At 46.0% G+C, this 72,089-nt stretch overlaps 1 protein-coding gene across 1 annotated transcript; it reads left to right on the top strand.

The window, feature by feature from the left end:
- The first annotated feature begins 19,887 nt into the window (after positions 1-19,887).
- Positions 19,888-71,835, top strand: ADRA1D (adrenoceptor alpha 1D). Its single transcript, XM_064448878.1, has 2 exons — positions 19,888-21,471; positions 67,306-71,835. Exons 1-2 carry the CDS (start codon positions 20,505-20,507, stop codon positions 67,872-67,874), a joined length of 1,536 nt encoding a protein of 511 aa, XP_064304948.1. The 5' UTR covers positions 19,888-20,504; the 3' UTR covers positions 67,875-71,835.
- Positions 71,836-72,089: the final 254 nt, after the last annotated feature.

The following is a 72,089-nucleotide window of genomic DNA, read 5'->3' as shown; positions in this document are numbered from 1 at the left end:
TGAAAGGAACTTGTGAACATAATCTAGCGTGTTGGCGGTTCATCAAAACTTCTCCTGTGTGCAGTCTTGTAGTTTCTCATGCTCACCTTCATAAACCACAGCTGCGGTACCCCAGACCATCCGCATCCTAATCATCACAGGTCCCATTCCTGCAGCTGTAAGTCATGATTCAAATGATGTGTCTTCCTCAAAGCTGATAATTTTATTTATCACTTATAAGGGATCCAACAACGTAAGGCAGACTATACTAACAGAAGCAGCTCACTCTCATGTTTTATTCTCCATCCTTTTGTTTGGTGCAGGCTCAAACATGTTTTTGCAGCTCTTCTGAATTTTCCGCACTGTTAACTGCCCACAATTGTATTTTCCAAGTGTGTCTTGTAACTATTTTATAAAAAACTCCACTGTAACTGCTTTTACATGTCCAAAGACTTTTTTTTTCCCTCACAGATAACATCCTAAACTGTGCAAAAATGGGAGGCCAAGTATAAGAGAGACACTCTGTGTCTGCCCTCACCTTTTTCTTCACCAGCAAAGCAAGAAGTTGGTCTCAACTCCTCCCTCCTCCCATATTTTTAGCTATACCAATGCAACCACAGAATTAAGTTCTCCTCAGTTTGTTTTTCATGGCCTCTGCCTTTCCCTGACACACTCTATCCAGACTATGGGCTAAGAGGTGCTAAGATTTCTTGATGTTTTCAGAGTGCTTTTTTTAACTCCTCGTGTTCTTAAAAGCTGTACTGCCAGCATAGAAACCTAAACTGTCACCTTTCATGTTTTCCTTGGCTTGACCTTCTCCACCACCACCACCCCACTTTGTTTCCAGCAAGCTACAAAGACCAGCACTAAAAATGCCTCCCATGGCCACCTGTGGGGTAAAATTTAAAGCCCTCAAGGGAAGCTGTGCTTCACTTTCTTGTTTGTTCTGACTTTAATGCTGTAAAGCATTTCAGCATGACCCATGTCTGGGAGGCATTTTACCGAACAGAAGTGTTTTGCTGCAGTAACTCAATCAGCTGGTTATTCCTGGCGCTATTGCAAGTTCTGTCAATGTCAGCACAGTGTGGCTGGGGTTGGGTGATTATGCAAATAAAATCCAGAATCACCAAACTGTGATCACAGTGCAAAAACTATTAGCACCTGATTCATCAATCACTATCTTATTAACCACTCCGATTAGTGTGAGCTGTGAGAAAACCCGCTGGGTACCGGTGCACTGATCTACGTCTAAATACAGTCATAATTTTGGTGGTCCAATATTGAAACCACCCAGTTCAAATAATCATTTCGTAAGTATAAGAAAAAGACAGCATGTCGTCTCCCGCCACATCAGCCAGGTTAGAGATATATCACAAAACAAATGGTCCCAGATACCTGTTTTTTTTTCACTGCCATTGTTTGGAAGATTTCCTCTACTATGAGATATATCTGCTGCAACTGTAAGCTGGGTGACATGTCCCCGAAACAAGCTGCTTTTTCTCTTAGGAATCTTTTGTGTTCCCAAAATGCCAGAGCTCTTGCCCTCAGTGAATTCCAGTTGCTCTTCTGCCCTTTTTTTCCCAGTTTCGCACACACACAAAAAATTCTTTTGCTTGATGCAATCTATTGTAAATCAATCCAAAGCCAAAAAAATAATAATTAATGCATGCATATGTAAATATATATAGGTATGTACCTAAATCCTCCTTATATGCTTTTCTGGGATTTTCAGTATGGTGGTGGAGAGCAGGAAGGATTCTTACTGAATTCAGGTTCTGCAGAGTTGTTATGATATTTTCTGGATTCCTGGATTAGAAGTGGATGCACGTACGTTGTTCTTGACAAAATCTCTTTGAATACATATTCCAGACAAAGTTTTTGATAACCTTGGAAAAACATGTACAAAAACAAGAAAAAAAAATGCATTTCAAACATTTTTAAATTGTTTGTGGATCAAAAAAGGTTTCAGACAAGCAGGTTACTTCCTGTCTTTAAAAATCCAGAGATTTTTTTATTCATTTACACATAACATTCCTTTTTCCCTGCTAGACAGCTGATGTATATGATTTGTGTATCTGGGGTAAGTCAGTTTATCTGAGAATTTTAGAGGGAATCAAAGGGCAAAGTGTGTTCTGACGCTTAATTTTACAAGTACATTTGTTCTGCCAAATAATTAATTCTTTAAATTCTTCCAAATGGGAAATCATGCCTTCTGGCCCATAAGCAGACTTGTTATTTCTAACCATAGAGTATGAAAAATAACAGCCTTTTTTGCAGATATCAGTCCACGTGACACCTATAATTTACAGCATTTGTAACTGTAAATGGCATTAATGCCAGGTAAGGTTTCCAAAGGGCCTGGGAATCGGATATGCTTTTGAAAGACTGTTGACCAAGGATCACAGACTAATCTGTTTAAGGGACATGCCTGGCACACTGTCTTGAAAACTTTTCTTCACCGAAGTAGCGGTGTTGAACTCAGCGGTTTAACATGTCTGGATAAGAGCTGCCAGGATTCACCCCTCCTTAAATTTCTACATTTTTACAGAGCTGTCTGGACATGTAGGAACAAGCTGTAACTATAGCTGACTTATTTACATTGTACATGCCAATCAAAATATTAAAGAACTTGGGACATTAGCACCCCGTTATCTCTTTGTCTGTACATATTACAATCCATAAAAAAGAGGAATTAACTCTTTCCCCCTTCCCTCCCATCCTTTTTCTTTCTTTGCTTAAATTATTTTACACTTGCAATTCATTCTCTTCACCATCTTTATCTCATATCATTTGAATTTTGGCTTTCAGGGTTATCATAGGATGGAAATTACCTTCATTTTCACCCCTTCAGTCCCTCTAAGAAACACTGAAAAAACAGAGGTACAGGTGATAAAAGCAATAGTCTGTCCTTGGAGGTGTGCCAGAGTCAGCTGGGCATGGCCCTGAGCAACCTGATTGAGTGAAACCTGTTTTGAGCAGGGTGTTGGACTGGATTATCTCTGGAGACTGTTTCCAACCTAAAATTTGGTGTTATGGTTCTATGAAATTCCACATTTCCCATGATGGCCAACATCAATAAACTGGCCAGACATCTTCATTCCCAGTTAGAGTGACTGGGATGTAAGGAATGTAGTTGTATGAGTGTGGCACAGTGCCTAACTTTTAAATCCTTGATCAACTTGAGCTCTTTGTGGCCCCCTTCACAGAAGCGTGGCACTATCCAGAATTTTGGAGACCAGCTGACCAGCCACCATTACTGAGCTAAAGATAGCCCTTGTGTCACCCATGAACATCAACTGTCCTATGTCATCTCCTTTCTGAATGAATAGTAGAGCTCATCACAAACTACAAACCTTCCGTAGACCAAAGTTACCAGGATTTCTGTGCCAAAATCAGTCTTAGCCATGACCATATCATTAGGTGACCTTCCCATTGTCTCTCTTGGGTCCTTTTTCAGTTAGTATCCAAATTAAAAGTGTAATAAGAGTATCCCGAATCCTGAAAAATCATGGAATGGGGGAAAATTATAGTAATTTCCAATAGATGTACAGCAATATGATTCCACACGCTCCAAGGGTGTTACATTGTGTTAGAACAGTTTAAATGAGAAAAAGAATTGCTATGAACCTGCTAAATCTTTACTTACAGCCTGATACATTCCCACCTCTGCAGGGCAGTTTCCTTTTCCACAGCAGTATGAATTCCTGACTAATGTTCCTTGTGTGCCTGCCGTGGCCCCAATTCTCCTCTGCTGGCTGCTGCCACTCATCCACCCTCCTGTATCACACAGCTGATTGCTCCTTCTGAGGGCTAGAATTTTACATTTAGCTTTATTGAATTGGGCTTTATTTTTTCCAGGCAAATTTTCCAATCTGTCAAGACAACTTTGGATTTCAGTCTTGTCCTCCTGTTTGGTCACGTGGATTGCAAATGCCGTCAGTCTGCAGAATCCCACAGTCATTAATAAAAAATGTTGACTGGTACCTGTCCTACGGCAGACGTATGCTTTTGTTTCTTTCTGGTCTGGTACTTCTCAGAGAATAGATATTAATGCTTTGCTATTTTCCAGTCAAATGCCAGTGCAATAAATGGTAGCATTATCTAATCCTTGTTTCCCAAAATTGCTTAGGAGACTATCTAGTGAAATAATGTCCAGACCTTAAGTCACAGTATTTGACATCTATGGTTTCTTTCCTATCCTCCAGGCCTATTGCTTTGTTTAAAAAAATAAAAGCAATCAAATTTCCTCAACACAGGTTGTTGTTTTTAAAAAAATGTTTTGTCTGTTATTCACCCCTCTGTAGTCTTCTTCACACTCACAGACCGAGTATTTATTTCAACATTATTCTGAAAACTGAAATGATGTTAAGTCACTGTAACACTCCTTCCTTCTTTCCAAAGATCGGCTGTGTTTGTCTTTTCCCACCTCACCCCCACCTCGTTTTCTCAAAGGTCATTACCGTAGGTCTGGGTTTTTCCAGCTGCCTCCCAGAATGCACGCAGGTGAATGTTGTCAAGTCCAGATCATTCGCAACACCTACCTACTATATCTTTTTTTTCTCCCATTATAGCCCAGCTTCCCATTTCTTTTCAGTAATATCAATTGTGCCAAACACCTAATCACTTCTGAGATAGAGTTAGTTTTTTGTCTATCTGATTTTTGTCCCTATATATTCGTGCTTGACTAATAAGTTTGTCCATAGTGCTTTGATTAAGTTTCTGGATCCTGTATGTTTTCTACCTGTCTCTGAGATCCCTAAAGGTCTGTTTGGCCAAGTAAGTTTCTTACAACTTTCTTAAGCCATTTTTTCATGTTGGGGTAGTCTGTACATCTTCCTTTAATAGAATTGACAGTTCTCCACAATTTTTCCCCTTAAAATAGTTCCCTCCTAAGTCTCAACTACTTCCATTTTAGGAAATGCATTTTTCTGAAGGCTGTTGTCAATATCTTGTCTTCTTTTCCTAAGACCTAGCTGTATTGTTTCAGTCTCATCCAATCTGTCCTCTATCGTCATGTTCTCAGGCTGTTCATACCTATTCTATTAAAAGTCATAGCATTTCCTTTTCTGTTTGGTCAGGATTTTTTTAGCTGCCTATCAAAAATTAATGCTTATTAATATCCGGAGTTTTCTGGATTCTTTATATACCCTGCTGCGCTCTTCTTTCCAGACACGTCTGGGCCAAGGACCCCACTCATATCCCCCAGTTGTTACCAATGGGTGACTAATTCTGTTAATTTTCCAGAAATGGATTCAAAGTTGTGAAGTGAATCTTTCTCACTGAGAGCTGGAAGATGGTTGTGGCACATGACCAAGATATAACCCGTGTTTGGCAAAGGAGTGGATTGTTTCTACACAAGAGACCTTTCTGTAAGCATATCAGTTCTGGCATCTCTCTTAAACACTAAAACCAAATCTAACATCAAATAAAGGCAGCTGGTGCACACAGCAGGAAAGGCTGCTTCCTGCAGCACTGGGCCATTGCGGGAGTGTTTGTTGGGGTCGTTCTCATCCTAGCTGTACAGAAACCCCAGAGACTGTTCCAACTCCAGGCATCAACTCTGACCGCAGTTCTTGGATACATACTTTTACATAGACTGTGGCCAACCTCCATGGAGAAAAGCTTTTTCCCAGTTTATTGGCTGGATTGCTTATATTCCTTATGGTTTATTTGTCTGCTTAATTAGTACTTGAATCTCTTTGCATTGTGTTTTCTCCAGAAGCTGATTCTAGGGTATTCTAATATCCTCTAGGAAATTTCCTGTAATGCTTCAATTAGAAGCTTTCTCACACTTAGCTTTTTTTTAATTTAGGGCTCTGCGTTCAACTGACAGAGGAACAATAAAAGGAAAATTGGTTGGATCCTGCTATTTTAATAGGTTTAAAAGGTGAACATTACTGATTGCATGGATTATCTCTTTGCTTTCTTTTTCTATTCTGTATGCTCATCTATATCATGCCCATGGCCATTGTCTCTGAGCACTTCTTGCTAATGCATTAAGCTATGTGACTTACACACAGTATTTACATGGCCATTACTGTTCCTGTTTTTCCCCTTCCACTGTGTGCATGCAGTCTTTTCCCATTTTTTTAACTTATTTACTAAATATACCATTTGCATTAGACATATTGCCATGCACAGATGTTTAGAAAGTGAGGATCAAGGAAAAGAAAGACGGAGGTCCTTAGCTCAACAGTCTCACTGGCAGATTTTTGCTATGAAAGAGAGAAGCTTTATCCAGTTCAAGGAGAGTCTATTGCATCAGAAGAGTGAAAGCATTAGCCAGAATTTTCATTTTATAGATATTGTTCATCTTCTACATATTTTAGCCCAAACCTGTCTTATCTCAGAAGAATCTACTAATAACCCTTTTGTATAATATAATTAACCATAAACGAAACCTCCTTTTGAAGCTTCCAGTTTACTTTCCGTTAGGCAAAATGTTGCTGCCCGTGAACTTTGTCAAAATCTTGCAACTTTATGAGTTTGCTAAGTGAGCCACACTCATCTCTTCTCCTTGATTGGAATGCATCTAGCTGAAAAAAGTAGTTTGAGCAGGGTATCTATGATGATTCATGGTTGTGATTGCCAAGAGTTAGAGCCAAGCCTACAGCACAAACGTACAAAAGAAATCCGCAAGCATGGGGCTGGTCAGCTTGTTCAACATCATTTGGATGGATGTCCCAGAAACCTGAATATGTATCACGCCCTGCACAGACCTTGCCTGGCATGCCCTGCTTTGGCTACGCATCTCAATTAAATGGCCATCACTGTGAATTGCCACTCAGGAGCTGACCTAGTTTCTGGAGAAAAACTCCAATTAAACAAATATCTCAGCTGTGTAGTTTTTCTTAATAGGAACATGTTGCTTTGAGTACATTGTTTTGAAGGATATAACATTGCTTTGGGAAAGTCAGCACTGCAAAGAATCCACTGAAGCTGTCCAGCAGATACTTAGGAATTAAGTATATCATATGAGAAGGAAACAACACATTTTCTAATCTTTGCCAGCCACATGGAGATTCATCTCTCTTACGTTTCATGTCCTGAGATGATGACCACGATAAGAATTGACTTAAATCCCACAGACCTTGTTTTTGCTTGCAAATTGGCTTAAGCTCATCTCCTAATCAGGTAGTTGAACCATTTATGTTTCTTGGCTGAATTCCAGTTCTGGTTCACCTCTTACGAAATTGTTCCTGTTCATTAACCGGCCTGGTGATCCTGAACCAGTCATTATGGGAAAATACAACACTTAAGCCAGAAAAGGGAAGATGACCGAGGCAGATTTCAGATAGGAATTTTAGACCCTTTGTCTTAGTCTTGTGATGGATCTTGAAGGCTGCTTCTCAGCAGAGTGTCCCAGATCCTCCCCACCTCCTTCAGCTTGGCATATAGAGCTGAGAACCCACTGAGTCTGTCACAGGGTTATGAGTGGTACCAGTATGATGGCAGGTCCACCTCCTTTCCTGCTGGTACTGGCACCCACAGCATCAGAGCCCATCACCCTTGCCTTAGATTATGCTTTGGGGTAGATCAGGGGATGGATGGGACAGCACAAATTAGTGAGGCACATCAGCCATAACAGGGCACCACTGAAGGTAACAACATGGTTCTCCAATGTGACAGAGAGTCATCCATGGTGTGCCTTTGGTTGAGAAGGACTCCGTGTTGGTGATGTTCCTGGAGCTGGCTTTAAAATTGTCAGCCTTGTACAGAGCCAGGGAGAGTCAGAACATGGCACAAAACCATGACACTTTCCTCGTGCATCCCACTGTCCACCATTACTTTCAGCTCAGAAGATTTCCTGAATCTGATGCAATTTTCTCATTAAGTAATCTATTTCTTCAAATACTTGTGCAAACTCTTCCAGGAGCCATATAAACTTCCAGTACCACGGCACCCTCTGGGAAGGAAGTCTGTTGTAGTTTTTTTAATCTGACATGTACTAGTTTCATTCAATGGCCTGTAGTTCTTAATTTGGAGGACACCAGGAATAGTTGGTTCTTCTCCACCACATCCATTCCCCTTGATTTTTTATCCTCATCTTTAAGCATCTCTTTCCTAGACTGAGTTGTCCTAACCTACTTAATCAGACTTCATAGAAAAACTGTTGCTAACAGCTGCATGGATTTGTTGCCCTCCTCTGTAGTTCTCCTATATCTCCTTATGTCAAAGGAGATATAGGAGAATACACATGGTATTCAAGATGTGGGAAAATCCAAACGTTAAGGATTTATGCAGTGCCACAATGTTCTGTGTTTTCTTTTCCACTGCTAACATTTGTGGTGCTTTTTGTTTTACTCTATTGAGCTTTGGGCTGTTTTATAGAAACCCTGGGTATTTATAGAAGTATCTGTCATAACCCCAAGAGCTGAATGCATTCTTAGGTATCTAGTGTGAAAGGAGATAATTCCTGCAGTCCCTATAGCTGACACCTGAAGGCACTGCTTCAGCTGGATGTGCCACATTGTTCTCTCACCACATTCAGCTCTTCCAGGATCCTGTAAAAATCCCCCAAATTAGTTTTGCCTCCATGAACCCAAGGAGGTTTTCTTAATATGAATCCAGCTAACTACTTTTAAAGAATTAGACGATGCCCATGGAAGTATTAAAAAAACAATTACATGGACTATGAACACAAAAGGGCTTTACACTAAATTGTGCCATCAGCTCCTTTCTTTATCAGTTTCATATGTTTTAAGTTTAACTGCATCAATACAATGAAAATAAGTTTAAGCCTGTTGGAAACTCAGGAGACCAGAAGTCTATTCTAAGTGTTACCCGAGTCCTGCTGCCTAGCCTGTGGCAAGCTGTTGTATCTCTGGTTTCTCTCCAATTATTTCTTGATTCTATTTTCATGGGAAATCCTGGGGGGAAGAGGTTAGTATATCTTCTCATGCAGCAGCCTCACTCCTTCTCTTTCCACAGTACGAACATGAAGAATGGCCTTGCTGGTACAAGAAAAAGGTCTAGAGTCTTTTCTCTGACAGTAGCAAGCTGCCTACGAAAGCGCATAACAGCAGAGCAGGTAGGTATTTATACAGCTATTTACGCTTGCTTTAACAGCTAATGTGCAGCCAAGAATATATCCATCCTCAGATACACGTAATCTGACAGTTGCGCCACAGATATCTCTGTCAACACTCGGATGTTGGTCTCTTCTCCTGAGTAACTAGTTATAGAGCAAGAGGAAATGGCCTCAAGCTGCGTCAGGGGAGGTTTAGGTTGGAGATGAGGGAAAATGCCTTCCCTGCCAGAGCGGTCAGGCCCTGGCACAGGCTGCCCAGAGAGGTGGGGGAGTCACCGTCCCTGGGGGGGTGCAAACACCGTGCAGACGTGGCACCTGGGGACGTGGTTTAGGAGGCCTGGGGGTGTTGGGTTGGAGGTTGGACTTGATAATCCAAAAGGTCTTTTCCAACCTTAGTGATCCTGTGATTCTATAAGCTGTAGCCATTGTGCAGGAAAAATCCAGAATTTCTTACTAGTATGGTACTGCACCCAGCTATTTCATAAAATAAGAAGTTATGAGAGGTGGATCACTGTTATACAAAGGGTTTTTCATACATTGTCATACTGAAAATAAGGAATGGGTGCTAAGAGCTCTCCTAAACAAATTATTTTCCTAGCACTCAACAAGCTATTAACACTCATGTTAGTTTTGCTCACATTGACCCTCTCTCCTGACCCCTCACTGCTGTGCTAAGGTACTCCCATTGCATGGAATTATTTGGCTATAAGAGGCACCCCTGGATAGTGAGGACCTGAGTTCTGGTCTTCATTGGCTCTAGCAATTAGCTGTAATATTCTTCATAAACAAATATAACCTAAGGAAAACATTTGCTTCTCACACTTTCTCCAGCAAATATGGCTTTAAACGTGAGGGGAAAAAAAAAAAACAACTGTAAGACCGCCTTGCAGCTTTCAATAACTTCTACGTTCATTTTTCATGTTTTATTTTCCCTCATCCTGGAAGGAAAACGGAGCAGTAGAAAACATTAATCTCTAACCACAGTAATTTCCTGAATGCCAGAGAACTGCTGTCAAAACCAAGGATTCACTCACTGCTGAAACATCTGTATTAGATTACTGCACTTTCCTTTTTGCTCCTGCATCGTGGCCTGCAATCAGCCACTGCTACAAACCAGAAGCTGAAAGCAGCTGCAGACTTCAAAACAGTTCCAGGCTTCCCCAATCTAACAATGTTGCAAAGTATCTTTTACAGCAAAGACATCTTTTGGGATTTTATGGATGCTTCTTTATCCAAACACTGCACAGCAAACAGTAAATCCTGTTTCCATCCTGGAAACAAATCTGGGGGAAAAAAAGAGCTGGAAAAATATCTGTGTTGGGTTCCTACCTTCATTTAATGTGGCCTTACTAATTTCTCTCTGCCTCGCTTTCCAGTTTGCTGCCTCTAATCTGTACGGTTTTCTCCCACTGACTGTCACGATGCTCAGAACACACCCTTTTCTGGAGGTGTATTTTTCTTCTTTTCTCCTCTTTATATTTATATTCTAGTCCCTACTAAAAATAATGATGATAGTTTCAATAATGACTGATCTTCCCTGACCTGATTTAGCTCTTTAGCTGGCTGACGCAAGAAGATTATTCATTGTCTTCTCCAAAGTAATTTCCATGAGTCTTTGGAAGTCATGTCTTCTGTCTGATTGACTCATTAGATTTCAAGATCCTTAACAGCCAAGATCAGAAAGACTGACTTGGATAGTACCTTCTGGGAGTTTTCTCCTGACTTGCATGTCAGACCTGGATTTCTCTAGAGAGGTAGCAAGGCATACAGACCCCATGGATTTATCACCAGAAGCAAGCATGACCCTGCCAAGTGCCCCGAGATATTTATTTTGACACCTGGCATGTTGCTGGCATGTTGCGTGACAGCCACCCTCTGCCAGTGTCCCCATAACAAGGACTCTCTGACTTCTCAGGAAGGGTTCAAAAATGAATAAGTGGGGTGGTGTGTGGGATAGCCCCAAGCAAAACCAGTCTCTGTAAAACGGTGGCTGTTTGCACGTTGAACATTGCCAAGATATCCTCAGACTGACGGTCAACTCTCCCAGCATTTGCAACCCACCGCCTTGTGGAGCAACTGAGCCCGGCTCAGCAGGGACCGTGGTGATACAGGAAATCTAACAGTGGAGACAGAAAATTTGGCTCCTTTCCCTGAAGAACCCTGGTTAATACCTTTGTTTCTTTGTCTTTAACTGAGGGATAATATGTAAAATATTTTTGAAATTTATCCCCAACCCCTTCCTTCCAACTGGGATGTGTATTTTGAAAGACACTCTCAGTAAATGAGGCTAGCTCTTCACCAGTGGGAACAGAGATCTGATCTCATATTTGGGGCTTGAATGTCCCACCCTCTCCCTGGGAGATCAGAAAATAGGGTATATGCTACACTTGCCAGGTGGTTTCTTGAAAAGATTCAGCATCAGAAACACGCTGGTAAATAGTTCACCTGACAGTGCTGCCCAAAGCACCTTGGAGCAGCGCAGAGGGAGAGGAGATAAGAGGACTACCTCCCCTTCCCTACACCAGCCAGGTGTCACGGCCACCAGTACGGCTGCTGAACTTTGGGATTTGGGAACCACATGGAAGATTTCCAACCCTATGGAAGTTAATTTGCAGAAACAGGGTTCATGCCGACATAAAGCTGCCAGTGAAGAAATTTGGGAACTGCAGCTCTGTACCATTTTCCATCTGAAGAGACATCCTTACAGCGAACACCAGGGGTCTGATTCAAGGCATCTCATTTAGGTCATTTAAGCCTTGCAAGGGCATCGTGTGTGTTGCATACGTGGATGGGCATTCACCTGGTAAATGCACCTGCATATGGTCACTGGCTCCCGAAGCAGTTGCTATTTCAGGGTCTGGAGTCACAGGTGTATGTTTATTCATCACTGCCCATTCTCCTCCCTGGCTCTGCTTGCTGAAAGAAGCCCTGCCCTGGAAGGCCAAGTTCACTGACTGCAATGACAAAGAAGCACAGAATCACTTGGGAACAACTAATAAGAAACCAGTGCTGCCATCCAAATAGCCTAGCCATTGTGGTAAGGTCATTTCTTTAGCAAAACCTACCTTAATACGGCTACTCTGACCTAGTTTGCCTCCAAACTAGAGAGCTACCAGCAATGTTTTTTCACTTCTACTAGCCAAGATGAAGCTGATGTTCCCTTCTGGCCTCTAAATCAGAATGAGTCATGCAGTCACTTTAAAGCCGGGGGGGAGAGAACAAGCCTATCCTACAGGTGTCATGCTGAAGACAAACATCTGGCTAATGCTTTTACACACCCATTGCTACGCCTGTTGCTAAATTCATTACCGCTTTTAACTCTGTAGGTTGCCTTAGGTTGCAATACTTGGACCAGCAACTAGAGATATTATTCTACTCTTCTTTTAGTAACTTTGGGGGTTTGTAGATATGTGACCTCTTTATTGGAAATAATAATCCCAGACTAGGAACCTGTTGGGGTAGCATCACTCACGGGGACACTTTGTTGGTTTACGGGGGGACTGGCAGGAGCTGAGCTGAACCACGCGAGGGTTCAAGCAAAAAGACCCAAGGGTGCATTTCTGGCCTTTCATGGGGAGGTCAGGGAAGGCTGAGCTGATCAACAAGGTGTTGAAAAAGGGATAAGGAGATATCCTCCTCCTGTTCTCAGTGCTGCCATAGGCTTCCACTTTGTGATGGATTACATTTTAGCAGAAGAGTCAGGCATACAAAAGAGCTGTAACTCTTTCAGACCCCAATTACCCATGCTACAGACCCAAAAATGTCTTTAAGATTTTGAAGCACAGAGGTGTCCAAGCTCAGTCCATCCTTTGCACACTCCCAGGTAGCACATGAGTTCCCAAAACGGCCACGTTTGGAGCACAAGGACTGGGTAAGCAAGCAAAGCCTGGCCTGGCTGGTGCTGCACGTCACCAGAACTGGCAAGACAAACCTCTGCCAGGAAGGATTTTGCTTGAGCTGGATGAGGAAGGAAGCCAGCTGGACGGCATCTTGATATATTGGGCCAAATTTCTCAGAAGATGTAAAACAGGATGGTGCGTTATTTCTGTGGGGGAAAAGGTGTCAGAATTTGTGCCCAGAGGGCTGGTAAATGCCCTTATTTGTACTGAGAGAGACTAAAGGAACAAGCCTCCATTAAACTTTGCCACTCGCTGTTGACATTAAAAGCAAGAAAAAGAACGATGCATTGCGGTTTTCTTCCCCCACACCCTCTTTGCTTCACAAACATTTCATGGAGACAAGACACTCGTGTGCTTTTATCTAAGCTCAAGTTCCTCTACTTAAAATTTGGTCTCTGTAATATGCAAGGCATTAAACTGAAAAGCAAACAGAAAAACCACCAGCCAATCGGAGACAAACAAAGCTGGCGACCAAAGATATTGATGGAGGAGAAATTTTCTTCCAGGTGAGGTTTTCACAGCGAGGGACCCTCAGGTCATAGGTGTGCCTATGCCTTGTGTCCTTGCCCACAGGGAGCTGGCTTCAAGCACACATTTTTATTGACTCCTACCTCAAGGTGGACATGAGGGGACGAAGCCACTCAGGGGGTGAACTTGCTTAATGCCACAGAAATGAATGAGCCCAACAGTTATTCCTCATCCTGTAATATTTTAGGTGGCTTATAAAAAAAAAAACACCAAAACCTCACACATTGAACCCATATCTTTTTAAACTGTCTTGAGGTAGTGGCTAAAGTAATTCCAGTTGTTTCTAAGTGAAGGTAAAGTTGACGAACAGTACCCAGTTTACAGAGTTTAATTTTAGTCTGAGCCTACGCCACTCATTTTCATGCCATGTATTTACATTTGTTTGTATTTACTTGTGCTAAATTAGAGGGTGGAAGACTGGGAGGTCCCTGTGTTAAGTTAACAAAGCAAAAAAGCTACCAGGAGAAATGGCAATGTAACGTGAATTTATACAAAAAGTATGTTTATATTTCTATTATTTCTATTTCTATTTCTATTTATATTTATATTTATATGCATCATGCAAGCTGAATTACCAGAAGGTTTTAGGTTGTTGGGCTTTATTGGACTTAAGATCATTAATCTGATTCCAAAGCACACTGCTTGCCTGGACTAACACACATAGGTCAAATCACCCTTTTGCCCCAGCTCTGCCAAAAGAGCAACCCCATGGCCACCCAGGGTCACCTTCTGCCCTGTGTCCTTCTGCCCATGTTGTCACACCACTTTCCCCCTCCTCCTTTCCTGCTGTCCCCTTTGCCCACACCCATGCCCTCCTGTTCCGGATGACATGTGGACAGGTCTATAGCACAACAAAGCACGGAGGTGCCTTCACCATGCAGAACACCATGTGGTCTCCAAGCCCAAAGACCCTCATGCCCTGCAAGTGCCCCCTGCTCCTGATCACCAAAGTCCTCAAGCCAAACATCCATGATCCTCTTTCCTAACCCTCTCCTCCTCCTAATCCTCCTGCCAGCTCCATTTCTCTACCCAACTCCTATATCCTCTGTTTATTTAAACAGCAGCCTTTGGGACAAAGACTTTCTCAAGTTTTACGGTTATCTTAAGGTTGCTGGGATGAAACGACGTGATAACGACTTCTTTTTGTGGGCCAGGTCCTAGTCTGGTATCCTTTTCCAAAAGCTGCTTCTCAGGACTTGTATTTATGAACAAAAGAGCCAACCCTGAGAGGCAGACTTTCGCAAATCAGAAGGACTTTGGTTCAGGGCTGTAACCGTACCTGCCATTTTAGGCAGATGATGGTCTGAATTTCTAACTGGTAGGAAAAAAAACAGTAATGGCAAATAAATGCTGACATTTGGGGAAGTGAAATTTCTCAAAGAAACAAACTCAAAACTGCCAACAAAAATATTTTTCTCTGATAATGGAGAAACCCTTCATTGCAATTTTGACCTTTTGTAGCATTTTTATTTATGTATTTAGTTCTGCTGTGATTTTTCTTTTATGCTATGATTTATTTTATTCTATACATTGATGACTGCTCTTTTTACATCATCATTAGCAATTGTTATGCTAATTGCCAATTGTGTTTATAATTTCAGAAATAATTGGCTTTATGTTTTGCTCATCCCCCCCCTCAGAAAAAAAGTGTTTTGAAATGCGAATCTAAAATGTTCTGCTTTGTATTAAAGCATATTATATGACTCTTAGAGATCAAAAGACAAAAAAGAACATCCCTGAGGAATGCTTCATTTTGAACACATCAACATTCCCACTGAAATAACAAACATGTCCAACCAGCCCTATAAACCACACTTATCTGCTTGTTTTATCTACCCATCCCACCTGCCTTGGCTGCCCAGATATCAGCACGGCTCTCAGAGCTGTTGTCCTTGCACACAAAAAATCTGGCCTCTTTCCTTGGCTCCCGCCCACTGCATTAGGCTCCATCTCAGATCTGGGGTCGAGGCTTGCTCCTCCTGAAATGCCTGTAGCCCATGAATGTCGATAGGCACTGACTGCCGATGGCCTGAAAGATGCTTTGCCACCTCGTTTCATTCCACCTCTAGTTTTGAGCTCAGAGTGGCTCCTGTTAGCTTCTGCCTCGCTCCCCCACTTGTTGTGTCAGCTTTTGCACCCAGAAAGCCAAAATAATTTCTGTCTCTGAGAGTCTTCATTGTTAATCACAGCCAGGCTCTGTAAAAGCATCTTCACTGCAGTAAGAGAGTCAGAAAGAAGGAGTTCCTGTGCTTGATAACCCTTTTTCATTCTTTTCTTTTTCCCTTTATTTTGCCTTTTTTTTTTTCCAATTCAGTTGCCCCAAAATTCAATTAAAACCCATAAGAGGAAGGTAATAAATTACTCTCCACATCAGCTGGCAACAAGCCATGAAATAACAGCAAAGAGAATTTAGGCTAGACCAGAGAAGACTTTCTAACCAAGAGGATAGGGAGCCATTGCAGCCCACTGCAGGAGGAGAAGGTCACCATGAAGGGGGGGTTTGGAAGAGGCAACTCCATCTTCAGTGAAGGGGCTTGGGCCAGATAACCACTGTCCTTCTCATGTGGCCTGGGGAGCGCTGATGGCCACCAGAACTGCAGTAGGGTAGCAAACAGTTAAAAACCAAACCAAACCCAAAGCAGACACATCCACATGCAAAGGAAAAAACCGGCAAACGTAGTAAATGCAATGATGGTGTTGATGTGATGGTGGCTGGGATGGTTCGGGGGACCAGCAGGGCAAGGGCAAAGGGAAGGTATAACACATGTCTGGGCAATTTTAGGTAGGTGTCACAAGAGGATTGTCTGATTTTCTTCTCCCCCAACTTTATCAGTCAGCTAATATAAGCTATTTCCTCTCCTTATCCTTCTCAATTCATTAATTCTGACATAAGCATTTAAAGTGTAGCCTGATTTTTCCTAGACTTCAAATACAATTGCAACAATACAAGGGTATCATTAAAACATACATTCATCACACAGGTTTCAAAAACTTCACGTACATCAACGAAAAAAGAATTCATCACACCAAAGTCAAAATAACATCATCACAATGCCGACAAAAGTGGATAATTTACACACACACTCCACCCTTCATCCCTTAAACCCAACTAAAAGAAAAATTCCCCACAATTGTAATGTTCTCTGGTGATGTCCAGTCCATGTTCTCCCATCACCTCTCCCAGTTACTGTCCTTATCTGGAATTCCTCAAGAGCCCGTGTTGGGCGCTGCAAAGGACAGGTTTGAATCATCTCTTGCAATCCCTTCTAGCCTGTTTTTAATATGCTTGAAGACCAGGGGTCAGCTGGACATAGAAGACAGCAGAGCTAACTGACCTCCAGCTGGGTACGGCCGCAGAGGGACCTGCAGCAGGGACCAAGCCCGTCTTCTCAGAGAACTGTTGAATCACCTGCCCACAGCAAGGCAAGCCCATCTTTACAAACATGTAAATACTATCATTTCAACACTATTCCATGTTGAATGTGAGCAGGTTCCATCTCTTTTGGCTCTGGACCCAGGAGATGCTGCAGGCAGCTTCACCGCAGCTTTGCAGAGCAAGGGTGCACCCAGGGCATGACTCTCCTTGGTGAGCCTTGCATAAACCTGGAGTACATGCAAATGTTGATCAAAATCCTTTAATTTGTGGTCTTTTGCATGGAAAAAAATTGCCTTCCCTTTTCAAGACTCAGGCGTAACATGTAATTACAGTGTGACAAACACTGTTCATCAGGTGTATGTGTCTTTTTTATTTAAAAAGCCCCGTTCACATCACTACCCAAGTTCTAGGATAAAATCTGCCCCAAAAGGGCAAAAAAGGGTAAAAAAGAGTGAGGAAAGGGATGTAAATGTCAAAAGGGAAGGAGCTGTACCTCCTTCCAGCACAAGCCCAACAGATTGGCAAGGAACCAGGTGCTCACAGATCTCCGTGTGTGTTTACTTCAAGCTCTTCAGTCCCTCCATGCAGACCTACCCGAACACTTTTATTTGGGTTTAAGTGTGTTAGTATAAATCTGTTCCTCATTAGTTCAAATTAACCGTAATAGCCCTGGTTTAGACTGAAACAAGGAGACAGATGGAAAGCAATGATGTAACTGGGTCTTAATGAGTTGATGTTCGTTAGCTGAGCTGCGGTGACGGCATGGCACGTGCTCTCTCCCTGCCCTGCTTGGGAGGGGAAAGGCATCAGTGCAGCCCCAAAGGTTTCGTACATCTTTGGAGCAGGTCCATGAGTCCTGAGCATCACCTGAGGTGGCAGCCCCAGCCTTACCGCCACCAAAAGGTGCAGCTTCAGCTCAGCTATCCCATCCCTGCCTCCCGTTCAAACCCTGCGGTCCAAGCCAGCTCCCGCTTCTCAGCAACTTGAGCAAGTTGTCTTTGGAGAGGTCAGGAGAGGAGGAGAGCTCACCCAGCGAGGGCAAGACGCAGGGCAGATCCAGTCTTCACCCTAACGACATCAGCTATCATGTCATTTGGGGGAAACCTTTCTTTTCTGACAAAAAAGGTGGTTAAAATCCCCTGTACGTGAGAAGCTCAGTCCAGCCTTAACTTTGGAGAAAGGCACATGCTTTCTTTATCTCTGTATGTCGCCGGGTAGATTAGATGAGATATATTTATCTAGACAGCAATCTGTGTAGCTGCAAAGATACAGCTACAAAATTCCATGAGCTGAGATCATCCCATGCTGAGTTTAGCATCCCAGTAAGAAATGATACTTCATCTTGGTGGTTGACATGTTTTCATCAAAACTTAAGGAAAATGAGTAATTTGACCTCAAGGGTTGGGTGTTTGTGCTCTTTTTTTTTTTTTTTTTTAATTCACATTTTAAAAAATCAAAGTTTTTTGGGGGTGCTTTTTTGGTAAGCAAAACCATCCTTTTGAACGATTTCCTTGTACAGTATTTGTTCCTGTTTGCTTGTGTTTTTCTGTTGTTCTACTTTGCTTGTTCCCAGCAGGGTCAAAAACCCTAGGAAGGAGAGTGAAATCTTAAGGGAAAGAGAAATGCATGAAAGAAATAAGGAAGATCAAAAATGTGTAATTTCCTGCAATGACTGTCAAGGAAAATAAGGGGAGAAATACACTATTTTTTTTTTAATGTCTACTTGCATATCCAGTGAATCAACAGATCTCCATGTTCTGACAGAGCAGCAGTTAAATCACCTCACTGTTCACTTGAGCTGCCCTTTAAAGTAATTTTTTTTTAAGAAAAATAGTTGAAAAATCATAGATAAACACACTCCAAGGAAACATTTCCTGTGTACAGTAGAAAGGACCTAAGGGAGAGCCCCTGTTCAACACTGGGGTCAGTCCCCATTGCAATGTATGGAGGCAGGAGAGTAGGGTCACTGGGAGGAAACCAGTGTAAACAGGATCTGCTTTTATCAGTGAGGAAAAAAACTCAGCCCTGTTTAAATTAGCCAGAAATATGTGCCTATATGTTTTAATCACAAGCTGCTCTTTCCGAGTCTTGCAGCAGGGTTAAGTCACGGACAAGGAGCTGCCAATCACATGCTGTCCCTGAACAGAAGATGCTGATTGTCCCTTCTGCTTTTGGAAGGAACTAGAGAGGGGCAGCCCATGCTTGCAGCCCTAGCAGGATGTCTGGGCTGGAGTGGCAGGATGGGAGGACAAAAAGGAGACCTGCCAGTCTTGCAGGGCAACCTCCTGGTAGGATGCAGGGCTGGAGGAGACCTGCCAGCCTTGCAGAGCATCCTCCATGGTGGGATACTGGGACTGGGAGGACATGCCAGCCTTGCAGACTGTCCCTCATAGTGGGATACAGGACCTGGGGGGGACCTGGCAGCTTTATACAGTGTCCCTCGTAGTGAGATATAGGGACTGGGGGGACCTGCCAGTCTTGCAAAGCACCACTCCTGGTGGGATGTTGCAGCTGGAAGGACCTGCCAGCCTTGCAGAGCATCCTTCATGGTGGGATGCAAGGGCTGAGGGGTGACCTGCCAGCCTTGAAGCTCATCACTCCTGGTGGGATACAGGAGCTGGGGGTCCTGCCAGCCTTGCAGAACATCCCTCATGGTGGGATGTTGGGGCTGGGACGACCTGCCAGCCTTGCAAAGCACTGCTCCTGGTGGGATGCAGGGGCTGGGGGCACGTTCCAGCCTTGCAGAACATCCCTCATGGTAGTATAAAGTGGCCGCCAGCCTTGCAGAGCACCGCTCCTGGTGGGATGCAGGGTCCGGGGCCCACGGCACAGCGCGGCTGCAGTGCGAGGGTGCAGCCCCCCCCCCCCCCCCCGCCCCGCAGCGCAGCCCCAGGACCCCCCGGGGGTGGGGGGGGGGGACCCGCAAGGCAAACCCTGCGCTCTGCTGCCCCCTGGCGGCGGCGGGACGGCGGCACCCCCGGGGTACCTCCCCCCGCCCCGGCGTGTCTGCACCCCCGCGCTGCGTCCCTCCCCCTCCACGAGTGGGTGCCTGAACCACCCCCACCCCCTCCAATCGCCTCGCCTCCCCCGCCCGGTCTGCAAGCGCCCGGCGCTGCTGCCGGCTTCACCCTGCCCCGGGCTCGCCTCGTCCCACAAAGCCTCCTCCTCCTCCTCCTCCTCCTCCTCCTCCTCATCCGGCGGCACCTGACGCGCGGGGCTCCCGACCCCCCCCCCCCCCACCCCGGGGCCGGCCCACCCCTCCCTCCCTCCCCCTGCCCCTCCCGGAGCTCTCCCGTAGGAGCGGGAAGGCGAGCGGAGCCGCCGAGCGCTGCCCAGCGCAGCCCCCCGGAGCATGCGAGGGCAGCGGGGGCGCACCGACCTCGCTGCCCCCCCGGGAGGGCCGGCGGCGGGGCCGAGCGGCGGCGAGAGCCGGTGGCGGGGCGGGGGGGCGGCGTGAAGCGGGCTGGGGCGCGGGGGGGGGGGGACGAGGAGCAGCGCGTCCTGCCCGCCCCCCACCCCTCCATCCCTCCATCCCGGCTGGGGGCAGCGAGCCCTGCCCCGGGGCGGGGGGTCAGGGGGGGCAGCGAGGTGCTGAGCGAGCCTCGGAGGGTGCTGCGGGGATCATGCCGGGGAGGCTGAGCCTCGGCATCGCTTTCTCCTCGCCCTCCATGGAGCCCGGACCTTTTCTACAATGACTTTCCCTGAGCTGAGCAATGGCAGCTTGAGTGGGAACCGGACGGGACAGGGCAGCCAGAGCGGTGCCAACCGGTCCTGGGGGCTGCAAGGAGAGGAGACCCCCGAGGGCAACGACACCACGCTGACTTTCGCCTTGGACGTGCAGGCGGTGGGCGTCGGGGTCTTCCTGGCTGTCTTCATCCTCTCAGCCATCGTGGGGAACATCCTCGTCATCCTCTCGGTGGCTTGCAACCGGCACCTGCAGACAGTCACCAACTACTTCATCGTCAACCTGGCCATTGCTGACCTGCTGCTCAGCACCACCGTGCTGCCCTTCTCGGCCACCTTGGAGGTGCTGGGCTTCTGGGTGTTTGGGCGCATCTTCTGCAACATCTGGGCAGCAGTAGACGTGCTGTGCTGCTCCGCCTCCATCATGAGCCTGTGTATCATCTCCGTGGACAGGTACATCGGTGTCAAGTACTCTCTCAAGTACCCCACAATCATGACCGAGAGGAAGGCGGGGGTCATCCTCGTGGTGGTCTGGCTCTCATCCATGGTCATCTCCATCGGGCCACTGCTGGGATGGAAGGAGCCGCCACCGCCAGATGAGAGCATCTGTAGCATCACAGAGGAGCCGGGCTATGCCCTGTTTTCCTCCCTCTTCTCCTTCTACCTGCCCCTTATGGTCATCCTGGTGATGTACTTCAGGATCTACGTGGTGGCCAGGCGGACCACCCGGAGCTTGGAGGCAGGGGTCAAGAAGGAGAGGAATAAATCTATGGAAGTGGTACTGCGCATCCACTGCCGCAGTGTGCTGGAGGAGCCTCTCTCCAGTACCCGGAGCAAGGGGCACAACTTCAGGAGCTCCCTCTCCGTGCGGCTCCTCAAGTTCTCCCGTGAGAAAAAAGCAGCCAAGACTCTTGCCATCGTTGTGGGTGTTTTCATCCTCTGCTGGTTCCCCTTCTTCTTTGTCCTGCCTTTTGGTAAGTGACCCTATCCCCCATCCCAGCCCGGCTGCCCGTGGCTGAACCCCTGGGGACCTGATCCTTGGGACAAACTTTCAGGACACACTCATGCATGGAGGTGAGGGAGGGGTAACTGATAGGGGACTAAACTGGCAATTAATTAATTCAATTGATTAATACTTATTCAATATTTATTAATCAGAGTCATATAATCAATCAAAGTAAATAGCAAATTAATAAAATAGCAGCATAATAATTGGTTTAATTAATCCATTCTGCATTCAGCACTTTAATTAATGAATTTGAGGCTGAGAGGGAAGCAGCTCTGTTTCAACAGGCTGTAATTATGGCACAGTGGTCTCCAAACAGCTTTGCTGTCCCTGCCCCCAGCCTTCCCTCCTCCCAGTTTGGGGGAAGCAGCTGGTTCTGCCTCCATGTGCTCAGGGCTCCCACCCCTGCTGTGAACTGGTGATGATGCTGGAAATGAGTGAGGTTTGATCCCTCCAAGGAGTGTGTCAGCACCTGAAACTTAAGCCCCACCAACTTCCTGGGATGCCAGTGTTGCGCAGGGACCTGGAGCAGGACCAGGTCTCACCTGCGAGGGCGATCGTCCCGGGCGATTTCTGAGGACTGATCCACCTCTCACAGGAGTCGTACCCTCAGCTCCTGGCCCTGCCATGGTGACACCACGTCACTGGGTGCTCGTTTGGCGTTGTCTGACGGGTTGTGCTCTAAAGTTTTGGCAATTTTACCTGGATGAGAAGGGTACAGCCCCCCGCGTGCAGAGGAGGCTGAGTGGGCACAGAGCCCAGCGGGCAGGGGGGGTCATGCCTTGTCCAAAGCAACGTGCCCCTCCAACACCAGTGCTACCCACAGCCCCTAAAGTGCAGGGAAGACAGAGCTCTTCATCTCCACCTCACCTAACAACAGGTACCCAGTTCAGGGGACCGGATTAACCCTCTGGAGGGTTGTAGCCAAACCTAGGGGGGTGGGGGGTGGGGGGAACAAGATTAAAATATCTTAATAGTGACGGTGGCCTTTGTGCAGAGCTCAGCAAAGCAGGGAGGTCTGTCACTCCAGCTGCTGGGTGGGACCCGTGTGTCCCACAGCCCACTGGGGACTTGCAGCCAGGGAAGCATTACAGCTAGTTCTGCACTTTTTCTCAGGATTTTTCAAATCCTCTTGCTCGAGGCTGCCTCTCAAGTCAATGGAAACAGAGCATCATGACCACTGGACTCATTTTGACCTGCTGAGGTTTTGATCTCCCTCCAACACTGCGGCTGTCCCCTTGGGGACAGCTGGAGCCCAAGGCTGTTGGACAATTATTGAGGCCACTCAATCCCTACCTGCCCTCCAGTGGGATAATTCACTCAGACCAATGGGAGCTGGGGTGTCCCTAGGGTGGCGGGTCAGGGTTGTGGGTGTCTGGTCTCACCATGCTGCTGTCTTGTACCTCTTTGCTTCAGTTTCTCTCTCTGGGTAACGGTGGTATTTGGTGAGTTCTCTCAGCTCTCCATAGGGGTGAAATTGCTGCTGTGAAGAGTTTTCACCCTATGTGAGCACAGGAGCTTATGGCATAACTCAGGCAGGGAGCAGTAAGTCTGCAGGGAACTTCTTTCACTACAAGACCAGAGATGAATTAACCTGTCTGACCATGCCTTAGTTCCCCTTTCGCTGATCAGGTGCATTGGGGGATTTTTGTAGCCTGCAAACAAATAGTTTGGGAATTGTAGGGCCCAGGGAAATGCCAGCACCCGAAGGATGAGCTCTCCGGGCAGCCCAGTCTGATACTCCCCTGAGCGGCAGGGCAGGAACCAGCTCCGAACCTCACTCACACCTTTACACCTTACAGCTAATGAAGATGGGAGTCAGGGTCCGGTTCCTCTGAGTTTTCCCAGTGCTTGGAAATGGAGAACAAACATCAGGCAAATACTTTTCAGTGGAAAAAAAAATATCTTGTTTTGTTTTACCGTATTGGTTCTCCCTTGAAACCCTTGAACCAGCTTCTCCTCTGATGTAAATCACTACCCTGTACTGCAGTCAAAGGGGATACGCTGATTTGCACCAGCTAAAAATCCAGACTTCATTCTTTAAGTACCTCCCGTGAACCCATTTACTTCCTCCATTCACACAACTTGCCAAGTTCTTTATAAACATGGCTTTGATCTTTACTTCCTGCTCTATTATATGCATAATATAAACACAGCAAAAGTTCATTTGTTTTATGACTACAAAATATGCTGCCTTTGATTTCACCCCCCTTTTATTAATTGCAATTTCCTTTTCAAATCTGAGAATCGTTCAATGCTATCTAGAAGGAGACCAGAAACTTCTGCAAGGTCTAATCTCTGATTTTACAGCTCAGGAGACAGGTCTGAAACTCAGAGAAATGAGCAAAGTTCACTGTAAATCCACAAACTGAAACATGCTGAGTCCGATTCTCCTTGAAAAGAAGATTGTAAATGGTTAAGTAGAATGGGGTTTTTTATTTGCTCGCTAGACAAACTTACGTGAAATAATTTTGGGACTAACTGGAAATGGTATTGATACACTTTTTAAATGATAATGAAACACTGGTGAGAAACAAAAATCACTTTCAGCTGAAGTGAAATGTATTGTTTCAATTTAAGAGAAGAGTGAATGGAAGTTTATTAAAAAATGAATAACTCAGATACATTTCAAAAGGAACTGTCACATTAAAATGAAATGAATAAGTGATCTATTTTCTTCTGAAAATATCGATATGTTTTGACTTATTTTTTTTCTATTTGACATGAAATTGCAAGGAGCTATCATTGACTTACACAGCTGGCTGACTCTTCTCTGATTATACTTTGTAGGGATAAGTAAATTTGCCAACTGAACAAAGACTCCCACCTCTGCTTAGCATTGACTTAACAATCAGAAACTTCTGTCGTGGCTCTGTCACCGGTGTCTGTGTGAGTCTGCACATATCTTTGCCACTCTCGGCAGAATAGTTTCCACGTTAGTTACACAGCAGGAATATTTATCACATCAGTGTTGAGGAGCTGAAATAACCAGTAATTTTAAGTAACAGGACCTACGTATGTGCCAGATGTTGTCAGCTTGTTTCTCCTTGCTTGAATAATCTACAAAGATTCTTCTTTAAATCAGCTCAAACTCCGCAATACTTCTACAGTCTATTTATCAGCTGAGTAATTTAGCTCCTTCTTGGGTATGTGGTACATGTCCCCAAGCACAGGATGCCATCACCAGGAGTTTTAATACAATTAAGTTTCTGTGGCTAATGAGACGCTTTAAGCAGCTGCTTGTTCAACAAGAGACAAAATTCTAATTACCCACATAACTCTTGTGTGGATTCTACCTTTTTCCGGGTGTGCAGTAGGGCTGCTTTGTCTGGGGATCCGGCGCGGTGGTTGTGTGGTTTATGCCAAGGTGCCTCTTCCCTTAGCAAAGACCTGTCAAGAGAATGTAACTGGAGGCTTCTCAGAGACGCGGGCCAGGAGTTTAAGGGTGTTTTGTAGGATAGGATTCCTGTCCCTTTGGTTGTCTCAGACATCTGTGCCTTCATCTCAGCTAGTCATAGCATCATGGAGATGCTAGCTGAAAGGGACCTCTGAAGGTCCAGCTCCCTCTGTGAGCAACTCCAACACCAGGTCGATCAGCCATATTCACCCAGAGCTCCCTTTGTCCTTCCGAGGGGAGTGCCTGAAGCTGTGACTCACCTGACCTATTTTGGACATCCTCCTTAGGATGAGATGAATTGTGGTTTCAATCTGCCTCTTCCTCTCCTTGACTACAAAAGCAGCCAGGGGCAACTAACCAGCTGATGGTGTCTGCACTACAAAGAGGTGGGATAGTCTTTTTAAGTCTAATGGAAGCAAAATGCCCAGGTGAGAGAAAACTCAATCCTCTGTCAGCTCAAGCCATTATTAGAGAGAGAGAATAGACAGAGAAACTCTCTCTTAAGTCACACAACCATAGAGGCTTCACTGGCTCTTCTGCTAATGGAAAACCCTGCTAAAAGTTAGGTGCTGGATTTGTCCATGCCGTAGGGGATCTATGCCATGGGTCAAGGAACCAGAAACCCCTATACCACAACTTTAGATAGATAGTCACCTGCTTTCTCAAACCTGATCCGGGAGGAAGTAAGACAAGGAGGAGGGATGGAGCCCTGCTCCCCATCCACTCTTCAGTGGCCGAGGAGCATGCAAAGACAGTGTGGGACCCCAAATGGGACCACCTCAGGACTGAAGGCAAAGACCTTCTCCATCACCACCCCAGAAGCATCTACAAGGAAACAACCATCCCTTGGGATCAAGGATGCACTAGCCAGTACCCAGGATGGAGATTTACATACTTCAATGGCCCTTGTTTTTTAAGAAGTATAGCCTGGTCTGGGTGGGGGCCTCCTGTGGTTGTTGTTCTTTGGATTTGGTTAGAAATCAAGACGCGTGTGAGAAAGGCACCCAGAGGTAGTGCCACACAAGGGTGAAAGGCAGGGCCGCCACCCTCTCCCTCCACAAGCAGCATGTTATCCAGACAAGGAATGGTTTTAAGAGATCCCTCAGTATGAGCAAAACCTTCCATATTCATGGTCTTATTTGCCTGTGGGCAGTTTGCCTTGGGGCGGTGACTTGACTGTGTTTGCAGAGGAATCTGGTACTTATTTCCAGCCAGGATTCAGAAAAACGGTGTACTGCATTTTTTACCTGCATCCTGAAGGAAAGGCAGCTGCCACACAAGCCAGGCTTGGAAAGGTCTCCTTCAGGCCAAAACAAAAATATTTTTGTAGATGCTGCTTTTCACAGGGCAGAATTCCTTTCATAAAACGTTTTGTAGAAGATGGGCTCGCAGAGGCATAGCAGTGCTCAACCTTCAGAAACTGTCACTGGTAAAATAAACAACAGGGGAGATAATGTAGGTAGAAGCACATTTCAGATGAGACCAAGTCTGTTCTGGTAGAAGTGGAGAATCTGATTCTATTCTGGTAGAAGAGCATTTAGGATGGTTTCCAAGGAAAAAAAAGGGCTTATGTCGTCGCTCTGTGCCTGTGTGCATGTAAGCCTTTCCTCACCACCTGATGAACTCTTTCATCAATCTCAATCACATTTGAGAAAGTGCTAAATGTCCTCAATATATCAAGTTCCTATAAAAATGGGCAGATGAGTAAAGGAGTGGGAACCCTTATGCTCTCCCTCACAGAAGGAAGGTTGCAGAGTGAGCTCAGTCCCTGGGTAGACATCAGAAAATCCTCACTAAATATCCACCACCTGACACAATTCCACAGAAAACCAAACTTCTTTAGTTTTGTTGTGCATAGGAGGACCTGATCAAAGGTGTGATTTAAAAGGAGGAGGATGAAAGGTAGACCGTTACTTTGACTGTCAGCACGGTCTCTTGTATCTCCTGAAATTTTCTGAGTCATGGTGGAAGTGGCAGAATTGGCACGGAAAAAGAAATGGGCAACTGCTTTGGAATAATTAGCTACGGCCCAGAGCATCAAATCAAACTGGAACAAGAACAAATGAAAAGAAGTATTCCATCTGCCGCACGTCCCCCATTGATCCTGGTCCACAGGAACCGTGCATTCATTAAAAATGCCAGCAAAGACACAGACACAGAGTTTCAAAAGCTGCTAGATACCAGGCTCCAGTTTGATGTACTGGACATCATCCAGGCACAAAGCAAGATTCTTCTTGTCTGCTTTGCACCACAGGATGTTTCCATCAAATGGGCTTATGCCAAATTAACATAAATTCATTAAATCATAGGGGACTTGGATGGGTCTTCCAGCCCATCTCCCTTTCTCAGGGAAAGATTACTTGGCCCCAAACCATTCCTGACCTGTTTTTCAAGACTATTCTTCAAGCACTGCAGTCAGGATGAATCCATTGCTTTCCCAGGCAAATTGTACTGTTGCTTAAGCAGCCCTCAGATGTGATTTCTACTTCTCTTTTTCCAGTTCAGAGTGTCTGCAATAACATTAGGGCTGTGTTGCAGCCTACCAGAATGTCATTCCTAGGATGTGATAGCGGGGATGCATGTGGTGGGCATGGCACAGGGACACATGGGACTGTAGAGCCCCCTGGGAATAGCACTGGAGGAATAGTCCAGGCACAGGGGACCCGGCTGGGAGCCAGCTGCATTGGTTGTGTCTGTCTAGAGACCATACTGTGGAAAAGCTACCTGCGAGCTGGGTTCCTCTCCAGGGAGAACATGTTGACATCTTGCAGAAGGCCACAGGAGAGAATTACAAGTAGGCACATGGATAGCGAGCCTATGAGTAAATTACGCAGCCAAAGCATTTGACAGGGTTGATTCACTCCTTGTGCCCTAGCGCAGAATCCACCAGAGGGCAGAACAGGGAAATGGTCTACCTGTGTTTGGAAATAGCCAGCAAAAAATGATTATTTGGAGCCCAAATGCATGTGTGTAGTTCCCTTCCTACCCATTACCCTGTGTAGAAGGCCAGAGACAGATGGAGTGGTTTAGTACAGTTTTTGCAGTTCCAAGAGATGCAGCATTCTGGACCTCAAATAATGATATGGGCACCCAAGTTTGAACATATGCTTTGCCTCTGCCTGGCCAAAGTAGCGCAGTGATTCACTGAAGTGACTGGGAACGGGACCCAGATCTCCCATGACCTATGTACGGGATTACTCTGCTTCCAGTCCACCCACCACACCACCAAATAAAACTATTTAAAGCCAAATGTCTGTTTTTATATCGCAGTGTCTTGACGCATCTGGAGGCAGTTGCTATAATGGATGTACCACAAACAGGAAAAAAAATAAATCTTGAAAAATTTAAGGCTACTGTGATTCAGTGGGCAAAATATAAAATCTCTCCACGGGAGTTTTGGAACCAATACCGAAATACACCATATAATATTAAATGCATCTATATTAAGCTGGGTCTGACAGTTTTATTATATTTGCACACAGAAAACTTTGTCCTGAATATTCTGGGAAGGACTTTTAATTAGATGGATCTATCTTCATTAATTCATATGTGGATAAATATTTGTTCATTAATTCTGATAATCTGGTTAATGAGCTGTAACGAAGACTGAGTGGAAGGGTGGGGATGCTCTTTGGTACGATCATGAAAGGTGGTGTTTAATCTCTTGCTACCACTTGTTTTCAATGGGTTGTGCCACAACACGCAGCATGCACTAGGTACTAGCAAAAGCTCCATGCTACCGGTAGGGTTTGAATTAGAAGTGTGCTCACTTTTGTGAGTATATACAGCACTTTTGCTCAAGGCTCTTCAAAAAACAAGTATTTCTCCTTGGGAAAGCAACCTGAATTATCTTCCAATCAATCAATTGGACTTTTACTTGATATAATTACTGTGCTATATTCTAGGTAGAGCTGATAGTACCTATAACATTACGGGACCCTTTTGGAATAAAGTCCCAGTTTCTGGTGCCAAACATTATCTATTAGGTAAAGTTTTCCATTCCATGTCTTTGTAACAGGCTGAACTTGTTCTGCCAAATGTGAGACAAAATGAAATAGCCATATCTGAGAAAGATGACAGGAAAAAACCACAGCATTCAGTTCCTATAAGAAGTGTTATGGGGACATCCTTGAGTCTAAAAAGCTCTGGCAGTACCACACATCAGAGCAGACTGGGACTTTTACTCCATCGGGGCTGGGGTGCACTTTATGTCAGCACAGGGCAGAAACTAGACAAAGCTGGCCCAATATGGCCAGCTTCTGTGAAGAAAGCAGGTGTCTGAGGTGTTGACAAGGATAGGCCATTTGGCAAGGCTGGAGCTTGCTGAGGAAGGGCTTTTAAGAGCAATGATATTGGAACAGGCTGCCCAGAGAGGTGGGGAGTCGCCCCCCTGGAGGTATTTAAAAGATGTGTAGACATGGCACTTCAGGGCATGGTTTAGGAGGCCTGGGGGTGTTGGGTTGGCAGTTGGACTTGATGATCCTAGAGGTCTTTTCTAACCTTAATGACCCTATGATTCTATGATTCTGTGACCTGATGGTGTCTGATGGGCATTTCTGCTCCTCTGCGGTCCCCTGTACTGTTCTTACTGTTCTTTCCACACTGTTTCCATCTTCTCCGATATCAAGACAGTCCCTGGTGTTGGATGCCAACAGTACAGAGTCTTCACCTAATCGCTTTTCAGCCTTCCACATAACCAACAATGAAAAATAGGTCTTCTGAGGATGCACTTCATCTCATCCTAAAATTGCTGTCTAAACCAATCAGATGAGTCACTCCCCAAAAGCACCAGTGTCTCCTCAGTGTCTCTGAAGGACAAAGATCCCTAGATCCAAGGTGCACAGTGCACACCTAAACTAGCTGAGGTGAATCTCACTGTGAAGCCAAATATGGGACCAGTTTTGTCAGAGTCTGACGCACTTTCAGCTGGAGCTGGAGCTGGTGGGACTTAAGGATGTCAAGTGCTCCATAGCACCAAGGGCTCAGGAATCCATGCTCAAAATACAGACACATTTTGGCGTTGCTTTATAGATGAGATGGTAAAATGGCTCTAAAGCACCTTTTTCTCCTTGGAGAGCTGTGAAAGAAAAATACATATGTTTGCAAAATGTTTGACCATAACTGAGCTAAGTACCTTCAGATATCCATGAGGAAACAGATAGTTCTGTCATCAGAGTGGAGCTGAGCAGGGGAAGTTTGTAAAGTGTGGAGCCACAAACTGACCTGTGAGGAGGTTCTGAATAGCTCAAGCCAGCTATTACTTAATTGAGCACCCACTGTTCCTTGCAATTGGCAAGGACGCTGTGAAGACAAAAGAGTATGATCCTGAAATTAAGCCCTTTAAATGTAAGAAACCAAAGTCTTGCAAGTGTGATTTTCACTTTGTCCTTGTCAGTCTTTTGAGTCCTTAACTTTGCAACTTCCTTAGTGTTCATTTAGCAATTTTATTATATAGGGTACAGTAGAGTTCCCACTCTAGTCAGCGCTTGTCAGGCCACACCTGGAGCGCTGTGTACAGCTCTGGTCCTCTCTATACAAAAAGGATGTGGCCAGGCTGGAAGGGGTGCAGAGAAGGGCCACCAAGATGATCAAAGGACTGGGAAGCTGCCATACGAGGACAGGCTGGGAGAGCTGGGTTTGTTCAGCCTTGAGAAAAGGAGGCTCAGAGGGGATCTCATCCCCATGTACCAGTACTTAAGGGGCAGCTACAAGGAAGATGGAGACTCCCTTTTTACTTGGAGTCCCATGGAGAGGACAAGGGGGATGGACACAAGCTGCTCTTGGGGAGATTCCGATTGGACACGAGAGGGACATTTTTCACAGTGAGGACAGTCACCATTGGAATAATCTCCCCAGGGAAGAGGTTGACTCAGCCACGTTGGGCACTTTCTGTAGTTGTCTGGACAGGGAGCTGGGCCATCTTGCCTAGACTGTGCTCTTCCTAGGAAGGCTGGACAAGATGATCCCTGAGGTCCCTTCCAACCTGGGATTCTGTGATTTGGTGATAACTTGTCTGGGAGCTATTGTGTGCTTCATAGAAACCCATGTTCCCCATAGGGGTAAAGTTAAACAAGACAATTTTCAAAGCATAACCCAATTACAAAGCAAAGAATGTGAAAACTATTAAAATATTTGTTCTTTGTATGAAAATACTTGTTCTCTGTATGAGAAAATACATCTTTACACAGCTGAAGCCCAGAATCAGTAGTTGCAAAGGCTGTGGTTTACGCATCCCATTTTCAGCAATTATTTTCCTAAGGACACTGGTGAGATTTTGAGTGGTGCCTGCAGCAACATCTACCTTTTAATATAAACTCCCAAATTCAAGTGGCTGATGAGGACAGAAGCTGCCTGAGAAAACAGGGGGGTTCTTTGAACTTTCTCTATCCCCATAAATTCAATTCAGGAAAATACAGTTCTGCCCCTGGATATCTCTGTATGGTGTATGGCATCATTGGGCACATATTTTGTATGTCTCTTACCCTTATTGCCCTTTGCATGGTGGTCTTCCTAACTGGTCTGTTTCCCGGTATACCCCACTGTCTCCCACTTAGCCAAGGTACAAGTGCTAGCCTAGGTTGCATCGTGGGTTATACCATCCTCCAGACAAGTAGCAATAGGGAAGCAACTGAACGGCAACTCTCAGAAGAATGACAGTGTCACTGAAAATATTTCAAGGTTTTCTTGCTTGATGTTTGGGCAAAGCAAAGCTGTAAAGAGCTTCTGGCATGAAATGTACTTAGTGAAAAATCCAGTTTTCCAGTTAATAGATGTTTAGACTTTTTTGACCAACCCAAGCTGTTCCAGCTCCTTATTCTGTTTACAGACAAAATTTAAAAGGTATCTAGCTTTGAGGGTGCAAAGAGGGTTTTTTCATTCATCATTCCTTACAGGATAACCCGACCTTTCTTGTGCTGGGTGGATTCTCTGGACGTTGTGAATCAGCTTTGTTCTCTGAGCAGACCTTTTCCCAGGAAAGCCTGGTACTAACTACACTTTGTAAATGTGGTTTTCTGCTCTACACTGTGAACTAATTACCTCCTTTCCTTCTCATGTGATAATGAGGCAAGGCTAAGTGTGGTCTCATAACCCTAAGATGGTCATTCACTTTCTCTTGGGTTGTCATTAAGGCAGACCTGTTGCATGCATCAACCCAAAAGAGCTCTTGTGAGGATAGCCAGTGTTTAATCTTCTGTGCCTTGGCTGTTAAATGGTGGTGCAGGCAACAGTGACTTTTGCTGATGGGCCAGGCCCTAGAGGAGGATGGCTGCTGTAAATTTCAGGGTGTTGCTTTTTCATTTGTCACAGGAGGTGTTACCTCAGGGTTATCACTATGGCTGTACCCACTAGATAAATGCACCCGTTCCAGGAAGCAAACCCTACACTTTCTCCAGCAAAGCAGTGCAGAGCAACTCACATCCACATAATTCAGGGCTAGTCCTCTCTGGAAGAGACTTGCATTTCCACATTGACACAGGGTCTTCTCCATACATCACCAGGTGTCCCAGTGGCTTTAAGACTTAATTACTAATTTCAGCCATTTTTAATGCAAAAGGGTCTACAATAACATAGCAGTTGTTGGCAACATGTCAAAGAAGGATTTAGGTAATCGAAGGGCCCTGTGCTTCAGGAGGACCCTGCATATGGGGCCCATCCAACCCTCTGTCCCACCAGTTTATCGTGTAGCACCAATTGGTGGTAACTCCCTGGGGGCAAGGTCTTCTCTGTGGAGCACGTGAGAGCACTCATCTCTCCCTCACAAGGGACCTCTTGAATGAGGCCATGGGGCTGGAGGCAACCAACCCCCTGTGACTACAGTGGAGCCCCTCATTCATTGTAACTTGTTTCTATGCAAGATTTGTGATGAGGGGGCAAGGGAAGGAGTTGGAGATGAGGAAGGCACAGTGGGAGATGTGGAGGAAGAGCAGGAGGCTTGGGGTGCAGTGAGACTAGCAAGGTGCTGGGAAGGCTGGAGCCCTTCTTGTCTCCAGCAGCCCTGAGTTGGCAGGGCTTTGAGGTTCCCTGAGGTGACCCCACAACAGAGGGTTTGCTGAGCCCCAAAACACAACCCACCCTTCTCTCTCCTAATGCTCAAACTCACAGGAGTGTTTCAAAGGCCCAGATGTGTTTTATGGTCTTGTTTTTGTTTACCCACCTGGTCTTAATTTGATTGTGGCTGAAAGGGTTTGGGGATTTGGGAGCAATGGTAGTTCATGAGGAATAGCTTCAGTACTAAAGTTCAGCAGCTGGCTGCTTTCACAGGAGGGCTGCTTTCTGATTTGGCAGTTAATTGCCATTCTTATTTGCTGTAAATGATTCCTTTAAAATGCTGCTAGGAAAGCTGAGTGATGAGCTCTTCCTTCTGAAAGCTTTGCCTTTATGCGCACTTTCCATCTATAGATCTCTCAGCCCTATGCACGTGTACCTGAACACACATCCCCAGTATCCTCATCTTCCTCCTTCCTCCAAAGCAAATTCCAGCCACTGCAGTGCAAAAAATTCAGTCTCTGGTGGGTATGGATTTGTTGCATCAACTATGTGCTGTCCTGGCTGATGAGGAAACCTGCCTGAGTGGCGGAGGTAACACTCACATCTTCCCACGCAGCATGTGCTGGGGACAACCTTATCGCAGTGGTGCTAGCTCCATAGTTCAAAGGACTAGATAGGAGGAAGGGGAATACACACAAATATCATCAGGGAGGGAGACAACCCATCTGTTTCAAAAGTGTTCATCATCATTTTTGGCTAGGGAAGCTGGGTAACCACTAACGTACCTGTAGTCACTTGTAGCTCTCCAGTGTTGCTAACATACCTTACTTCTGCCTGTCCTGCTTTCTCTGTTTTGGTGCGGTACAAAACTGTCACATGGAGACAGAAGACCGTACTTCTCCCTGCACTGTAATTTATGGGTGCGATTAGCCCAAGGATGAATTTACTGGAGTGGTTGGAACAGGATATGGCTTTTTAGCTACTTCTAATGAATAGCCTTTCTCTAAGAGGCTCCTTAGCTAATGCATTTGGAGCCAAGCCAGACAACCACCAGGTCTGGTGGCAGAAAACCAATGGCCAACTCACTGAAGAGAGGGCATTTCCTCCTCCCAGGAAGTTTCCAACCCAAGGCAATTCACAACTCAGTCATTAAGGCCTCTGAAATGCAAGTTTTATTTTTGCCCCTTCCAGTAGCTGGAAAAAACTCCAAATGCTTGCAAGGAATCCCTGCTGGGAGAAATCCCTGCCCCAGACAAGTCCAAGCTGTGCTCCCCATTGCTCACAGTGGGTGCATTGATGGCACTCAGTAAAGAAAGACTGGCCCCAACCAGCTCTGTCCAACATAAATCTGCCCAAGAAGTGTGCCTGGAGCAGTATGAACATGAGGTGGCTGGTGCCACTTGGGTGCAGGATCTGGAATCAGACCTGCCCCTCTTCTGTTCAGCAGTTTGCTTATTTATCACGGTTAATGGGATCTGCATTTCCCCCAGTGAGATAAAGGCTAGAGCAAATCACAGGGGTTTTCTCACCTTTCTGCTGAATTAAAGAACTCCTGGCTGCATTCCCCTGCAAGACTGTTGCAACCCAAGGTTGCAAGTGCTGAGACAGCACAAGACAAGAGCCAGGCTGCAAATCCTCCAAAAGATGTCCCTGACAGAGAAAACAAAATACATATGGAAACCCTGCAAGAGATCTTCCATGCAAGGATCAATTATGCAATGCTGAGCAGGGGACAGCCCCCTCTATGAAAGGAGGCTGCCCCAGCCTTTGCTGGAGGGTCTACGCTGGAGCTGGGTCTAGGTCTTCTGCCACAGGCAAGACCTTTGTGATTTAGATGGGGGAAAGCTAACAGAGAAAAAGACTTTAGAGGGAAATTCATATCCAAACCTAGAACAGATTATTTCCAGTATAGAGAAAGTGAGAATATCTTCATGGCATGGTGCTCTTTTCTTGTGGCAATAAGCCAAGACTGGATTAGAGCAACATGACCAGGAAAGGGATGGGAACCCTCTCTGCTGCAGGAGGATGGTCTGGAGCTGGGCATTGCCACCCCAGGATGGGCTGAGGGCAGGAGGTAACTAGCACAGCTCATGCCACATCTCATCCCTGGCTGTTTTCCAGCTGCAGATTTCCTTGGACCAGCCTCACAGATGTGAAACAGCCCATGGGTAACAATAGCGATTGTGGAGGGCACTGGCCCCAAAATCCAGGGACTCAGAGCCGCTTTCAAGCTCCTTGGTCACCAGGTGAAGCTGGCAATGGTGCTATTTCTTGCCCTAGGTGAGAGCGCTCTCACTCGTGTCCCAGGCAGGGGACCTGATGTGTATTTCCACCCCACAAGTGATTTCAGAAATGCAGCCTGGAAGGGCATGGAGCACACATACATGCACAACACAGCAGTGAAGACACCATCAGCTACTCACCGACCTAGTTTGAGCACAGACAGCAGAGGCCTTGGGTTCAGAGCAGCTGCCAGCTTTTGAACCTCAGCCTTTAAAGCCAAGTTCTTTAGGAGGGACTTGCCAAACTGCACCAGAAAAGTTTTTCCGCCGTGGGCTATTTCTGTTCCCAGGGTCCCTTCCATAGGAATTATCTGGAGAGTTGTAAGGATGCGTTGTGAAGTTAAGCTGGCGGCCAGCCACTGGCTTGTCTGCCTCCCTCAATATTACACTTAGTCTGGGGATTTGGGGAAACAGAACAGAATGACTTCACGTCAGAGGGCTTGCTTTCCTTGTATTCCTCACTCAGAGATGAGCGTGCAGAGACAGAGGAAGAAGGAGCAAAGCACAGAGTTTTCCAAATAGCACATCTCTCCCTTTCTTCTGCCTTTCAAAAACAGAGTTATTTGGGATTAATCATGTTGTGCTTCACTTCCAGTGACACCACATTGTTACAGCACCTCAGGGCTCTCAGCAGGCTGGTCTGAGATCCTTAATGATGCACAAGCCAGTTAGTCATAGTCTTCAGCCCCTCTTGTGTTAGGTGCTGTACAAACAGTAATGTTATTTCTAGCCCAGAGGAGCTCAGAGTGGTGGATCCAGATGGATGTGGGAGGCAGGAGAGCACCCAGTGGTATCTGCATGCAGGCAGACTGCAGTTTTCCCGGTATCCAGGCAAAGGAGTAAGAAACAGTGGTCTGAGTATTGGCAGGTAGCTTCTGCTAGCCTAGAAAAGCAACCAAGAAGGGCCCCATTCCCATTGCATCCGACCACCTCCATGACCATTTCCCTCCTTCCCTGAGTTCCCCTCCCCGAATACCTCCTTACCAGTGCTTCCCTTCTCATCCATGCCTCTCTGATAAACGAGGCGTGTCATTATTTCTGTTTTGCAGGTAGGCAAAGAGGTTAGGGGTAGGATGGGACTCACAGGTGAAAACTTCTACACATAGCTGCCTATGGGTAGGTGTCTGCATGTGAGATGGCTGTCTCAGCTCCTATTATTGTCCATGTTTAGACAGCTAGATGGCTAACCAGATTTGGAGTGCAATTTACTTCCCTAAGAGATGCCCAGTGCTGTCCAAGATCCCCTAAGGTAGATGAGACAATTGGGGAGCTTTTGGTTGCAAGACAGGACCTAGAAAAACCCTGCATTCTTCTAGAGGGACATCCAGAGACCAGGAGGCACATTCCAGGGTGTTTATCTCCAGTGGTACGAGACACGTTTGCAACCTCTGTGTGTACTTTAGGATGACCTGGATTGTAGCCTGGATTATTTTCCCAAGAAATTAAAAGCAAGACTAGACACCCTCATGGAAAATACTTCTGGTAGCCTGCCCACAGAAGTATCTCTTTCTCTTTCCCATAAACTGGGGGGTAGGTTGTGCCCTGAAGCTTGGTATATTGGTGTGTCAACACCCTCCCCTCAAATACATCCTTCCACAGGCTAATTCTGAAGCTGCGTCCTGAAAAAAAGCCATCTGAGCTACTTTCTCAGATGGCTTATGAGGATTCAGTGTGGTTTCTTTTACATTGCTGTCAAGCATTAAAAACCACTCCTAACACTTCAATGCAAGAATAGTAGGAAATATACAGAAAACTCTTTGAAGGAAGGGCTTAATCTTTGCCAACTGGCAGAGATACAGAACAAAAGCCATCTAAGTGACTTCATTGGTCTGGCCTGTCTGTTTCTCCTGTAGGCTCCATCTCCTGGCACATTTGTCTGGGCAAGTAGGACCCAGCTGGCCAAACAGATGGAAAGCATGGAGTTACCTGCCAGTGGGGGGTTTGGCCTCTCCGGTTAGGATGTGTAGTGATGGTAAGGCTGTTGGATGGGATGGTGGTGTGCACAAATCTTGTCCCATCACAGCTTTAGGTGTTTGCCCACCTGCTAATGCTGAGATGTAAGAACCAGCTCAGAAACACACAGCAGGACATACATGATGCATAGGCTCTTCCTGGCCTTCATCAGCATCCCTTCATGACCCCAGTGGGCAGCATGGTTACTGCTGTCCTACAAGATGGATCCCTGAATTTCTCCCAAAGGTCAGGGGAATCAGGATGTGGGTGGTTTCCTTTTCCTGATGCAATTACAGGGTAAGGGAAAGTATTTGCATTCAAAACAGAACTTTCCCTGTGACTGAGGCAGTTTGAGTCAAAGGCAGTGAGGGTGGGGGGCTGAGTGGAGATTGTTTACATTGAATGTAGCCATCAGGCTGTCAGGATTTATTCCACATGTTCAGCTGGAAAAGGTCTGTTCCTTCTCTCTGTGTACTGTCACTGCACACCCATCAGCATGCACTTAGAGAAACCACAGGTGATTAAATTAGCAGCCTAATGTATGGAACAAAAATAATTTGCTCCAAAAAGAGGCATTTACCTCTCAAAGCGGAACTGGGTGACTCACAGCAGAATTCAGACAAGCCAATGGAAAGCAACATAGCCAGAAATGTGATAGTGTCTGCCATCCCACCAAGCACATCAGCAATCCCTCAAGTGCCTTCTTCCTTCATAGCTCTTCATCATCTTCTTCCTCTCCTTGTTTCTCTTCCTATCTGTACCCCTCTGTGGCTCTGATGTGCAAGTCCCACAGGGAGCTGTCACCATTTTGAGAAAGGAGTGACTGCCACTACAGATCACCACGTTGCATGATCCCATTCAAAAAGGTAATGTTCAAAATCACTTGAGCTTCATGCGTGTCCCAATCCCTCTGCTGCCTGTGCCTTTGGGGAGACCATTCTTGCAGCCAACTCTTAGAAACCTTTCTTACAGTGGGAACATATCCGTGCCTCATTTGCAATTGTTTAGTTTTGTATCCGTATCATCTTCTTCCTTAAGTAGTTGTATTCTCTCTTTGGCTTTCATCCTTCTGGCAGACAGGTAGTCAGATGTCTGCTTCCCCTGTAGCCTCTTTTTGCTGCATTGAACAAGCGAAAATTCATCCCACCTAATGAAATAGCTTTGCCTTTACCATCCATATTCCTCCACTGGTCCCTCTGGATTTAATCCCCTTTAGGAGAAGATCACTGATGGTTTGGATGCCTTTGGGAGACCAACCTTACACTTTACGCTCAAACTCTTGACGGTGCACCAGACAAATAAGTGTCTGAGCAAGCAGTCTTTTGTGGTAATCCTGGTGTCCCTCTTCACAGCAGTAGTGGCAGATAACACCTCCCACCTAAAGAAGAGACAGAGAATACAACCACCTGCACTGTGTTGGTGGATGTTGCCTGCGATTGCCACCATGCAACCTATGCAGCTTGGTGCTGTGACTGTTAAGTCAGCGCTGGGTTTGGACTCTTCCGAGTCACACCACAGATCTCCAAGGAAGAATGTTTAAAAACATAACTGGATGCCACCTGCCATGCCTGAGCATGTGCTTAGGATTGTACCAGAGGGTTTATTTCATGAGCTGGTCTTGTCTGATACCCTTTCTCTCCATAAGGGACTCTCCAAAGGACCCTCTTTCCAAACTTAGCTGGAAACATCTCCCCAGGTCACTGGAGGGAGCACACCTTGAAGCCGTGAGGTGCCCATCAGCCAGTGCTAAAATGTGGATTAAGAAATGCTGCTCCACTGCCAGATATGAGTCATCCTGCCTCTGGAACACTTGCTTATGGTCACCATGGTGACTGGGTCAAGCACCTCGGAAAAATTATCTGGGAAAGTCCATTTTTCTTTCTCCCTATTTATTTCTTGTCACTTCCAAATGCCTGCCTCTTACCCTTTTCCTTCTTTAGCCCAGGAATGACCTGCATTTTGAAGATAAAGCAGCTTGAGGGGGACCAAGTAGTGTTTACTTTTACTTTATGCCAAACTGCAATGACCAAGGGGACAATTCCACCACACGCATTTGATAAAAGTGTCACAATCCATGAGAAATCACTTTGCTTGTGAAGAGAGAGACAGAGAGACTGGGACAGCCATAGGTGGTATCAGGACCTGGTTTCCCCACTCTTTCCCATCAAATACTCCATCAGTAAGGTTCTCAGTGGGACAGGCATTGGAAGCTAGCCTGGGATGCAATAAAACAGGATTTCTTACGTACAGGTGACCGTGCACCAGTGCTCAGCACCCAAGCAAAAGGAAACAACCTTTGTAACAGTCACAGGAGCAAAGGATCTCAAGGTTAGAAGCCCCCCTTGGATGAAAAATTTAGGAACTTCTTTCCTTAGCTAGTCCTTTCTTTATGCTTAGCCATGCTGTCCCATCCTCTCCCATCTACGCTGCCCAAAATGTCCCCTCTCCCAGGCAGCACTTCCCAGCCCCTCAGGCAGGGGGCTTTGCTTTTCTCCCTCCTCCCCACCTCATAGCAATGAACACCTCTAACTCTTGGTGTCAGAAAAAATCCTGTTCAGGGGATTTGGCAGGCATCCAGGCAATGGTGTGGGCATTTTTAATGGCCCTGCAAAGTAAGACACTGAATTTGAGTGTCTGCCTTGGGGTCACCACTGGAGTCACCGCAGTTGTTACTGTGATACCTGCATAGATCCTTGTACCCAGAGCTTGTTTCCTTCCTTCACAAGGTTGAAACCTTCCTCATTTAGTGGCTGTTGCTCTCCATCCCACTCTGAAAGCCTCTTTCAGCTGACTCTGCTGGTGCTGGGCTGGTCACTCAGAAATGTTTCAGCACTAGCAAGTTTTCACTTGATTTCATCCTCTTTTAGGTTATCATTATTGCATGTTGCTCTGTTTCATTCCCTGAACAAAACAGAAGCACTATGGCAAGTTTTGACAGGAAAACTGGAGTTTGGTTCCTCAGATTTTGGCAGAAACCATGAAGGCTGACATCAGTGCTAAGCAGTAGCTGTGTCTCTATTACCCCTGATACGAGTGAGGAGCAAAAAGCATCCCACTAGACAGATGTTTCTATTATATTTGGGAATGCCTGCAAAACCATGCAGAAAAGGCCTACAAATGAAAAGCAAACTGAACAGTTTATTACCATTAGCAAACAGAAAAAAAAAAAAAGGCAAAAAAACCCCAAACAAAACAAAAAAAACCCAACAACAAAGCAACAGGGAATGTGAGAATGTGATCATTTGGGAACAATTCATTATTTGTTATTCCTACTAATAAAATCTATTTGTACTGCAGTTGCATCCAGGAGCATGCGTGTAGGAGCTGGAAGTCCCATAGCAAAATGGTAATTCCTCACTCTAAAGACTTCATTGCCTTGGTTTTGTGAGCTTAACTGTGCAAATTCTTGACCTCTGGCCACTATTAGGTTGTGGGACTATCACAAGTGGTCCACAGCAGAAGCACAGAAGAATATGAAGCATTAAAATGTGTATGTTTTCAGTGAAGAATTAGATAATGAGTTTGTTGAATCACCCAAGGGAGATCCAGAAGGCTGATAATGGTCTTTTATCAGCAGGTTTAGGATCCAGAGAATGAAGAGAGAGAATTGTTGGGTCAACAAAAGGAAATTAAACTCTGTTTTTCAAATTGACCCATAATGTACTATTTCCCTGTGTGCTTTGATTTGGTTTGGTTTGTAAACTTGAATGTAAGCAAATTTCAATACAAAGTGCTTTGGCGTGCCTGTTCCTCCCTATCCCCAAAGAAAAGTTTTGTTTAGAAAATGTCAAAATTGAAACTTTGCATTTGCTTTTCAAATACTCGCTTTCCCTCTCATCTGTTTTGGCCAAAACAACTCGATGAGTTTGCCCTGCATGAAAATTTGTGTTTGTCCCCTCCAATCTGCATGCTTTGCAGTGAATGAAATAACCATCCAATATATTTTTGACCTGATATCATCAGATGTTCTTTTTTCTGGCAGGCTGCATGAGAGTGGTGTCAGGAGAAATATCCTGGTACAGCCTGGAAAGCTCTTGGGTCTCTCTGTGTATAAAATTATTAAGAAGGTTGGGTAATAAAGCAGATGTGTTATTGCTGTGAACAACCATGACATTTCTTGGTTGTACCCATTTTTCAGTTTCCCTTTACAGAACAAGTCCCAGATAAATGCACCTTTGTGGCTCTGTATAACCCAAAAGCCATTTTAGGGGACCAACTGGCCTCTTTCAAAGGGGAGTCACAGGCAGTTAGTAGCAGCAAAGAGTGAGAAAGGATGTCACCCTGCCCTTAAAATAATAATCACCCTTGAGCTGTCCCAAAATCCAGGCAGGAGGGGTCAGTTTGACATTCTTCACCTGGAAGTTGTCGGTTCACTTGGCCGTGGGAGCAACATCAAGGGCCAGGCACCAGGTCAGCCTCAGCCATGGAACCAAATTCTTCCCAGTGTTACCTCCAAATCTCTGGGGCTCTGGGCATAGATGGTATCTCCCATACCTCCTCATGTTGGTCACAACTGGGGCACCTGTGTCACGGGAGATGAGGAACAAGAGCAGATTTGTGGCCATGGAGGCTCCCAGGCTAAGTACCAAGGGACCCCGACAGCCTGCAGAGCCAGCCCATAAATTGTACAGTTTCCTCTCAAAAGGAGCATCCAGGGATTTCTCCATGCCAGGACATCAAAGAGGAGATTATAACCAGCTGTCTCATGCAGCTAATTGATACCAGGACTCTTTATTCCTCAGGGAGTGAACCAAGCCAAGGGAGGTCAAACAGAATGAACAAAGGAGCACAGATGTCCCAGAGTGTGAGGAGGGCAGATACCACCTTCACCCGGGGTCTCCTTGGGGAAGCAATCTTCCAGCTGGTCCAACGCCCCCCTTCCCCCCACTTCCCCAAGGACACTGATTCTATCAGTGGAATCTGGACTGATTTGTCACCCAGCATCCGGAGCAATATCTCATGTCACCCAACTTCTTCCTCGTCTTGATTAAATAGCCTAGTGCAAGGGCAGGGCAGGATGTTAGCACAGAATGGGGGGGGGGGCGGGATGAAGGGATTGAGAGCAGCCCTGTGGAGAAGAACTTGGGCATACTGGTGCATGAAAAATTGGACGTGACCCAGCAATGTGCACTTGCAGCCCAGAAAGCCAGTCATACCCCAGGCTGCATCAAGAGAATCATGGCCAACAGGGCTAGGGAGGGGATCCTGCCCCTCTGCTCCGCTCTGGGGAGACCCCCCTGCAGCGCTGCCTCCAGCTCTGGGCTCCTCAGCACGGGAAGGACATGGGGCTGTTGGAGCGGGGCCAGAGGGGGCACAGAAATGCTCCGAGGGCTGGAGCCCCTCTGCTGTGGAGAGGGAGTGAGAGAGTTGGGGTTGTTCAGCCTAGAGAAGAGAAGGCTGCGGGGAGACTTTATTGCAGCTTTTCAATATATAAAGGGGGCTTTTAAGAAAAATTGAGAGAGACTTTTTACAAGGGCATGTAGTGATAGGACAAGGGATGATGGCTTTAAACTGAAAAAGAGTAGATTTAGACTAGATATAAGGAAGAAATTCTTCACTATGACGGTGGTGAGACACTGTTCCAGGTTGCCCAGAGAAGCTGTGGGTGCCCCATCCCTGGAAGTGTTCAAGGCCAGGTTGGACGGTGCTTTGAGCAACATGATCTAGTGGAAGGCGTCTCTGCCCAGGGCAGGGGGCTTGGAAATAGATGATCTTTGAGGGTCCCTTCCAACACAAACCATGCTATCATTCTGTGATGCTATGTCACCCCAGAGACTGGGAGTCATCTGGAAACTGTGGCTTAGAGGGGCAGCCGTGCCCCCTTGCTGTCATCTCCACAGGGACAGTGTAAGGTATGCTGCAAATCAGGAGAATGCCTCTGTCCTTTGATTTTGCAAAGAAGCAAAACTTACCTTTTTAGAGAGCTCAAATGGGAAATCCCCCCTGGGACAAGCTGAAAGTCAGCATCCATTTGTCAAGGCATCTTTTGATCTTCTACAGTAACTGGAAGGACTTTCTTCAAATAGAAAGTGAAATTGTCTAAGCAGAAGCATTCTATCCCCCCTTCTCATTAGCAATTAAAATAACAACAGACCTCTGTTTCCCATTTCTTGCATCACTTCTGTACTTCCAAATCAGCAGCTTAACTTTGTGTCCAGTCCAGCATGGCTGGGGATGGAAGTGCTGGCCCTTACAGCAATCAGGGGTGCAGGGCTGAAATGTCTGATGGCATCCATGCTCTGGCAAAGCACAAGCATTGTCATGCAGACCCATATGTATTTGCATTTGCAAACCTCAAAAGGCTATTCCAGATACAAAACTGACAGTTTAACTGCCTGCAGGTGATTGATTGGCATCTTTCGCATTAAATTGCTGGGAAATGTTTTACTAGTAAGTGAAGAATAAGGAATGAGAAACAAGAAAAGAAAACCATTAGGCAGAGGTTAAAATGGTGATGGAGAAAAGATCCATCTGTGCAGCCTCTCCCCTTCTCTTTCATTTATGCAGACATGTCAGAAGGCCTTATGCTCTCCAATGTCAATCCAGAGACAGCAGCAAATGCAAATCAGTCACATTTGACCTTCTTATTGCAATATTTGAGGCATGGATCCAGCCTCCTGCACATCTGCAAAACACTTGCCATTCTCCTGGTTGCAGTGGCCCAAAGTAAGTGAAGCATATAAGCAGATGCTGAACTCATAAGATTCCCAAGCAGGGGGTCTGCATGCTGGCCAGCAAAGGGGGATTTCATTGGGAAATGCCAGCTGGAAAACCAAGCAGAAATGTCGCAGGTTTAACAACCTCTACTTCAATCACTACTCATAGCTCCAGGCAGGGCAGCCCATTCAAGCCAGATTTCCGTGGCTTTCTTACCATGCAACCAGCAGAGTGAAAACCTTGGCAGCTCTGTGCTAATCCAAGGTTGACTCCTGGATCCAACACAAGTAACCTGGAAGCCCTGAGAACCCTGGCTCCAGAAAGGGTTTTCTCATGCTTCAAGGCTTCCCGCTAGAATTATGTTAATTTGGGGAATTTTAAGGCACTCCAGATTCCCAGATTCATAAATTGCAAGGACTGCAGGACTTCCACTGCCTGATCTCTTGTGTTGCTCAGCCCAGGAAAGCCCAGGGAATGTAGCTGGCCAAGGACTTTGCTTCTTCTGTACCCTGTGGCTGGGGAGGCTTGAGAAGGGGGAGAGGGGGAGACTACCCACAGTGCAGATCTGTCTAGTGGGGTTGACTGTTGGCATGGCTGTCTCCATGGATTAACAAGAGTTTCCATGTCAGCCGGTAGTTATTCAGGTTTCCAGGGATACATCCCTTTTAGACAACAGTGTGCACTGGAGGTTCTCAGAATTCATTTTTGTTTTTAAATTTATAGTTCCTCGGAAATTTTCATTAATTTTTTTATTACATTCTGTTTTTTGAAAGAAAACAAATATCAAACACTGAAATTTCCCACAAACCAGGCATCTGGATTTCCAGAAGCTCTGTTCCCAAGCATGGTTTGACATGCTCTGCAAAAACTGAGTCTTAACAATCCCAGCTTGTCACATTAAAATCACAGGGATTTGCACCACTGGATTTGTAGAAATATAGACGGTTGGGGCTGGAAATTGTTTTAGGAGATTATCTAATCCCTCCCTTGACCTCAGGTCAGAGAAAATGGATTTGGCCTATGTAATGAGTATGTAGCAGAGTATTTCCATTACAATGGAATTTCTCTTTGCACTGGTGTTATAAAACTGGTTCCAGTGTGCAAGTCTGCTTCTGCTCCTTCACGTAGTTCAGGCAGCATCTGCATCACTACAAGTCTGTTCTGTATGGGTTATCATTGAGGAAAAAGCTCTACCATCCAACAGCTGTGCAAGTATAAACTGTGTGACATAAATTGACCCTAAATCCAGCTCTTGATCTATAGCTTCAGCCTTTGCAAAGCTTGCCTCCTCTTTCACAATATCTTCATTGCTCTAGCCTTGTAACTGGCTTTCTTTATCCTAGGACTCCCCTGCACACAGCATACACATCAGCACCCTTTCCCTGAAGTTGGTCTTATGTGAGTTGGCTGAAGGTATGGTTTACCAGCAGATTCTTCCAAGCAGCATAACTTTCAAAGGATTACAGAATATCTCATGTGTAGGATAAATGCATGAAAACATGGCATCTGTTATTCAATTTATCTCTAAAAAGATTAAATACAAAGCTTGATTTGATTTTTTTCTCTTTTTTTTGGTAGAGTTAATGAATATTGTCACTTGTTAAAATTATTGTGCTGTTCATATGATGCTGGAATTTTACCACCCTCAATGAGGGCATGCTTTGCCATGCCTTGCTTGATTTAGTGACTTAGAAAAATCTCCACATTTCTGACGGGTCACTTGGAACCTAATGGGAGAGATGGGCACCAATGCCATGCTCTTTGCTGTTTGCACATGTTTTCAGTAGTGGTTGGACCAGATACCTCCAGAGAGCCCTTCTAAACTCAATCTGTGTCTCTAAACTCAGATCTAACTGGAGAGCCATATAACTCAGTAAAATTTTAATTGTCCTAGTTTGTTATACTTCAATTATTCCACTCTTGGCCATTTGTTCCAGTATGTTAGGCCGATATCATTAGATATCAGAGAAGTTGCATCTGTAGAAGTAAACTAAGTGCCTGGGAAGTTCCCGGACACTGAAGATGACGCCTGCCCAGCTGGCAGATGGCAGCCTTTATCTTGGTTAGTGAACTCTCTTAGCCTTCAAAACAGGGTGGCTGTGTGCAAGCCGCCTGTTGGAAATGGACCTGGGGAGGTACCTCTCCCACACCATGCCTTGAGCTTGTTGTATAGGCCAGAGATCTTCCTTTTTTGCTTTCATGGAAATGTCTGTTCCAGTGGTGGGGATGTTCATGAGCAAGCTTCAAATTCACGAGTATGCAGCTGGGACAAACTGGCTGGCATAGTAATGCTCCAGAAGATAGGTGCACACATCCAGGCATTTACATGGGAGGTAGGTACCCAAACTCTCTTTACCATGCAGGGTGATATGGGGCATCATGCTGTCTCCATTAAAGATGTATTAGGATGTCCCAGCTAGCCTCCAATTTCTACTTCAGAAAGTGGCAGGGCTCCTGTAGGCCTGTGTTACAATTGCCAGTCCTGAAGGGAAAGTTTTGGATGTTGCGTGTCATGGAAACAGCATGAGGCATCTCTGCACATGCATCGGAATTGAGCCTTTTACTTGCATACAGATAACTAAATTTAGGTGTTAATTTGTGAGACAAATCCTGCCCTTGAAGACCGCTGATAATCTGGGGCCCAGCTGTTCTGGCTCATTGAAATAATCTCTTTTACTCTTCCTCTCTGTCACTCGGTGGATCTCCTTTTTAAACAGTTTGCTTCAGTCCAATGTAAAGATTAAAGAAGTCTATTATTGTGCAAATATTTTGTCCATTCCCTCCATATCATTGCCTGTATTTATTCCAACTACTCCACCTTCAAGTGAGCCTTGACTTCACGTGTGTACCTAGGTGAACATTGTGCAGGTCTCTTGCTTCTCCTGCTCTTTACTGTAGAATCCACCACCTCCAGAGGTAACTGGGATTCATGGAGCCTATCCTTGTTTTAAATGGATGTGTCATTATCAAGGAAGGACTCTGAGCTGAAATTCACATTTCTTTACTGAAGCAAGTCTCAGACATGTCAATCTCTTCATTTGTCCATGTTTTTCCCTAAGCGTAAAATAAAAACATGTCTGCTGAACAGCTTACTGCTTTCCTTTCCAGAAGAGAGTTGAATACAGCACCTGTCCATGCATTTCCAACTGGGAATTTACATAGACTTCATGGGGCTGTAAAAAATAGGTTGCAGAGGAGTGGGGCAAATTCTGATCTTTGGCTCCTTCATGTTTGTTTTTCTGGCACAAAGGGGATGAAATCCAGCTGAGTTCAAGAGGAATCCACCCCAGTCCCCTCCCCTGTTAACAAACATCTGGGGAGAGGACCTGACTGCCCTAAAGGATCAACCTTCCGACTGCCTGCTGAGCCTGCAATGAAACCTGTGGTTCCTCTGAGCTGCCATTCAGGTCTGTGAGAGGACTTCATAGGAGAAGAAATTTAGAGAAATAGCAAAGTTTTCAGAACTGCACTTTTTCAGAAACAACCTGAGCAACATAACAGCTTGAAATGTCTATTACAAGCTGATCTCTTCTCCTCAAGGGAGTTATGGACTTAAACAGGACCCTCTAACCCGCTTTCTGAAATCTAATTCTCTTTGCTGCTCCTGTTCTCTTCTACTACCGATGCACCTCAGCCCAGTCCTGGTTATCTATTCCCACACCAATATGGCCAGCAGTGCCCAGGTGGCCAAGGAGGCCACCAGCCCCCGGGCTTGTGTCAGCACTGGTGTGGCCAGCAGGAGCCGGGCAGGGATGGGGCCCCTGTGCTCGGCCCTGGGGAGGCCCCACCTCAAATGCTGGGCTCAGGTTTGGGCCCCTCGGGACAAGAAGGGCCTTGAGGTGCTGGAGTGTGTCCAGAGAAGGGCAGCGGGGCTGGGGCAGGGTCTGGAGCACAAGTGTGCTGGGGGGCGGCTGAGGGGGCTGGGGGGGTTTAGCCTGGAGAAGGGGGGGCTGAGGGGAGCCCTTCTCGCTCTCTGCAGCTGCCTGAAAGGGGCTGGAGTGAGGGGGGGGCTGGTCTCTGCTCCCAAGTCACCAGTGACAGGGCGAGAGGGAACGGCCTCAGGCTGCGTCAGGGGAGGTTTAGGTTGGAGATGAGGGAAAATGCCTTCCCTGCCAGAGCGGTCAGGCCCTGGCACAGGCTGCCCAGAGAGGTGGGGGAGTCACCGTCCCTGGGGGGGTTCAAACACCGTGCAGACGTGGCACTTTGGGACATGGTTTAGGAGGCCTGGGGGTGTTGGGTTGGTGGTTGGACTTGATGATCCCAGAGGTCTTTTCCAACCTTAATGACTCAATGATTCTTTGATCTGTCACAAGATGTTGTGTGCAGGGACCTGTCAGCAAATCTGAAATGGGTTTGCTTGGTTCCAGGCTCAGTCCAGGCTCGACTCCATGTCTGGCAAGGTTCTTCTCTTGTGCTCAGACATGGACTTAATGGTATTAGTAATGGCAGTGTATTGATGTTTTGTAGTTCATTCAAAGAGGTTATCAGACCTGGGCAAGTACAGCTGAACTAATCTGAGCTGTCAAGCTTGGAGGATAGTAGAAGGAAAAAATACTCCTGAAAAGACTCAACCCTAGAAATTGAACATTGGGCAGCCAAATGACTGCGTGCAGATTTGGAAACAAAAGCCCTACTTTCATGGAAAATTCATCTGTGGAGTGGAGTGATTTGGAATGGGACGATCCAAAACCACTCAGGGATGCTAGGGAAGGCCTCACTTCCAGATATCCAAGGCTGAAGGCAAAAGTGCCAAGCCTTATATACGGTCTGTGTTTTGGGCCTCATATACAGAAACAGCAGCCCAAACACCTTTTTGTTCATGTAGACACCCCAACACATACACACACACATTTTAAGTAAATTTTTTTTTTTTTTTAAGTAAAAGCTTGGTTCAGTTAGAAAAGCAATATTTTTTTAAACAGCAAAGTAGTTGTCTGGCTGCAAACTGAAATTACTGCCCTGTTCCCTGCTATGTTGGGTCATGCACTCTGGAAGTCGGATGCATATGCTGAAAAGACCAGGGTATCCGAATGATGCTATGTGGCCTGATGCATAATTGCGAGAGAGCATCCATCGGCATATACAGTGTTGGAAGAACTGGGATCAGGGAATTTATCTCATTTTTTTCTAGATACAAATGCCAGGAGGTCACTCTGTGTGTCATCAGGCTTAGCTCAAAAGAGAGCTCAGCATCCAAGGTACACTTGGAACAAAATATATTTATTAAGGCACTCATCAGCAGTGATTGCTTGGCAGGCAGTAGGGACACAAGGCCAGGCGAGGTGCTGGAGTAACTCTGCAAAGCCTCTCATTGCTGCAGCTGGCTTCTCAGCATAACAGTCTGATCCTCCCCAAAAAGGGGCACAGCAGTGAGAGAGAGAACCGAAGTGTCGGGTGGACCGACAGATCTGACTCCTAGAAAGGAAGAGTGTCGAGACATAGGTGTGATTTTTCACAGCCTCATGCACCCCCCTATCCAGCCATCCGGGGCAAATCCAGCACTGCAGCTCCAGCTGGAGATCTAGCACCGAGGGAAATGTGTTTGTTGGCCTGCAGTGCTTTTCAAGATATTAGCTGAAAAAGAGCCATCCCCTTATCTCATAGCCTTATGCTGACATGCTTCCCGGGGACATAAGAGCCTCAGGTCCCAGCCACTGCTCTTCCACATTCACATTCAGGCTTTCAGTTTGTTTCCTCTATACCCCAAAAAGCATCCTGGCCAATCCATCAGAGATATTTTTATTTTTTTTCTTAATACTCATTTCATTTTGCAAAACGGACCAGCTCTAGCTGCCCAGTCTGACCCAGAGAGCAGCCAGGTTTTGAAAGTACCATCTCTCAAGGATTTCCCTCAGCATCTTGCAGTGAGAGGTCCAGGTGACATTCACCCCAACTGGGTCACTGAGGAGAGCAGCTCCATCTCCTCTGGGCCAGCAGAAGGCAAAGCAGAAGGCAAAGACAGAAGCAAGGTAGTGACTACTGAAGTCTCAGAGCTCACGCCTGCAGGGAGAAGAAAATATCATCTGAGATGCTTCTGTGCTACAGCCATGGGATTTGAGATCTTTTATGGGCAAGCCTGTGGCTGGAAACCTAGGGGTGCTGGCTGACAGCTGGCTGAGCATGAGCTGGCATTGAACAGGATAGCCAAGGAAATAAAGGGGAAACAACTTAAGGAGAGGAATCAGGTAGATGGAATGGAGAACAAGAAGAGAAGCAATGCAGGGTGATGGGAGCGCCAGGATGCAAAGCCTCCCAAGTCCTAGTGCTGATGCTGTGCAGGACTCCAGCACCACTAAGTAACCAGCAGAGTTTGCCAAGTGCTTGCAGGCAGGGCTGCCCTGGGTTTGATTTTCCTCATTTGGGCACAGCCAGGAATGAGTGTGTGTCCTTTGGCACCTGTCCCTGCGAGACTGAGATGCAACCTCAGAAAGGAAGGCACAGGAGAGAATCACTCCAGAGGTCATTTTCTTGCTTTGAGAGGGAACAGGGTATATTTTGATGGGGGCCTTAGGACAGTCTCCAAGGAGAAAGCACTAAGTATGAGAAGGAGAAGGGGCATATGTCTTTTTAATAAGCCATTTTGGTTGGTTGAGGGTTTTTTGTTCTCTTGATCTTGGTTATACATTTTCTGCTGGACTGAGAGGTGAAAGCTCACAGGTCAGGGCAAAGGGATATTATCAGAAAAGCTCTTTTTCATAGAGTTTTACATCAATACATCTGCTCTTCCACCTCCTTTGGGAGTCCTTAGAACCACTCCCAGGTGGGCTGCAGGCCCCACAAATACAAGGCAGGGCAAGGCAGTCAGGCACCAAACAGCACAGCACAAGAACACCCAAGGCTGCTCCCACAGAGTTGCAGAGCAGTATTAGCATGAAGGAATCACATGTCGATTTCTTCAACAGCACAAAAAATGCAGCTTTAATGCTGCTGGGACCTGAACAACTGTTCAAAACTGGCTCAGGTCTCTGCTTATGGCATCCACAGCTTGCTTTGAGAGGAAGGACCCAGAAAATGCTCTGTGGTGCTTATTTCTTCCCAGCTTTGTTTGCTCTGGGTAATTACTAGCACACCAAAGGATATTAGCTCTGGATGTGGGAGTGTGGAGAGACTAACTGGTCTCAAACACCAACGTTGTAGCTCATTGTAATTAATAAAATGTTGACATGATCCCCAACAAGCAAAGCCTTCATTAGGCTCTATTAAACCCCTTGACACAGATGCTTGACTCATTGTCAGTCCCTCTAATTAGGATCAAATGCATAGAAATGTAGACATCACAGCATACATGTGTCAAACCCGGGGAAAGATCTTGCAGTGGGGAAAAAAGTCCACTGTTATTCCCAACTAAAGCAGTTTCTCGAACAGATCAACTATTTCCCAAACAGTTCTTGCACTTATCATGTCTGAAGACCCTCTGTGACATGATGATTTTTATAACTCTTCTATATTCCAGACCTACTGCATTTTTGAATGGAATTTGCTAATCATACTCGTAGTTTGCAAGGCTAGAAGGGACTGCTCCAAATATCTACTGTGATTTACAGATGACTGCAACCCTAAGCCCCTCATTCAATAATTCCTTCAATTCCCCCATTACTCAAAAACATTTTCTCCTTAGAAGGACATTCAGCATTAACATGGGACTGCAAGTAATAGGGAACCCATGTCTCTTGTTATGCTTTTTTCTGTTGCTTTATAACCTCACTATAAAAAATAACTGCTTTCTTTCCAAGGTAAATTTATCTAGCTATAAGTTCAAGCCATTAAAATTTTCTATCATTCGTGTCTACATTAAAGATGGGTTTGTTATCAGAAACAGCTTCCCCTGTATTTCACCACAACGCATGAGCAAGTCGCTTCAATTTCTCCTGGATAATGCCAATAGTTCAAGACCCTTTAATCTCATGCTCTAAGTCAAATTTTCCAGATCTTTGTGTTGTCTCATAGAGCTCCTCAAAGCATTTGCTGTCTCCTTGGCTTCTTTTCTGCACTGTGGCCACTGAAATGGGACATGATTTTCCATATGAGCAACTTCCATTTTTCAGTCTTCCTTGGTCTGGTTCATCTGTTCCTGTTCTTGGCTTTTTTATGATCTGAGCTTGTGTCGTTATTATTAATGCTCTGTGAAATGCTGCTTCTAGGTGGATCACACATGCCTTTTTGCCAACAGCCTTGACAGCCTTTCTGTGAGCGAGGTAGCTGTAATAGTAAGTCATCAACTGTCACTGGAAGGAAAGATATTCCTCTAACAAACCAATTCACCAAAATGTTCCCATGTGCTACTATTGAGGGCAGGCACGAATACAGATCCAGAGATGACAGTATTGCTAATGTATGCAATGCTGGGATAGGTACTGGGAACCCTCATGTTCAGAAGATATTTCCATGCTTAATGCCCATGAGTTTCATGAGAGTTCAGTGTGTAACTACCTTTGAAATCTGTACCATGACATTCATGTTAGGAATCATCAGATGGCCTAGCTTCAGCCAGTGTTACAAGATATTTTTCTCTAGACACAAGCAAGTTGTTAGTCTTGAAGAAGCATATCACTGGTATTGTCTCAGACAGATGGTTTCAGTCACCAGGGAAATTGCCCTTTTCAGTGGTTTGACTATCTGGAGGCAATTTGTAGGGGTTCTGCATTGTAGGGACCTGGGTCCTGTCTCACAGCAAATGTAGAGTCTCTTTACCCAAGTACAGATTCATTGCACAAGACTAGACTGAACACCTCTGCTTGAAGACCTGCTGACCAAGACATCCTGGAGATCCACTGGGAGCCCCTGTTGGACCCCCAGACTCCCTGCCTTTAGACACACTGTTGGAGGAAGTACATGAGCAAAGCAAGTTATATATGGCATGGGGTTTTTTGTTCCCTTTACATGAGGACCCATCAAAGTCTCCTAAGAGGGAGGTGGCAAGTCAGAAACCAGTTGGTGATGGTGGAAGAAGAGGAGATAATAACCACCTGGGATGATACCTGTCTTGACAGGGACTGTCCACAAAGGCAGCACTTTCTTAAGGAGGGGTGGAAAGTCCACTTAGGGTCAATTCCCTGGAATGAAAAGCAAATATGAAAAATTAGCATATACAAAAGTTAATTAGGAGTCAAAGCCACATCACGACAATGAGTGCACCCCAGATCCCTTGTCTATTACATCTGAGCAGTGAGTGAAGAGTACAGGAGGCAAAAAGGCTTGTTTGTCTAATAAAAAAGGAGGGAGAGAGGCAGACAGATATCTCATGGGAGGTACTCAAATTGCCATGAAAATTGAATGCAAATTTGCATCCTTTCCCTTCAGGATCAGAGATTAAAAAAGAAATAGAGATAGGGCAGAGATGGAGCAGGAAGCATGTCAGTGGAGAATAAGCCTCATCACCATAATGAGGCACTTTGAGACACTTGTCTCTTCTCAGCAGAGATCCCATTGCCCAGTGAAGGCATTTATACTGGCAATACAGCAAGTGTCTTTCATTCTCTCTCCTGAAATGTCTCCTTAAAACTCCATGTGGCTCTAAAGTTTAATCTAAAACCACCATGATAAGGTGGTTGGTCTGTTGCTATGTTTCTTGGTCCTTCACAGCATTGTCTTCATGCTCGTCCCAGGCTCAACTCTATGGCTAAGAAAACCAGGCAGCCAGTTTTTGCCTCCTGTGCCATTTTACTTTCTATTCAGCCACGACATCCAGGTGGATTGCTCAGGTAACAAAAAGTATCAATACTCTGGGTATTCTGAGCTTGTCACCCCTTCCTACTGACAGGTCCTGACACCATTGTACTTGGCTATATCATGCCACCAGCTCTGCTGGAGAGTGCTCTGGTCTGGGCATCGCAATTTCTCTCCTCTGCTAATGTGGTACAACCCATACTGTCTCTCCCGTCCACGCTGCCAGACATATTGCTGTGGATCACAAATCCTGGGGTACAAACCTTGTGTGTGCTGTAGGTGTGCAGGAAAACCCTGCTCAGCATTAGGTAGCAAACACCCCCTTTGGGGACTGGTTTTCCTTCCACTCTGTGTTTGTACAGCACCAAGCACAAAGTGTGGTCCCCCATCACATCAGTGCTAGCAAACAAAAGGGATCAGGGTCAATTTGTTAGCTATGGATCTGGCATTGCTAGAGCTAAACCCTCCCAAACAGGGATCTGCCTGCAGGTATGACCCTCGGCTCTGCTGCTCACTGTACCATGTCCAGGCCAAAGTCGTGCCAGGGTCCATGCTAACAGCCTGGGTACCCCTTGGGCAAAATCCGATCCCTTATCCTGTCCCTGTTTGCTGTAGCTGCAGAGATATGGCTTAAGTGTATCACTGCTGAGTAACCAGATAAGAGATATACAGCTAGTCACATCAGATGGATGGTATGACCCTACCTGTGGAGATGGGGGAAAGGACCGAGTAAGAGGAATCCTTCACAAGCAACCAATATGGTATTAAATGGGAGACTTTATGCCTTCAAGTTATAGGCTTCAGGAACTGTTGGGAGTGATGCGGATGTTGTTATCTCACTATTCCTGTTATATTTTTGGAGGCCTGTTACACTGACCCATTGTTTTCTGATGGGGGAAAATGTCTCATTTTGAAGTGCAATGTTTTTAGAGCTTGGTATCAGCAGACAGCTGGCTGTCAGGGCTGGGGAGAGACAGAGCAAATCTTTCCTATCTCCCATGAATAATTCCAGGTGGGGAAGAAGAAAGAAATATGATTTTTTTTTTAAGTTTCTCTTCTTGTTTAAAAAAAAAAAAAAAAGACAGAGAACACAAGCATTGAGAAACTGCATATTTTTCCGTGCAATCTAACACAAGAAGGGCTGTGCCTTGGAGCTGGGTGTGGAAACAGGGCAGGCGTTGGAGGATTTTCCCCTCCAAGCCTGAAAAGAAAGAAGAAGTTGGCTGGCTGATCTTGAATAACCCCTCCTGAGCCTGCAAAGCCGGTCACGATTTTTAATCAGAGCTGAAAATACCAACCTCCCCCAGCATTTCTTTCCCCACCCTTTCCTCCGCAACGTCACAGCGCCCGGGTCCAGCGGTGCGGCTCTCTGGAGGATGCTATTCAGCATCCTTCATGGCCGGCAACACCAGGAGGGGGGCACGGGCTGCGAGTGCTGCGGTGCCAGGCTCCAGGGCCGGTGACGTGCTGTCTGCCCAATTCTGATATAAACAGAATGTCCTTGGGACCGGCACGGTGGAAACATGCTGAGGAAGCTCCCACACCTCCCTTGATAGCGTGTTTTCCAAACACTGGCGTCCCGCCACTAGCTAGTTCTCCAGACTCGGGGACACCAGCTTTGCCAGCAATCAGTTTAAGTAAACCTTCCACTGCAGCATCCTTCTAGATCAATGGTCTTATCTCTGTTTAGGTCCTGGTGATGGTCACCCACCCAAGGTGAGTTCTGCTCACCCCATGACATAAATTAAAGTCAGGGCTCGCACACTTTGCTCTGGGGGGAGAATTTTTTCCTGGGTTGGGTTGGGCCCAGTGAAAAATTGCCTTTTTCCTTTGTGAAGCTTGGATTTGGCCTTGGTGTACATAAAATGCCATGTGTTCCCAGCAGGATTCAGCCCTTCCAAGGCCTACCCCGCAGCCAAATCTGATCTACATATTTACGAGCTTGTAAACAGGACAGGGTGGGTGAGTTCACATTCTTAGAAAACCAAGTGCAGAGAAAAGAACTTCTGAGTTGGAAAAACAAAGAGTAGTCTTGGGTCCGACCCAGCAAACACAGTGGTTTTTCCAAGACTTGGATGACTTGCTTGAGAATCATTCCCCTCCACTCCTTTTCTACAGGATTTCCCAAGCTTGCTCTTTGGTTGGAAAAAATACACATTCTCAATGTTTCTGACCAGAGTGGAGGAGACAGCTTGATAGAAAGGGACATTTTATCTTGGAGGTGAGTTGAAGCTTCTGTTTGCAGTTGCCACAGAGGAACAGCGGTTACTTGCAAAGGGAAGTTTAATCCTATTAAAAGGAGTGGCACGCAAGCAGCCAGTTGGAGAGCTCAGCACAAAGCGCCATTGTATCTGCCAATAAATGCCAGAACTAGTAGTCTAGAACAGTGGTTCCCAAATCATGGTCTCCAGACCTTGATGGTCCATGAAAGCCTGGTAAATAGTTCATGGAAAAACAGTTTATAAGGGAGCCAGACAACTGCAAAACCCCTGTACTATGTCCACTCACTATTTACAGGTATAGAAGCAGCGTATTCTTTATGGCAAGGGCTGAAGAAACATTTTTGCAGTTTTCTTGCAAAAAAGTTTTGATGACATTCCATGAAATATGTGTCAAAGGAGTTATCACAGGGCTAAGTCACAGCAGTGCCTCTACTAACTTGCCCATCTTGCTGGGAAGTTTGCCATTGATTCTCTTGTCTTAATACCTAGGGTTTCCTCAGATAGATTATTGTGGTGAATGTTCAGCTGACTCCCCAGAATCTTTTTTGGAAGCTCTCTTCCTTGGTTATTGGTGATTCTTCTTAGTTCAGTATGTATTTCATTAAGTTCTCTGCCCTCTATATACAGTATTTTCATTTCTCTAACTAACAAAGCTGATGATTGTGAAGTTCTAGTCTGTGAAAGGAACATTTTCTTAACAAAGAAGGTCATGCAATATTTCCTAATATTGACTTGACGTTACATGTGTGGGAGGCCTATGGGGAACCTCTCCCAACACCTGTCCCTTCCAGCCTGCAACCTCCACCCAGCTGAGAGCATCACTTCTTCCCTCTGCTTATCTCAGGCTTTAAAAGCTAAACCCTGTAAGATGGTTTCAGGGTATATCAGAATAGTATCTCAGCTGGTTGGTCAGCCATTGAGGTGCCTGGGCAAAGGACTGAAAAAACAGATTCACTGGATTGTTGGTGGAAGCTGGTTGGGACCCCAAAAGAAATAGAAATTCCCCCATAACCCACACACCTCCTTTTGCAGGGAGCTTTGGACAGACAGGAATGTGAAGGCTACATTCCTAACCAACCCCACATTGGACTTTGCCTCCACTCCTGAGAAATCCCATGTGAGAATTTATGTTCCTGACTAATCCTCCAGCTCATCCTGAGGGGAACAGAAACACACAGCAGGCACTGATGATAGTGGTGTCCTGTGTTGCTGGGTAGTTTCTGCTTGTGTCTCCTAAAAAGGGATCGCTTGAGGCAATTCTTCATGTCACAGAGTGAGGAGAGGAAGACTTTTGGGTTGTGTGTGGGTGTCATACTGTGCTCCCAAACCACCTTGCCACAATTCCAAAGCAAGGAGGTAATGGTAGCCAACCACCCTTGCTTCTCCATGCATAGAAGCACTGGATTAAAGGTCTTTGTGGCCTCGACACTGACTTGGCATAGCACAGTTTTGCCTGGGAGATAGATAGGTCAAAGTCCAAGGTAGTTTGTCACCAGTCATATGAGATTCATCTTGCTGAGCTGGACTTGGTCCAGATTACAAGCCAGACATCCAGGGCTCAATTCAGTAGCCTAAACACCAGTCTCTAGTGCCACCTGAAACACCCATAGGTCTCTGAGGCACCTGCACAGATTTGGCTGATATGAGATAACAGAGGACCCACACGCTTTTGAAACATTAGCAGTAGACCAAGGTAAACAGGGGTGTCTAAAATGGCACTAGCCTCCTATGTTTAACGAACCGAGTCACACCAGTGAGACAGCAATGCAAGTAGGAAGCTAAGGACATAGCCTCCTACTGCAAGGAGTCATGGTCCACTAAAAGAGAGCATTATACAAGCCATTAGTTAAGAACAAAGTTATCCATGGCTGAGAACTTACACAGCTCATCATCAAACTGTTTGAGTCACAGGGCTTGAATACGCAGCATCTTTGCTTATTGTTATTTACAGTCTGTGCCTATGATTGGGTATTTGCCCATGACACATTCTACCTACGGCTTACTCCTGCTGCAGGTGGCAGCCAGTCAGCTTGTCCATAAATCATTCCCTTCCCTGAAGGCTGGTCATACCCAGAAGTGTGCCTGAGATGCCATCATGCAGAGAAGAGACTCCCAGGCACAGATGCAGCAAGACCTTCGTGTTCAGGACGCTCCGTGTTTGCTTAACGGAGAGCCACGGGAGTGCTCCTCTCTTGAATGGCACACTTGATTTTTGCAGAGCCCTGGAGGGAACCTAGCAACCCCGCACAGCCATTGTGTTCATTCAGATCCTGAGCCAGATGGAAATTTTCTTTTCAAAGACAGCCCCAAGAGTGTTTCCTCTGTTTAACCAGCCAGGCAAGAATCTCACTGTGGTGTCTGCTGTGCTCACTCTAACATCAGCACATGGATTCCAGTCTTCTTCCTGCTCAGACAGCAAGACAAGAGCTCTTGACATGCAACTCAGTCACCCTGACTTTTTCCTTCTCTCAGGAGACACATTATTTTTTTTCTTCATTTGCATCTGGCAAATAAGAACCTTCCTGATATCTCCCTTTGGATTTGCCAGATTGGACAATCATCCAGATTTTTTTTTCCCCCGTAGTTTTATTTATGTCCTTTTGCTGAATCCCATGATTTTAAGATTTGTTTTAAAGTCCCCTTTGGGGCTGGAGTCAGGCTATTATCTGTGAATCGTTAAGGAATATGCAGTTAGATACATATATATCTTTCCAAAGCACAAGAAACACTGCAAAAATATTACCTTTAAGGGACTCTATACTAGAAACCAGATGAAAAAAGCCTACATCTTTGTCTTCTTTTTAATTTTGTGACTCATTTTCAAATCCCATCTTCCTACTGACCCTGTTGTGTTCAGCTTCGTCTGTGGCTCTGAGTTTGCTGCCCAGCCCTTCTTCTTGGAGGATGAACCAAGCAGCTAAAAAGGCTACTCTTGGGCCAGGAAGTGTTGAGGTGAGTTAATGGACAGCATGGTTTGAGGGCATGGAGAGAACAATGTCTAATACTAAGCCTGGGGCTACCAGACCCTCTATATAGTCCCCTTTCAGTGCTGACCCATCCATGCTCTTCACCACAGAGCAAGCCAAGAACTCATGATGACAAGCTCTGCAGATGGCCCAGGACTAATGATCAGCAGCAGTCCTCAGAGCTTGTCCTGGCTTCATGACAGGCATGAGAAAGCCGATGGGCTAACATTGCCTTCCACACATGCAAAGGAGATATTTGCTTCTGCTCTTCATTCCCTTGTGAAAGCATTGCCTTAACCATTTTAGACGTTTTGTTATAGAGTGAGCTTTGTTTTCAGTATCCAAGCCCAAGAGTGGTTTCAAAATCTCTCTCCCTTTCCTCTGCCTGGTCCTGCCTGAGTAGGGTCCACAGAACTCCTGTTAAAAATCAAAAAACACGGAAAAACTCTCTATCCTCATCCTGCTGACACATACACTTCAAAAGGATGTTTTTTCACCATGCCGCAGGGCCACAGAGTTGGAAAACAAGAGAATCCCTCTTGTCCCTTCTACAGACCCTGGGCTCTATATATCTATCCATCAACCCCTGTGCAGCAGCAGATCACAGTCTCTTAATTATTCTTTTATTACCTTGAGTACAACTTTCTTCTTTAGAGATCCCTAATGAAAGATGGAAAGCAGGATATTCCGATCAAGGCAATGAAACTTTGCGCATGGTGCTAGCATGGCACATCCAGGTCCTTGGAAGAAGAATGCAGTGAATGTGATGACTTTCTGGGGATTTTCTGCTTCTGCTGCATTTCCCCAGATGAAGGGTCAGTGCCCTCCCAAGAAACTTGGGATACTGAACCTTCTTTGGGCCCCTTCACTGTCTATAGTATCACATAAGCACATTGCCAATGGTACCTAGCAAATGACAAGTTTAGCTACAACTTTCTCAGGAACAAAGCTAACTATTAAGGGTCATCTATGCTGCCAAAAAAAAAAAAAGGCAAATAAAAAAAGAGCCAGATTATGGTCATAAGCCACCCTCCTCCCACCCAGGCAAGGGCTGTAGAGCAAACTAGAACAGAGTAATTATAGCACCTGGCCCAAAGCCTCTCTTGGACCCCATGCAGTGTGCCAGTGGTCCTACAACATAACTATTCTCTTGTGGGAGTCATGAATCTCTGGAAGAGCTGGAGGTGTTGTGTGGCAGCCCGCCAGAGTGTAGCTTCAGTCTGAAACAGATACTTTGAATGCATGCCCTGTGGCGTGGCATGAGGGCATATGGAGGTAATTAATGGTGCTGAGCCTGCTGGGACAATGTTAGGAGACTGCAGAAGTACCTGCGTGGCTCTTCACTTTGCCACTATGGGATGCGCTCTGGTGAAATTCTTCCAGTGATGAAAGTCCTATCCTGCACAGGAGAGAAACTGATGCATGGAAGGTTTTGGAGATTCCTCCTGAGAGAGAAGTGACTTAAGGGTGAAATCCATCAGAAGTTACCTTGGATGCCGATGGTGTGGATGCCCATGAGCCAGGAGTCTGGGTCCACACCTGAGACCTTGTGTGATCCACCTGCTCAGTACAAGCTCACACTCTAGGATGAGATGTATCATTGCCTCCTTTCCACAGTCTACTGACAAAACCATTGACTGCAAGAGGAGTTCAGGGACCTGCTCAGGTACCTAAATTCTGTTAGGTGACTCACAGAAGATACACACAATTTTCAGGAAATTTGATGCCTCAGAAGCATCCTCATGGCAACAACACCCATTAGTGGTCCAGATTGATGGGCTTGCCTTGAGAAAAGCTCCAATGTGAGCTTAGAGGGGAATGAAGGGCAATTTCAGCCAGTCCTACTGACATGCTACAACTTAAAGGGAAGCTTTGGAGGCATCACTAGGCCCATACTGCCCAGAGTTTAGGGGACAGGTTTGGGCACTGTGAATTAGACTAGTAAATTACCAGAACAAGGCTCTGCCACATTATCCTCCTCTTGCTGACAGGCAAACCACACTCAGTCCTCAAATTTGAGATCCTGCTTGAGATTGTTGGTGTTTTCCAGAGCCTTCAACTCTCCCCTGAGGCTGGCCTCTCCTGCCTTTGTAACCTTCCCACTGCCTAAACCATGATTCCCTGAGCCCCACCACACCACAGGGTGCCCTCCCTCCCCGTGGGGACCCCACATGCCAGATATGCACACCGCACCGTGGGCTTTGGCATTGCCTGGGGCTCTCCAGGAGGGTCTCTCCAACCATCAAGTTGGGACAATGCAACGCTGCCAAGAAGGGCAGCAGTAGGCAGGGGAGGGTTTGTTTCTCCGTGCTTTTCTTCCCAGTCGGATCAGGATGTGGAAGTTGGAGCAAGCAGTCATGCCTACATGCAGAGGCTCGTCAGGGCTTTCATTGGCATGACGGAAGCTGTCGCTTATCTGTGACATTGCTTATGGGGTCACGTGGAAGGCTCACAGGCCTGAGGAATTCCATCCGATATCCCAACACCATCAGCCTCCAGGGAAAATGCTGGAGTTGCTGCAGACATGCTGTCCTCCTCCCTATGCCAAGCAGCTCTTGGATCTGTCCTAGGAGGAGGGCAGTGAAGTCCCCCATCACTCCAAGACACACCACCAGCTGCAAGGAGGTGTTATCCCTCTAGGGACCTTGAAATGCCTGGAGTTGCTCAGTGGAAATAGTCAATAGAGGATGGAGGAGAAGGCTGAGAAAGACTGGTCAGAAGCTGAGACTCCCAGTCCCACACACAGGCAGAAGCTCTTGCTGATATCCAGCCTGTTCTCCCATAGCTTGGCAGCTGCATCGGGGAGGTTGTCCATCATGGGACCCACAAAGGAGCTGGCAAGGAGGGATGCAAGCTGGGTAATGAGCAGACAGTAGCAGCTCATTATTACGTTGGACCAGATGTCGTTAATTTACTTTGTGAGAGCCAGAAAAAAAGAAGGAAGAGACTGACTGTTTCTTTGCCCAGGAGACCCCACAGTGAGCTTTGGCAGCTATAGTACCTCCTACATCAGGGTTTTCCTATACCAGCTGCAATCCTTTTGACTTGCTGCTTTGACATGTCCCAAGGGAGTCCTCAGACTCCTCCTGACCTGGGAGGCCACATGCAGGAGAAGCTCAGATGATGTGGTGCATGTTCCCGCCATGGGCCTAACCCTATATATGGATTTCTGGAGTTTCCTAACTCAGGAACAGAGTTGTTTGCCCCTCGGTAGAACTTGGCACTCTTTTCCACGAGTTTGGCCAGTTATTTTTTAGTATCTACAGCCTCCCACTGCAGGGATATCCATAGCTGAGCCACATGCTGTGAGATGAACCATCTCCTCTACTTTGCTTTTAACCTGCCACCCACTAGTCTCCATCACCCGTGATGACCCTTGTAGTGGAAAGGACAGTGAATAATAGCTCCCTGTTTACCTTCTCCATGGCATTCCACCAACTCCTGCAAGGTCTAGCTCTCCATAAGCTATTTTTGCCCAAGGCTGTTCCTCATACAAAGCCCACACCAAGCAACAGCGAAGGCCCCTTGTCAGCGTGAACAATCCTGCTGGTCCTTGCATTTCTCATTCATGGTAGGACGGCATTGGGGCATGGCTTTGACACTTTGTTTTTCCCACCTGCTATCATGTCTGCAGCGTTTTTATGCCATGGGCTATTCAGGACATGCTGTAAAGCAGGGACCTTTTAAAACAAAGGTGCCCCTGCCAACTGCGGCAGAAAGCAAGCCTGCTCACAGATTCTGGCCGCATACTGGGAGCTGGGGCCAGAATTTAGATTGGACTGGGTCCATTTTCATTTGTGCATTTGTCTTTTTTCTTGTTTTGCTTTATTTTTTTGAGCACTGAACCCTGGGACTAGCAAGTCTCCAAACAATCCAGTGATATCACCTTCAAGTGAGTCATGGGGAGGGCAGGGTGGAGAAGTGCAGACAAGGAAAGATCATGACATTGTCCTCGCTCAAACAACCTAAAAATAAAGGGATATGCATCCAGATGTGTGGAGGGGAGATTGCGCCACTAGCCACCCAACACTGGTGTCACAGCTTTGGGGAGCATGCCCATGGCTTCAGAGATTTGTAGCTGGCTGGGTTTTTTTTCCCAGATAGGAGCAGGGTGACTTTACCTAAGGGGAAAAAAAAAATGTGTAGGTGCACACACAGCCTACAAACACATATGCACATCCTGTACACACACACACACTGTAAGAACATCAAATAAATTACTTTTTTGCTTTCACTTCAGAGCACATACTTTATTGGCTCAACTTTGGCACCACCAAAAAAAATGAAATTCAGTCTTCAGCTCATTGATTCTGTGATCCTGTGATCATGTTTAGACTGAGTCCAGCCACTTTGCATGATGGGGGCAGCTTTCCCCGAGCTCACCTGCAGCTTTCTTAATTTGTTAATGATCCTGGAGATAATTATCTAGGGTTACAACAGGACCTGCAGTCCTTGCTCAGACCCGGCTCTGTCACTAGAATTCAGACTCTGTAAGATGTGGAATAACCTTTTATAAAATGATGAAAGGAATAAAGACCCAAAATGACTTTCAAGCCCCCCAGCAGTATTATTATAAAATTTTTATTTATTAGGCAAAGACAAAGTTCTCAGCAGGACCTCCACAAGCCACTGTGGAGCATTCGCAACAAGGCAGTGGGAAATATGAAGGGCAAGGCTCTGCATCCTACCCTACCTGGGAGCGTCCTACACTGCGATACAACCAGGATCCTCCATCCACCAGGAGAGCGAGCATCACTGTGTTTGCAGTCAGGGTGGAGAAGGAGCAGCTCAGAGGTCTGTCCCTACTCCCCAGGGATTTTATTATGTTGGGTGGAGACTTCCCTGCTGAGAGCACTACCCCCGAAAGCAGCAGTCCCATTCAGGCAGAGCAAGGGCAAGCCGTGTCTCCATTGTCCTCTCCCTGCAAGGGCTCCGGGGTCCCAGATTCTCCAGCGTGACAGGGCATTGCTGGATCCCAGTACACATGCTATGGTGTCGCTGCTCACCAAGACCACCCCACGGGTGGGTATCCCCAGGGTGGGTGTCAGCATCTCCTCCTTTGGACAGTAGCACCAAGGTTTGCCATGGAGTGTTGAGCTGGATGCCCAGGAGAGGTGTCCAGAGGGAGGATTTCAGGTGAGTAGGAAGAGCTCCTTTATGAAACAAGACCAGATTACATAAACTTGTACTATGACACAGGTCCTACAATATTTGGGAATGGTCTTTGACATTGCCCCATTCTGGCTTTGATGCTTTTGGGCCAAATCATCAAAAGTGCTCTGAGATATTGGGCTAAAGTGCTGGTGCTATACTCTGTGTTGCTGTACCTGATGCCTTACTCCCATTTTCTATTTCTGGACCTTGGAAGCATCTCACTGTGTTTCCTGAGTTCTTCAAGTGTCCATTACTCAGTACCATCTTCCACATGTCCTAACATCCATGCTTCTGTATAGTAACCACTACAAAACCCAGTTCAGAAACCCTTCCTCTCTCAAAATGTTGTTGCGTACTTGTGTGCATGAAAGCAAGAGCTAATTTTTTCCATATTTTACTCATTCCCTAAATAAGAGCCTGCAACTCTTCCTTACGTACAGCCTATCAAGAGAGGCTGGTGTTTCAGCGAGTACAAAGTTACCAGCCAAGGACCTGTTGTGGGGACTCCCTGCCTAGTTCTGTTCATCCCAGTGTGATCAAATGAGGAAACTATGGATGCACTCAGTACACGTCTCTTCCAAGGGGCACGCTTATTTGCATGGTAATGAGGATGGTAATGAGTCTCTTGTCTTCAGATGTACACAAGGTTCTAACGGGTGAAAAACAGCCAAAATTGAAATTCAGGGAATTCATAGGGTGGTTTTTTTTTTTTCCTTTTCAATTTGTATTTTTTATCTGGATGCAAAAGACAAAGCATGGAGTACAGAAACCGCATTGTGCAATGAACCACTAAACACTAGATATAAGTTATTATTTTAACAGCCATCAGGCTGTTTAAGCAAGCACCAATCTCTTAAGTAGCCTGGCTCAAGCAGGAATTACTAGTCTCATTTCTAAAGAGACCCTTCTTTTATTTGCTTTGTTACCGTAGCTTTTTGTTTTCTTTTCCTCTCTCTTAAAGTTAAAAAATGCTACTTAAAGCTGCAGCTCCTCTGAGGACCCAGTGCACATTACACAGAGTTCGCAACACCACCGTGAAAAAGATTATGGTCATTAGCCCCATGCTGCAGTGGGGAAACTGAGCCATGGAACCCCTCCCCAACAAGAGTACGAGCAAGATTGCATGCTTAGTGAAGTCCTTCACCCGTCTCAGCCCCAAACGTTCACACTGAGCAGAGGCAGGGTCAAGCTAGGACAATGCGATGTCTTAGGGCTGAGAGGCAAGCAACCCCTTTCAGAGAGGACAGGGCTCTGGGTAAAGGCTGATCCCTGGGCAGGGTGGAGAGTGGGTGATTCCAGGCAGGAAAAGCGATCCACCTGCTGTTGTCAGCATTTGAGACTGAGGAGAGGAATTGATGCTGGGCTTGGAAACCCACTGGTGGTCCACATTGCCCAAGGCATCGGATGGTGCCTGCAGGTCCAGGGTGGTGGGTTGAGGGCAGTGTGAGAAAGGGGCAAGGCTCAAAGTCGTGGCCAGATGGAGAACAGAGGAGGTGCTACCTGGAATGCAAAGGGGGATTATCCATAGTACCACTAGGGTGTTCAAATCTCCTGGCTAAACACTCAGGGGTGGTGTTTCTGCTGTGGTTAGAATTGGCTGTGGTGATTCAAGCTATAAAGCTCACCACTGTCCCAGAAGTAATAACACCCTTTAATTAAACACAACCAAGGTGAGAGCACTGCCTCTGAAAACTCCTGACCCCGGTGCTATTGCTCTGTTCAAAACCACAGGCTACAACACCAGCGACTGCTCATTACACTGCAAATGCCATTCATTTCCATGAAGTCCCCAGGTCTTTCCAGCACAGAGATGTTAGTCCTGCTCACTGTCCTTACTCAATGCCTCTTTACACACATATTGACAAACAGCGCGTACTCCAGCCCTACGACTTGGGTTTGCCTTCAGCAGATATTTAAGCTGCATGGCTGCGTCTGTGCTTTCCCTGCTTAACCATTGGAAAATGCTGAGATCTGTCTGTCTTCTCACACATCCCTGTGATGGAGTAGCCCACGTACCTAATGCTGAGTCTGGCTTTAATTTCTGCACTTTTTAGGGATGGGTGTAAGAAAGCTTTGCTGGAACCAGCACTCTGACTTTTCTGGATGAGGGGTTTTCTCTAGCAAACAGCTTGGAGAGCTTTTATGTAGTGTAAGTCCTGAATTTCTGGCTCCTGGAACCTGTTTTACTGTTTTGACACCAGGCTTCTGAGCACAGGGAAAATAATAACGCTATCCAAAGCTAATGTTATTTACTAAAATACAAATTAACACTCAGTCACATGGTGGCACGATTTGTCATCCAGAGCTAAAATTAAAAGAAATTAAGGCTGAGTCAGAAAGTTATTTCAGATCTGAGTGGGGAATGCTAAGTGATGGGGCCATGTGGGAGCAACACTGACATCTTCTGGATGCAAAAATAATGTCCAGCTTTGTCATCGAGAAAACCACTGGAACCTCCAGCAGAAAAGCGTTAATAGGGTTTGGGGTGGACAAAAGAGCTTTTACAAGTAGCAAGCACAAGTTTGGGGTGCTGGATATTATCTGAGCCCACTTTAAGTGTCCACCTTAGCATCACTTCAAAATTTGAACAGGTGTATGACAATGATGACCCAAAATATATGAGTGTAGGAGGCAAAGGGGTGTTGCTTTTCCATCAGTGCAGGTGACATGGATGTATCCATCCTTTTACGTTGCAGTGGTGAAATGTGCGGTGCAACATGTAAGAAGAGGCAGGACCAAGAACCAGTCCATGCAAACCAGCCAAGCAACAATTTTCTCTGTCTGATCTGGAATGGGACAGGGCCTGGCTGCCTTGTGCAGATAAACCAGGAAGGCATGGGGACCACTGAACCTGTTCCCCAAAATGCTGCCCTCAGCCCCTGCTATAGGGTCACAGAAAGCAGCCCAGCTCCCAGCTATGGAAGATAGCTCTTGGGTGCAAGTCTCCTGCATCAGTTCAGGGCAGGACAGCTGAACCTCCAGTGAGGTAAACAGGTTTGGACATGGGGCTGTTGGGTTCCTGCACCAGGATCCTCTTCAAAACACAGTGCATGCTGGAGTCATCAGGGAGGGTGGCATTAGCTGGACAGTTATCTGGAGAGAGGCATGAGAAAAATCCTCCATCCCCACTGCTCCTCATACTTGTGTAGCTCCTGCAACAAATAACAGCCTCTGTCCAAGCTGTATGGGCTTCCCACGATGGCTCACAGCTGTATTTGAGGGTGCTGGGTCCATTGCTAGGAGCCCTTTTGCAGTGGGGGCTCGGAGGCTCCTGGCAAAGATATAGTATTATCCATCATTATCACTTTAAAGGTTGTTGCCTTGCAGTCTTGCATGGTCAGATGTTCGCTCTGGTGGCAATGGCATTGTTATCCAAGGACCTAATAGCAGAGTCACACTTTCAACATTTTTTGCAGGTCTCGCCTCTTTCAGACTGGACTGACCACCGCCCTTGCTACCCTGCGCTGCCATACCCTTCCCCTTCCTCTAACCATGACTCTTCTAATCTCTTCCAAGGTTCTTTCTTCCCATCTCTGAAGCCCTCCGAAATGGTCTTCAAGGTCATCTTCTGGCTGGGATACTTCAACAGCTGTGTGAACCCCATCATCTACCCATGCTCCAGCAAAGAGTTCAAGAGAGCTTTCATCAGGCTGCTCAAGTGCCAATGCCACCGGAGAAGACGGCCCATCTGGCGTGTCTATGACCACCACTGGCGAGGAGCCTCCATGAACAGCTCAGTGCAAGACTCTGAGACAGACCTGAGGCCCAGGATTAACACCCTGAACAGCTCATTCATATTTAACTCCTCCTTGCAGGAGAGAGACAGTAAGAGGCGAACACTCAGCTTCAAGGGCTGGAAAATGCTCACTCCTTTCCAGAAACCAGCATCCACCCAGCTGAAGGAGAAGATGAACAGCCTTTCTAATAAAATCCGGGGTGGCTCCAGCAAAGGGGGGGTGACAGCCACATACAAAACAGAGGTGGAGTCTGTCTCTATCGGGATCCCCCATGACTTCGCGGAAACCATTGACTATCAAACCTATGACTTAACAGACTGCTGTGGGCTGCGAGAAACAGATATTTGAAGCCACTGGGACAGCTGTTGATGGTTTCTTTTGAGGTATCTAGCAGAAACATGAAGGGATACCATCTGTGGGTCTGTCAGGCAGACTGGAAGCAGCAATCAGGTATAAAATGCAGTTGCCCAAAGGTTATACAAGCATCCCCCACATGGAGGTCAACTCCTTCTCTGCAATTATGGGTTCCTTAAATAAGAGCCAATGGCATATCCCATTTTAATAAGCCACAGCAGGAGGGGAAGATGTGGGGTGGATATGGCCTTAGGACAAGAGCTGTTTCCTCCATAGGATGGTTATCTTTGACTTTGGAAGAAGCTGTGCAATTAAGGGAAACTAGGATGTCTCCTTTGCCTTAAAAACACCACCACAGAATCTAATAGAAAGATCAAACCCCAAAAGATGCCAACCCTGCCTTAGTCCATGTGATCACGTTTCCATCCAGAGGCAGCACCCAGAAAGGATGCTGCCGAGCAGTAGCTGGCAGCTGATCCTTTAGATAATAGGTTGGGAGCTTGTAGGTCTACAGGGCTGGGCAGGACCTCCAGCCGAGGCCTTTGCTTTGGTGGGTGAGCAGATTGTGGTTCTCCCAACCAGGGTTCAGGACATCCTGGCTCTCAGCCATCATGTCTGCAGTGATCACACAGCTTTGCCCCTTCCATGTAAACTGGTTTTAGGCAAGAGCAGTCCAGATATGTACACTGATGCCAACGTGTGTGCGGGCCTCTTCTCAAAGTCCAATCTGAGATGCATTTCTCATTTCACTTTCCAGTGAAATACTTTCAACCCACCTTCCTCTAGTGCACACACCTCTGTGATACAGAAGAAAGGAACTCCTTTTGGTGTTGGCCATCCCCAGCCTTCTTATATCCCCCTCTTGCTCTTATTTGCTGTCTCTCTCAGCATGGAATAAAGATGCATCCTAGGGGCTTCACTCAGGTCCTTACTGAACCCACGCGGTGGCTCAGGAAAGACAAGATGGCTGAGTTTGGGGCACCTTTCTACTACCCATAGAGTCAAAGCTAAAACGGAGCTGACATGCACTTGGAGCTCCCTTGTGTAGATGCATCTTCTCCCTGGTCAGGGTCATGCTCATGACTCTTCCCACAAGTGGTTTCCCACAGGCCTGATGCATCAAAACCTTCCGTGGCTAACAACAGTTGCCCTTGGTTATGCCCACTAACATGGTAAAGCAATGTTGGTAAGGGGGTGTTTCGCTCTTCTCATAGCCCCAGAGTGTAAGGTCCCCTCAGAAGGGCACCATGGGCTCTTGCGGGGACCGCAGGGAGGCTGGAGCCATAACAGGCTCATCTCAACCAAGTTCACACACCCCATGCCCACAGTCACCCAAACTCTGCTTGGCCATGTATTTCAGGCACTGGTTTTATCTAATTTCAGACAAGCAATGAGCCACAAAGAGACATCATTAGATTAAGCTGAGGGCAGAGGCATGAGACACATAGGAGATGGAGGCAAAGTCTGGATCTGAGATGCAGTGTCTCAAGCCAGGTGAGTAAAGAACAGCAACACAAAGTTGAGAGGTGGAGACATGACACTGAATGTGTCCTGGGTGGAAACTCATCCACATTAGCACTGTCCCCCAAACCCATTAGGAGTCTTTCATGAATGTGCCTACAGCACATCAAGCTAATCCTCTTAAGCATGGCTGTAAAAGGAGATGAAAGGCTACTAGGGATATAAAAAAGAATGACACCTTTCTTTATGCTGTTCATTTGCTTTAAAGGAAATCAAAACAGAGGAAAAGTTGGACTTCTTTTAATTTTTACTTCTTCATACAGTGCATACTAAGATATGATATCTGGAGTTGGCCCTGTCTCAACACCCTTAACACCCTTCTGCCCTTTACTCAGTGCCAGACCCCAAACTGGATGAATTTCTGCATGAAGACCTGCAGATTTTGTCTGAATATTTTCCTCCCAGCAGTACATCCCACCAAGGCACATGGGCAGCATTGCACTTACACTGAACCCAGTCTCATTACTGCTGCATGTTTGCCAGCGTCTGCAAAATCAGCCAGAGGTTGCCAGCTTGAGAGGTTCAGCCCTACCAAAGCAAGGGCCCAATATGCCGTGGGAACCTCTGTGAGGAAGTGCATCTCTTTTTTCCCCATTTCTTTGGCCTTCAAGGAAAGCAAGACCCCACAGTGATGATGGGCTGACACAGACAGTCATTTTGCAGTGGAAGGACTGCGGCTGCCACTGGCTTCCTGGGTGTTTTTGCAATCCTGATGGGAGAGCACACTGCTGGCACTGGGGAGTAGCAGAGAAGGAATCAGGGAGAGGACCATTGCTGAAGAGCAGAAATGCCTTGAAGGTCCTCCTGGAAGGTTACTCCTCCCACTGTCCACCCACCTCTTGGGATGCATGTGCACACACGCCACTGTTGGAAGGAGTAAATGCACCCAGACCTGCATTTTTGGCCCCTGGTGACACTGCTTTGCAGGTTTAGCACACACAAGTCCATAATGTAAGCAATTTGGGGGCAGTTTAGGATGAGCTGATACACATATAATCAGAAGTGAAAGTCTAGTCAAGGGGGAAGATGGACATTTACCGTTAAATGCTCTCTGATGCTCAGGAGAAGCTTTTTCTGGTGTCTTTCCACAGTCAGACACCCACAGCATACAGTAACGTGTGCATCCATGGCCATACAGATACACATACACACGTTACTACATTTATATATATATCATTTCCAAAACAGCAGACATCCTGCTATAAATGGGGACTTTGAAGGGCCTCTTAGCAGTTGCTGGCAAGCCATTTATTCCCAAGAATGAGCGGAAATCATTGATTACACTTGTCCCTGATCATTCAAATACGCTTCTTTCTTTTTTTTTTTTTTAATCCAATTTTGAAATATTTACATTTACAACCTCCAGCCCCTTGAAAGCATCCAGAAGGGAAAGAAAGATTAGTCTGGGGGTTTCCTGCCTCTCCATCCCAATTCTTTACAGACCTACAAGGGAGAAAATGTGGATAAGGTCTGTTTAAGCACACATATGCATACACACACATAAATGATGCCCGAACTTTGGCTCATTTACTTTCCTCCATTGCAGCTGTGTCTGCCTTTGATCAAGCCCTGAGAGATGCCCTAGAAGGTGCTGTAGGAAAGTCCTGAGCTCTGCTGTGCTGCATTCAGGCAAAATACTTGTTTCTTACCTAAGCCAAGCACACCACACACACCCCCGCCCCGTCATTTAACATCTTGCAACAAGAGGCAATGCCAGGGCTGGACTCTGAGGCTCTACATGTAAAGCTTCATTTAGAGTAGACAGGGCTGCCTTTGCTGGCAGGGGAGGAAGGACAATGTTGTATGAAATATGACCTGAGTGTCTAAAAATGTGCATTTGTCTTTGATTCCCTCGATCTCCAAGCTCTCCTAAGTTTGGAAAAATGGGCTCAGACCTTCAGGAGGTAAATTTGGTCTGATCCCGCTGACTTCTCTGGACCCACAAGAGTGTGACTAGCTGAGGGTATGGTCCCATTTCTCCAAATTTGCCAAGCAGGCCTTTTCCCAAAGCACCCGTACCTTGGTTATCCAGCAGCTCCCACCTCATCGCGCTGGCTTTGTGTCAATATTGCATCATCAGACCTCACTGCTTCGACAAACCGAGTGTGCAGGATGGTGAACAGCAGCTTTTTATGTCAGTAGACTCTCATGAGTCCTATTTAAGGGGTAAGGAAGGTCCCTGTCAGCCTGAGCTGGACTGCAGTTGGGTTGCATTACTATTGTTTACAGTGTGTATATAAGTGTACATTTTCTTTAGCAGACATTGGAATTTTTTATGTATAGATTTTTATTTTTCATCCCCAGATGTATTTATTAGCCAGAGTATTTCTGTTCTGTGATTCAAGTTCCATCAGGTTGATGTAAGCTCTATGAAACAGAATGCACATATTTTTGTTTGTTTGTACCAAATACATGCACAAACCTGTCTAAAACATTGCTGTGAATTGTTGCTGTGTCTGATTTCCAAAAACAGGGGTTGTAGGGGATGAGGGAGGGAGGAAGGAAAACCTGCAAATTATCCACCGTTGTTTTTTTCTCAAAGATTTTTTGGTAATTTTATGAGGATAATTGCTCCCACATGCAAGAATTTACGACAAAAACAAGTTCGAAGAGGACTCTCTCAGCTTTGTGCCACACAGAGATGAAAGGCTCTCACCAGCTGTGCCTTCTCCGAGATGCTCCCAGGAG

The sequence above is a fragment of the Phalacrocorax carbo genome, chromosome 4 (assembly GCF_963921805.1).
Source record: "Phalacrocorax carbo chromosome 4, bPhaCar2.1, whole genome shotgun sequence".
In the NCBI taxonomy this organism is placed as follows: Eukaryota; Metazoa; Chordata; class Aves; order Suliformes; family Phalacrocoracidae; genus Phalacrocorax; species Phalacrocorax carbo.
The sequence above is the reverse complement of the archived record's forward strand: the minus strand, read 5'-3'. Positions and strand labels throughout refer to the sequence as shown.

Bases quoted from the DNA above. Each gene is read 5' to 3' on its own strand.
- ADRA1D (XM_064448878.1), top strand. From the start codon at position 20,505: ATGACTTTCCCTGAGCTGAGCAATGGCAGCTTGAGTGGGAACCGGACG. The intron at 21,472-67,305 runs GTAAGTGACCCT...ATCTCTTCCAAG, and splicing joins CTTCTTTGTCCTGCCTTTTG to GTTCTTTCTTCCCATCTCTG.